General features: G+C 42.9%; 1 protein-coding gene across 1 annotated transcript; it reads right to left on the bottom strand.

The window, feature by feature from the left end:
- Window positions 1–32,448: 32,448 nt before the first annotated feature.
- LOC308513943 (small ribosomal subunit protein eS26-like) lies at window positions 32,449–32,847 on the bottom strand (the record flags this gene model as incomplete). The annotated part of the gene is made up of 1 exon (XM_081083999.1): window positions 32,449–32,847. One exon carries the CDS (start codon window positions 32,845–32,847, stop codon window positions 32,449–32,451), a length of 399 nt encoding a protein of 132 aa, XP_080940125.1.
- Window positions 32,848–72,089: the final 39,242 nt, after the last annotated feature.

Raw genomic sequence — 72,089 nt, 5'->3', positions numbered from 1 at the left:
CAGACAAGCCTGCACCCTCTCCAATCCGGGACCCCTCAGGGGATGTCCGACTGCCAGTTTAGGCCCGATCCTCAAGATCGGGTCTAAACCGGCAGTCGGACATCTCTCTCACCATCCGGGACTGCTGGCTCCTAACCACTTGCCTGCCTGCCTGCCTGCCTGCCTGATGGCCCCTAACCACTTCTGCCTGCTAGCCTGATCACCCCCAACTGCCCTTCCCTGCAGGCCTGGTTGCCCCCAACTGCCCTCCCCTGCTGGCCATCTTGTGATAATGTGGGGGCGGCCATCTTGTGATGACATGGAAGTAGCCATCTTGTAGTGGCCATCTTGTGATGACGTGGGGGAGGACATCTTGTGACAAACGTGAGGGTGGCCATCTTGTGATATGAGGGCGTGAGGGTCAATTTGCATATTACATATTTATTATATAAGATTATATTATTTTATATTTAATATACTATGGCATAATATATTTATTTAAAGAATTGATCCACATTTTCTGGGAGCTGAGATTGACTTCTCTGCTTCCTTCTGTTAGAGATCAGGGCATCTGACCCTACTCCTGGTATGAGATACATTATGTAACCCTGATGCCCATCACGTTACCCCACAGCCTCCCCTACTGTTAGTATTGATCCTATCTCCCATCTTCTCTAAGCTCAGGTTCTTAGACCCTGAAATCACCTTAATTCATCTCTAAAAACTTCCAGTGCTGCTCTTGGATCTGGTAATAGATAATGTCAGCTTTCCTCCTGAATAAGTGACTGTTTTCTAAGGAGCACAAATTCCCTGACTTGAATCCCAGAATATCAGAGCCAGAAGGGACCTCAAGGTCACCTAGACCAATGGTTCCAGCCTTGACATTTGGACTCACCAAGAATCTGGAGTTATTGCAAGTCTTGGAACCCATACATACTTATAGGGGTTTGTTTGTTTTCTTTCACTGGGCCACAGAACTGACACCATTATTATGTGGTATCCATAACTTTGTAAAATTAAAAAGAATTTTCATACTCTGAAAATATGAGAACCACTGATTCACATAAGCTTCCTCATTTTATAAATGGGGAGAAAGCCCAGAAAATGGCTTGATTTGTTCAAGGTCACAGAGTAAATTAGGATCATATTGGGATCCAGGAGTAATCTTTGGATTCTCAAGCATCAACCTATTCCTCTTTCCAGTATCCCAACCTCCCAAATATCATAATTCTCACCATTACATAGCAGCTCCCACAGACACTAGTGCTGAGGGGACTGAGGTTCCTACCTAGCTGGATTGTGCAGAAGTGACTTCCCCCTCCACAGCAAATGCAAACTTTTTTGAAAAGTATTGCCAGGATAAAATAAACAAATATGCTCAGAGAGAGCGTTAGTAATTTAAAAAATTTGTCCCATCATTTTTCAGACAATCTTATCTTGCCCCTGGCCCCCACCCAGGGTGAGTGAGAAGTCTACAGCCCAGAGGCAGCTGATTAAATCCAGGGGAGGGACCCACCTTTCTGGTCATCCATGGCCCTAAAAGAGAGCGTCAGAACCAGATTTCTTCCTCAGGGATTCTGAAATTAGAACTCCGAGAGACCGAGTTGGCTGGAGAAGGAGGTTAGGAAGGAAGGTGATGAGGAAATATTGGGGCTGTTGGGCATTTTGAGCCACAAACTCACAGAGAAAGAGAATGAGATGGGGATGGAGGTGGGGAGAGAGATAGCAAGTCTATATATACACACGAGGGGCCACATAGCTAGTGAAAGAGGGAGACAGAGAAAGGAGAGAGGAAGACACAGAGAGAGCACCTCAGATTCCATCTTGCTAGTTCCTAGTTCCTGTCGCAGGAGGTTCAACTTCCCTAGGATTCCAGAAGCTCTCGGGATCTTAAAATGAGTTCTTTATACTTAAGCTGATTTGAGTGGGATTTGCAGTCAAAATCTGCAGCCAGCTTTGGGGGAATCAATTCAGATCTTATGAATAAATACCTCTGAGCACTCAAAGCCAGAGATATGGTGGCCACCCAAGACTGCCTCGCCGCTGACTCGCCGCTGAGGCTGCCTCATCAGAAAAATGAAGGACAAGGGCACTTGAGCTGCAGCCAGCACCAGCCCACACACTTCAGCACTGACCATGGACACACGTTGGTCAGTGAAATCTTCTATTACAAGAGCCTCAGGACACAGCCTACCCTGCAATACACAGCCCATAGCGACCTCATGTTAATCCCAGCTGTTTCTAGATTTCATTCCTCTTCAGAAGAAGCCTCTAAGTGCTTGAGAATAGGAAAGAAGGTTCTATATAATTACTCTAGCATCCTTTATTTCAGTTAAAAAAAAAAAGACTTTTATTTTGAGGTTTCTGTTCTATAAGGCACTTGATATAAAACATCTAGTTCTGAGGCAATTTAGAAAAAAATAAAAGTGCGCCCTGTGGTGTTGAAATGTATTTATCTGTTCCTGTTCTCAAGGGCAAGAAATAAAAATAATAGTAAATAATAATAGGTTTCCAGTGTGGTGACAGAAAAAGGGTATCAGCAAAATCCTATGGTGGAAATAAAGTAGAAAACAAGGCAGAGCAAGATTACAGTGGGAGAAAGACATGGAACACAGAGAGAAAGCCGGAAAGGAAGACAAGGGATTGTTGATGACAGCCAAGATTCTCAAAACATGGAGTTCTTTCCGATTCACCTAGATGAGTAATGGTAACAGACAAAAAAACAACAAACTCAAACAAGGCATAAACAACGTGGCGCTAGGATTGCAGATCTCAGGGGTGCAACATTGTTAGAATCGGAAAAGGAGATTTGGGGGAAAATAAAAACGTAAAATTTTGTAAAGTGAATTGTTGATAAGAAAAAAAAGGGATATGAGAAACACTGAAAAATCTTTAAGTCACTGTCTCTAGGACATATTCTAAGTTGTTAAAGGAGTTGGTTAATGGGTTTAGATAAATTCTGATCATTATATTAAAGAGCACTGTAGATGCAATATTTCAGAAAGTTGTCAATATAAATACATTTCTTCAAGATATTAGAGGAAAAAATAAGAAAAAAAAAAAGAGCTTACGTTGACCTAATTTTCTCTTCAGTCTCCTTCCTAAAGAAAGGGCTCCCTGGAGGGCACTATGCTAAGTGAAAAGCATCGTTTTTATGACAATTGCTTTAAAACCGTTGTCAGGTAAACCACAGCTCTTCATCTTGGTGTTGGTATCTTGATTGTTTCATTTAGTTTGAGATCTTCCTTGTTCCTTGGTACGATGAGAGATTTTTTTTTCTTTTTAATCCTGGACATTTGAAATATTATGTTATGAGACTCTAGATCTTATTTAAACCTTCATTATTTTATTTTTTTCTGGCTTCTTCTTACACTAATTTGGCAGGGAGAAGCGAGGGGCCTACCTCATCATTGTCATGCGAGGGTAGAAGGCCAGGTTTCTCACTTGGCCTTTGTTGACACCCAAGGTGGGGGCTCTCTTCACTGCTGGGTGTGGGTGAGAGAGTTGGGCTCCGCACTAGGCCTGCACGGACATCTCCCTGGCTGGGCAGCACCAGGTACCCCTCAGACAACCTCCACTGACATCATGGTAGGGGTGTGGGAGACCTCACTGCTGTTGGGCAGTGATGAATATCCTGACTCTCCATTAGGCATCCTCTGATGCATCCCAGTGGGGGTGGGGAGGAGCCTCACTATTGCCAGATAGGATGGAAGTCCAGGCTCCCCAGGAGGCCTCATCACATTTGGGAGAGAAAAGTCCTGGCTCTCTAGTAAGTCTTTCCGGACAGCACTGTGGCAGAGAGGTTTGGGCTCCTTTTAAAGCCCCACTAGGGTGGAAATCTGGACTCCCCAATCAGCCTTCCTTGGGTGGGCATACTCACTGGTTTTCTGTTATTATCTAAAAGGTTTCTGTCTTGCTGGGTTGCTCCTTTAGTTGGGCTTTTTGGTCTATACGCATTGGCATTCAGGGTGCCAGGCTCTTTAGTTCCATGTCTGGGATATATAAGGCAAAATAAAAGAAAACCCAGGGAACTCACACCATGCTGCTCCTTGGATTCTGAGATCTCTAGTCTGTGTGCCTTCTTCTCTCCACCTTGTAGAGTCTTCCCGTGTGTGTTTTACGAAGAATGCGCAGGGCTTTTAGTTGTACTTAGCGGCAGGACTAGGGAGAGGTACACCTTCTCTTATGTGGAAGTTTATACACATCACTTTATTGCTGATAATAACAGTACCTGCCTATAGATACCTCAGAGGGTATTGTGAGGATTAAGTGAAACAATATCTGGCACACAGTGAGTCTATGTAAGTGTTAGAGCATTTCGTTATTGCTAAGGGAACAGACTCTGGGACCAGACTTCCAGGGTTTAAATCCCAGCTCTTACACTTAATAAATGTGTTAATCTTTGGTAAATTATTCTATCTCTCTATGCCCAAACTTCTCCACTGTAAATGGCAATAATAATAGTTTCTTTTTCACAAGGTTATTGTGAGAATAGTTAATATATCTAAAGCACTTAGACAATTGCCTGGCACAAGGTAAACTCTATTTAAGCATTTGATATGATTATTTTAAGCTTAAGTACTTTATTTTCTCCTCAAAACACCCATGAAGTAAGTAGTAAAGCATAATTATCCATTTATAAATAAACAGAGATTCTGAGATATGCAGGGCCAGCCTCAGCCAGGTCCGGGACTCATACCATCATATGAGCATTGAGCTGAGGTTTGGTTAGGAGTGCAAGGTGAAGACCAGGATTCGTGCTTAGAGAACACGGCAGGCAAACAGGTACAGATATCACCCCTTAGTCCACAGGGTGGCAGAGGATAGGAACAGGGTGGAGAGAGGGATAGGCAAAAGTGTGGTTGGTGGGCTAAGTCTATGTCTAGTAACCGGTATTGAAGAAATCACCCAGATTGTTTCTAATGAAATACTTCTGCCCCAGAAGGTGTTCTGTCAGCGTCTCCTGTTCACAGGGCAGTGGAAGGCTTCTCTAATAGCCACTACCTGCAATCCAAGGCAGTTAGACATTCTTCAGAAAGAGTCTAGTTCCAAGAAAGCAGAAACTATTCCTTCTTCGGTTCAGTATGTCCTCAAGTCTGACTTCAAAGGGGGAGCGTCCTCCTCACCCCCATGCACTGTTGCCCCTGCCTCGTCGGCTGTTTATATACTTCTGAGCCTGCCCATATCCAGCTTGTATCTCAAGGCCACGAAGCCTTCCTGGAGACACCAGCCCACACTGAGCTCACTGCTTCCAAACCCTGAGCATGTCATCATTTCTGCCCTATGTTTTGAGATGTATTTAATTAAGCACGATAGAATGTCTGGTCTTATATTTTTCTCGACAGGTTTCACCTACCTAAGTCTTGTGTAACTAGCAAGACCATGGCTCTTGAGACAGTGGTTACACTATACAGGTTTTGATGAGGTATGGCCTCACAGCATTTGACATAGAACATGGTACCGCACAGTGGGCCGATTCATACTTGTTATTTCTAAAACAAAAGGTCACCTCCAAGAAGAGCTGCCCCTTCTTTTGGGGTATGTAGGGGCCCAGGTAATATTTTTTTCTGCAAGGCTCTGCCTAACTAAACACTTTGATTTAAAAAAATAAAAAATGCTTTATAAAATGTGTAGGCCCCTGGAAAGTATGGTGATTTATTGATGAAAATTCAGAATAATGGGAAGGAAGAGGTGGAAGAGATACTTTGATATGTGTTTATTGTCAACCAGGGTAAATGCCCAGGAATCATCTCTTCATGTTCTTTCTTGTCAAATGTGCCATTCCTGGATAATTTCATGTTTTTCTTCCTAAAAACGGTGTAGCAATGTTGTTATTACTCAGAACATTACAATTCTTTGGAACTTGTTTTTATTGAATCCATACAAAACTTCTCATCTCTGCACGTATTTAATGTTAGCTATATCATTTGTGCATGATATTGAGGTTCTCCATCATAACTAATAAAATAAGTATCATTTTTATAATAAACATAACCCTGAAAAAATCTCTATGAAATTATTTGTAATTGAATTAATTTACCAGCTTCACTAAACCTTATTGACTATGTTATTATTTGCTATCTAAAAAAATGATACTTCTATTTAGCGATTAAGTATGTGCGCGCGCACACACACACACACACAGCCAAGAACCTTCATGAAAAATTGCTGGATCTTGATCAATACTTTAGAAGAGTTAGCCTATACTTTGGCAACAGAAAATTCTTATAGTTTATTTAAGTAAAATTAGCCTGCTATTCTGCACAATTTTAGAGCCAGAGAGGATGAAATACATAAGTTGGAAAGATATTCATCTCCTTTTAATCAAATACTGACCTAGCACTGCCATTTGTTGAATGAATCTGGACACCTAGAGGCCCATCCTGGGGTCTTTCCATCACCTGCCTCTAGATTCTTTTCTAGTTTTATGCAAAGTCACTAAGAAATTAACACCAAAGATTTCATCCAAATTAGTTAAAATAAGTATGGTAACATTCACATTAAAGAAATGTCACTTTCTGTGTTGGCTTTGAATGCTCCAATGCTCATAGTGAGATAAAAAAATTAATAAATGTCACTTAGCTTCTTTGATTTGAGAGTCTCTTAGGCATATAAGTAGAAGCAACATTTATTATCTGGTGCCTTCTAACACTGTAGCCCAGGGATGGGCAAACTACAGCCCTCTCCCCAACCCCCAATTTTAAATAAAGTTTTATTGGACCATAGCCACACTAATTCTTTCACCTGTTGTCTAAGGCTGCTTTCATGCTACCATGGCAATGTTGATTAGTTGCAGCAGAGACCATATGACCTGCAAAGCCTAATCTTTTTACTTCTTTATCCTTTACAGAAATGTAGGCAACCTCTGAGGCAGACAGTCAATAGGAGAAACTTTGGAAAGAAATGTGGCCAGGAAAAATGTAATCTCTTTTTTAAAAAATATCTACCCAAAGAAATCATTTATCTTCAATAAAATAGGTCCCTAGCACAGTAACAATAAATTCATTTTACAGTTTGTTTCCCATTAAGTTCAGATTGCAAATGCTCACTAGCCCTTTCAAATACTTTTGGTGATGTATCTACCAGCCATAGGCAGCATTCTACCCTGGGCCAGAAGTTATCTTCAATTTTGCATTTTTCTTGCTTAATTGAAAGAGCCAGACCTAATTTTATTGAAGTTAATGAAGTCCCAGAACCTCATTAATGGCTAAATAACCTTTCTCTCATAGCCACATGGTTATTTCAGGAGTAGTAGTTCACTGTAGGAACATATATTCCTATTGTATTTTATTAGAACACTAGAGGCCTGGTGCACAGATTCGTGCACAAGTGGGGTTCCTTGTCCTGGGCCTACGCCCTTTTGCAATACAGGAACCCTCAGGGGATGTCGGACTGCCGGTTTGGGCCCAGTCCCTACAGGTCAGGCCAAGCCAAAGGACCCCACTGGTGCATGAATCCATGCACTGGGCCTCTAGTATGCATATAAGATCTTTGGTTAATCTCTTTCCCCCCTCCCCTTTCCCCCCTTCCCTCTGAGATTCATAAGTCTGTTCCATGTTTCCATGCCTGTGTGTTGAGCATCTGCCCCCTGGTGGTCAGTATACGGCATAGTTACCAGTTGAATGGTCAAACGATCAAATGGTTGGTTAGGCTTTTATATATATAGATGGCATTGGCCTGTGCTTAAAATTGGATTTCTATTTTTTTCAATATATGTCTTTCAAGTACTTGAGGTACAATTTTTATGGCTTTTCCAGACAAAATTCACATGTATTTGTTAGGTAAATGTTACAGAAACAGAGTGTATATCAGAGCGGGAAGAGCATGCCCTTAGGAGTCAGAGGGACTGTGTTCATCTCAGGGTTCCTTCTCCCACTCTGTGGCAGCCCTCTGAACCTCAGTTTCCTACCCTTAAGTAGAGGTGATCTTCACATTCTGCATACATGGGATTGTGGTAAAGATTTTAAATAATGCACACATAGTCAGAGCTAGGCAGGTTCACAAATGGTAATTTAGTGAATGGTAGTTAAGTGGGTGCTGTCTGACTGCGTCCCCCATCACCACCCCCAGCGAAATTCGTATGTTGAAATCCTAATGTCCTCTGTGATGGTGTTGGGGGGTGGGCACTTCTGGAGGTGCTTAGGTCACGAAGGTGGAGCCTTCATGAATGGGATTAATGTTCATATAAAAGAGACCCCACAAAGTTCGGGAACCCCTTCACCAGGTGAGGACACAGTGAGAAGTTGGAGACCAAAAAGGGCCCTCACCGAACCATGCTGGCACCTGATCTTGGACTTCCAGCCTCCAGAACTGAGAAAAATCAATTTCTGTTGTTTATAAGCCACCCACTCTGATATTAGCAACTCAAATGGACTAAGGTAGTGGGCATAGCCAGTTTTCTTTCCAAATTGTTTGGATTTAATTAAATTTTCCTAGAAGTAAACTAGATGTCTAAAAGTAGTGATGCTTACTGTAAATTTATTCAGGTCGCCCTGGCTGGTTTGGCTCAGTGGATGGAACCGTAGGCCTGCAGACTGAAGGGTCCCGGGTTCAATTCTGGTCAAGGGCACATATCCTGGTTGCACGCTAGATCCCCAGTAGGAGGCGTGCAGGAGGCAGCCCATCAGTGATTCTTTCTCATCATTGATGTTTCCATCTCTCTCTCCCTCTCCCTTCCTCTCTGAAATCAATAAAAATATATTTAAAACAAATTTATTCAAGTCAACTTTAATAGGTTTAGGAAGCTATACCTTTACTGTAAACCATGGTTTCAAAACACTGTTTCTGGCTCCAACTATAAAGAAGATATGCAGGTGAGGGAACCCCGCAGGCTCCAGCATGCCAGGCACAGCCCAGAGACAAGGACACTGCCTAAACCCCTCTCCTCGCCCCTGCCATCCTTCACCAGTGCCTGCCACTGGGCACTCAGCAGGCCAGGGGATGGCTGTTTGGATAATCCCCTGCAGATCTCCTGTCCCCACAGGAAAGACACTGGTCATCCTTGGGAGGATGACGCACGGCTGTACAGTGCGGGGCATCCTTTGCGGGGAGTGTGCACAGTAGAGCACTGAGCGCAGCTGCGAGGTCGGGCCTGCATCCAGCCCTGCAGCTCTGAGCCGCGTGACCTCAGACAAGGCCTGGGAGGGGCCCAAGTCGTCCGCTCCCTGACGAAGGAGATCTCTGTGATCCTTCTGAGTCTCTAAGACCTTCTCCCTCTGTGAAATGCCCCATATGCTTGGACTTTCAGGGAACAGGCGACTATATGCTAACGCCAGGTATCTGCTCTCTCTGATTTGGGACAAGTTTCTCAGACATTTGTTAGCATTATATTTGCTATTTTCTGAATTGCTAAGAGTTGGCCCTGGCAATGACCTGCTTTCCAGAGGTGTTGGTAGTCCCCAGCTGGCTTCTCTCCTCCCAGTGTAAAGACTCAAAACAGCCACTCTGTCCCCCATTCTAGAATCTTGCTAGAGGTAGTGTCAGTCTAATTGGTTTGCTCTGGACAGAAATCACTTTTATCCCCTCTTTGAATGTTAGGACAGCACTTACCAATCTCTAGTTTGGGGTCATTTGCTTATGTGCCCTTAGCGCAATTGCTCTTCCAGGCACCGCTCCCAGTGGGAAAGGGCTCGAATCCTCCCAACTGTGCTTTCTGCCCCCTGGCCCCTGGCCCCTGGCTTCCCATTGAATTCAGGCGACAGGGGACCGAGGGAGGGAACCTGGACTGAGAGAAGAGGGGAGAAGTTATTCTCTTCCCCTCTCGGTGTCAGTGTGGAATGGAAGCAGCGGCAGGCAGCGGGGCAGCCGGGGTGGCCAATGGTGACAGCAGCGGCCACAGGCACCTCGCAGGGCCACCCCCTGGGTCTGCTGCTGGTCCCCGAGTCTCCGTGGCACTGGTTCAGGGAGAAATTGGTTTCCTGTGATTACTAAGCTCTCAGTAACCTAATTCTCTTTTCTTGCTCCTTCAGCCTTTCCAACATCCTTGTAACCAATTTTTATAATAAGTTCCCTCTGTTTCAATATCTAAATCATTTGTTTTCCTAAATAGATCCTGACTAATATGATGCATAATTTTTCAGAGCTTGAATCCTTAAACTAATTTAAAGCTGCTCTGTGATTTTTTATTTTGAAACTCAGAGCTTTAAAAATCTAGGTACAACCAGCTGCTCATTTCACAGACTCAAACCAACAGAATGTAAGGAAAAAAAATTGCTCTTGTCAAACTCCAATAATATTTTTAAAAGGATCTAAATTATTTAATATATTGAAAGGTGTTCATAATTTGTTGTTTGACAATATACGGATTATGAAAATATTTTACTGTTACCATACTCACTGTGATGAAATTTATTCTACAAACCACTTTCTCCAGAGTATTTTTTTAAATCTCAGGATTATACAAAGCCACCTGACAAAAATAGACACAATAATTCCTGGGCCAATCATTTCAAAGTCTGTCTTCCCATCTGTTATCCAAAGTTTAGGTCTACACAACCAAAGTAAAACAGAGGGTTGCATAATTAATCCTTTGACTCAGAAACAAGAATAGAGTAAGGAGGGACATCTGTGCTCATTTGATTCAACACTTGTTTGGATATATGATTCCTTTGAAATATCCAATAACCATAGAGTGAATATCTATGTTTGAATGCCTTTGTGATGGGGATGTCATTACCTTGTTCATTCATTTTTTTGGATAGCTCGGATTTCCAGACATGTGTCCCTTTTATTGGAATGAGCAGGCATGGCTGTAGCTTATGTTCATGGAGATTAATTACTCCATTTGGGTGTATAAGAGTAAATAGATCTCCTAGTCTAGTTGAAAGTTTTTAATTTTTATTATTTATATATATAAATATTTTTATTGATTTCAGAGAAGGAGGGAGAGAGAGAGAGATAGAAACATCAATGATGAGAGATGCCCCTACTGGGGATCGAGCCTGAAACCTGGCATGTGCCCTGACTGGGAATCAAACCGTGACCTCCTGGTTCATAGGTCAATGCTCAACCACTGAGCCACACCGGCTGGGCTAGTTGAAAGCTTTTTTTCAACTTTGCTCAGTGTTATCTTTTTTTAAAAAATTTCTTTATTGATTAAGGTATTACATATGTGCCCTTATCCACCCATTACCTCCCCATCCCCCCACTCATGTCCTCACACCCCTGTTGTCTGTGTCCATTGGTTAGGTTTATATGCATGCATACAAGTCCTTTGGTTGATCTCTCCCCTTACCCCCTCCCTCCCCTACCTTCCCTCTGAAGTTTGACGGTCTGATGGATGCTTCTCTGTCTCTGGATCTGTTTTTGTTGTTCATTATATTCCATAAATGAGTGAGATCATGATATTTATCTTTCTCTGACTGGCTTATTTCACTTAACATAATGCTCTCCAGTTCCATCCATGCTGTTGCAAATGGTAAGAGTTCCTTCCTTTTTACAGCAGCATAGTATTCCATCGTGTAGATGTACCGCAGTTTTCTAATCCATTCATCTGCTGATGGGTACTTAGGCTGTTTCCAAATCTTAGCTGTGGTGAATTGTGCTGCTATGAACATAGGGGTGCATATATCCTTTCTGATTGGTGTTTCTAATTTCTTAGGATATATTTCTAGAAGTGGGATCACTGGGTCAAATGGGAGTTCCATTTTTAGTTTTTTGAGGAAACTCCATACTGTTCTCCACAGTGGCTGCACCAGTCTGCATTCCCACCAGCAGTGCACAAGGGTTCCCCTTTCTCCACGTCCTCTCCAGCACTTCTCGTTTGCTGATGATAGCCATTCTGATAGGAGTGAAATGGTACCGCCTTGTTGTTTTGATTTGCATCTCTTGAATAATTAGTGAATTTGAGCATGTTTTCATATATCTCTTGGCCTTCCTTCTGTCTTCTTTTGAAAAGTATCTATTTAGGTCCTTTGCCCATGTTTTGATTGGGTTGTATATCTTCCTTTTGTTAAGTTGCATGAGTTCCCTGTAAATGTTGGAGATTAAACCCTTATCGGTGATAACATTGGCAAATATGTTCTCCCATGCAGTGGGCTTTCTTGTTTTGCTGATGGTTTCTTTTGCTGTGCAAAACCTTTTTATTTTGCTGTAGTCTCATTTGTTTATTTTCTCTTTAGTTTCCATTGCCCTAGGAGTGGTATCAGTAAAGAAGTTGCTTCGGCATATGTCTGAGATTTTACTGCCTGTGGATTCCTCTAGTATTTTTATGGTTTCCCATCTTCTGTTTAAGTCCTTTAACCATTTTGTGTTTATTTTTGTGTATAGTGTAAGTTGGTGGTCTAGTTTCATTTTTTTGCATGTATATGTCCAATTTTCCCAAAACCATTTATTGAAGAGACTGTCTTGACTCCATTGTATGTTTTTGCCTCCGTTGTCAAACATTAATTGAGCATAGTGGTTTGGGTCGATTTCTAGGTTATCTATTCTATTCCATTGATCTATATGTCTGTTCTTGTGCCAGTACCAGGCTGTTTTGAGAACAGTAGCTTTGTAATACAGCTTGATATCTGGTATTGAGATCCCACCTACTTTGTTCTTCTTCTCAGGATTGCTGCAGCTATTCGGGGTCTTTTTTTTATTTCAGATGAATTTTTGGAAAGCTCATTCTAGGTCTGTGAAATATGCCATTGCTATTTTAATGGGGAGTGCATCGATTTTATAGATTGCTTTGAGTAGTATGGACATTTTAATGATGTTGATTCTTCCAATCCATGAACACGGTATGTTTTTCCATCTGTTTATGTCTTCCTCTATCTCTTTTTTCAGTGTCCTGTAGTTTTTCACATATAGGTCTTTTACCTCCTTAGTTAAATTTATTCTGAGGTATCTTAATTTTTTTGGTGTGATGGTAAATGGGATTGCTTTTTTAGTCTCTCTTTTTTAAGTTCACTATTGGAGTATAGAAATGCCATAGATTTCCTGGCATTAATTTTGTATTCTGCTACATTGTTGAATTCATTTATTAAATCTAATAATTTTTTGATGGAGTCTTTAGGGTTCTCTATGTACAGTATCATGTCATCTGCAAATAAGGACAGTTTTACTTCTTCTTTTCCAATTTGGATGCCTTTTATTTCTTCTTCTCGTCTGATCGCAATGGCTAGTACTTCCAGTACTATGTTGAACGGGAGTGGTGAGAGTGGGCATCCCTGTCTTGTTCCTGTTCTTAGGAGAAATGGTTTTAGTTTTTGCCCATTGAGTATGATGTTGGCTGTGGGTTTGTCATATATGACTTTTATTATGTTAAGGTCTGATCCTTCTATTCCCACCTTTCTGAGAGTTTTTATCAAGAAAGGGTGTTGGATTTTATCAAATGCTTTTTCTGCATCAATTGATATGACTTTGATTTTTATCTCTCAGTTTGTTTATGTGATGTATCATGTTTATTGATTTGTGGATATTGTACCATCATTGCATCCCTGGGATAAATCCTACTTGGTCATGGTGTATGATCTCTCTGATGTACTGCTGGATCCTATTTGCTATAATTTTGTTTAAAAATTTTGGCATCTGTGTTCATGAGGGATATTGGCCTGTATTTCTCTTTCATTGTGTTGTCTTTATCTGGTTTGGGTATTAGGGTGATGCTGGTTTCATAGAATGAGCTTGGAAGTGTTCCTTCCTCTTGAATTTTTTGTAGTAGTCTGAGGAGGATAGGTTTTAGTTCTTCCTTGAATGTTTAGTAAAACCCCCCTGTGAAGCCATCTGGCCCTGAGCTTTTGTTTGCTGGATCTTGATCAAGACTTTATTTTTTTTTAATTAAATCTTTATTGTTCAGATTATTACATTTGTTCCTCTTCCCCCCCCCCATAACTCCCCTCCTCCCAGTTCCCGCCCCACCCTCCTCCCTCACTCCCCACCCACTGTCCTCATCCATAAGTGCACGATTTTTGTCCAGTCTATTCCTGCATCTCCCACACCCCTTTCCCCCCAAAGAATGGTCAGTCCATTCCCTTTCTATGTCCCTGATTCTATTATAATCACCAGTTCATTCTGTTCATCGGATTATTTATTCACTTGATTCTTAGATTCACTTGTTGATAGATGCATATTTGTTGTTCATAATTTGTATCTTTACCTTTTTCTTCCTCTTCCTCTTCTTAAAGGATACCTTTCAGCATTTCATATAATCCTGGTTTGGTGGTGATGAACTCCTTTAGCTTTTCCTTATCTGTGAAGCTCTTTATCTGACCTTCAGTTCTGAATGATAGCTTTGCTGGATAAAGTAATCTTGGTTGTAGGTTCTTGGTATTCATCACTTTGAATATTTCTTGCCACTCCCTTCTGGCCTGCAAAGTTTCTGTTGAGAAATCAGCTGACAGTCGTATGGGCACTCCCTTTTAGGTAACTGAGTTTCTTTCTCTTGCTGCTCTTAAGAGTCTCTCTTTGTCTTTTGCTCTTGGCATTTTAATTATGATGTGTCTTGGTGTGGTCCTCTTTGGATTCCTTTTGTTTGGGGTTCTCCGTGCTTCCTGGACTTGTAAGTCTATTTCTTTCGCCAGGTAGGGGAAGTTTTCTGTCATTATTTCTTCAAATAGGTTTTCAATATCTTGCTCTCTCTCATCTTCTGGCACCCCTATAATTCTGATGTTGGTACGTTTGAAGCTGTCCCAGAGGCTCCTTACACTATCTTCGTATTTTCGGATTCTTTTTTCATTTTGCTTTTCCAGTTGGGTGTTTTTAGCTTCTTCGCATTTCAAATCTTTGCCTTGATTCTTGCGCTCCTCTGGTCTGCTGTTGGGAGTCTGTATAATATTCGTTATTTCAGTCTGTGTATGTTTAATTTCTAGTTGGTTCTTTATCATAACATCGAGGGTCTCATTAGATTTGTTGAGGATCTCATTAAGTTTATCAGCGGCTTCTAGACAGTTCTTGAGAGGACTTAAAAGTGTGGTTCTGAACTGAATATCCTCCATTGACAGTTTTGTCCTGTTTCTTTGTCTCCGCTTTTTTTATGCTTTCTTGGTGCACCCCCTAGTGGTCTTTGTGTGCAGTCCTCCTGTAGTTAAGCCTTGATTGTTGTAGTTAATACTAGGGGGATTTGACCTCCAGGCCAGCTGGCTGTGAGAATCAGCTGTGTCTGCAGTGGGAAAACTTCTGTCCTCTAGGGAGGTGCTAATCTAGCCTTTGCCTGAGGCTATCTGGCAAATGGCTCTGCGCAGGGCTTGGGCAGGGTGGGTGGGTCGCTGGGGCTCGGGATCAACAGGGTGGACCGGAGAGAGCAGTTATGGCGGCTCTCAGTTCCATCCCTAGGGGCTCTGCCTCACAGAGTCCCAGCAACCGCTGCAAACCTCGGAGAGAAAGCTGCCTTCGAGTTCTGACTGAAGCCAGACAGTCCTGCTTCTCCCATTTGAGTCTGGGTCCCTAGAGACTCACCCAGATCTGGAGCTCAGAATCTGAGACTCCCTCCTGATTGAAAGCACCAACCGCGCCCTCCGCTGCCAGCCCGCTCTGCACGCACTCTGTACCTGAGTATTTCACTTCAGCACTGAGCCTCCTCTGAGTCTGGGTATGATATTCTCTTTCCTCCTAGTTGTAGAATTTCCACTCAGCCAGCCTTCCTGTGGTTCTGGATGATGTCCGTTCCGTCTTTTAGGTGTGTTTTGATTTGGTTGTTCAAGGCAGCAATCTCCGGCGTTAACCTATGCCGCCATCTTGGTTCTCCTTCTTTCTAGCATTTCTTGCATTGCTGGCTTGGTAGTGATAATCTCCCTTAGCCTTTTTTTTTTTTATTTTGACTGTGAATCTCCTTATTTTCTCCTTCAATTTTGAATGATAACCTTGTTGGATAGAGTATTTGTGGATTCTGTCCCTTGCTTTGCATTACTTTATAAATTTCCATCCATTCTTTTCTGGCCTGATGTGTTTCTGTTGAGAAATCATTTGATAATCTAATGGGAGATCCCTTGTACGTAACTTTCTGTCTCTCTCTCTTGTAGCCTTTAAGATTCTCCCTTTGTCCTGAACATTTGCCATTGTAATTATGACGTGTTTTGGTGTGGGTCTTTTTGGGTTCATCTAGTTGGGGACTCTCTGGGCTTGTGTGACTTTTTTCTTCCCCACATCAGGGAAATTTTCTGACATTATTTCCTCAAATAGGTTTTCTAACCCTTGTCTGGGCTCAGTCTTTCGTGACTGTGGACCCAGATCCAGAATCCCCTGCCACCAGAAGTCCTGCGGACCTCTTTTCCACAGTCAGATGCTGTGCCTGTCCCAAGGGATGCAACTTGGTGCCGTGAAGTTTCCCTTTGACCCTCTGGGCTCAGAGGTCTGGCAGATCTCTCCTCCCCAGATCCTTGATTTTGCCTTTCTCCAGGGGTCCTCTGCCCTTCCTGGCTGCAAATTGTCTCACCAGCTGAGCATCCTTCACCAATTCGGGGTAGATGTTATTCGTTTCAGCTGCTATTCTATCTGCTCCGGGGCAAGGCTTGGGACACATCCGTCTATTCCACCACCATTTTGTCCTCCCTCAGGGTTGTCTCTAGTTGAAAGCTTTTTAAACCAATGTAAAACTAGCCATGATGTCTCTCTATGGAAACGACCTCAGTGGCAGGCCCAGTGATATGGGGAAGTTCTCAATGGCAGGCAGTTCCTCTGACTGAAAACGGAAGTCTTAACAATTCTCCGGAAATACTGAACTTGAGAACAAAACAGGTGTTCCTCTCACACATCTCTATAGGCTCCTTCAGAAGGCACAGCTCTGCGCCTTCCACCAACTGGCAAACTTTCAGAAAAGTCCCAGCCAGAGTGAGGTCATTATCAGCTACACTGGCACTAAGGACCCTCCCATTTACCCAAAAACATGAGCATTGTGAGTAACCAAGAAAAATATACTTCTCTGAGAATGTGACTCAGAACTATGTATTCAACTTATTTCTTGAACATCCTTGCTCTAGTGTGAATGGTGCTGGCAGAGCAAGATGGAGAAAAAACAAAGAGAAATGGCAAGAAATACCTTTAACAGGATTGAAAGAGGGGCTTAACGTTGAATGGCTTCATAGGCCATACCTAGGAGCTCGATGTCCTACCACAGAGAGGCGCCACTGGAGAGTAAGAAGTGTGACTGAGTTGCATGGCAGAAAATTCTCCCTGTGGCAGGGCACAGCATGAATTGGTGGGAGACAAGATTGGCGATAGGACTAGCCATCAGAGACAATAATTTAGGAAAGAAATAAGTCAATAAGATGGCGTCAGTGGGGCTGCTCAAGATGGGGACTGAGTCAAAGAGGCAAAACAACAGAATTTAGTGTTTGATTGGATGTGGAGGGGAAGGGAGGAGGAGGATAAAGCCTGATTTTTAGTTTTCTAGCTTGGGCAACTGGGAGGATAGTGCAGTTATTTACAAAAGGAACTTAAGAGGAATAGCAAATTTAGGAGGTGGGGTGGGGTTAATGAGTTCTGTTTGGGCATGTTAGATTTGAGTGTCTCTAGGTCACAGAAGCTCAGATCATCTACAGCAGTGGTTCTCAACCTTCCTAATGCCGCGAGCCCTTAATACAGTTCCTCATGTTGTGGTGACCCCCAATTTCATTGTTACAAATTGAACATAATTAAAGCATAGTGATTAATCACAAAAACAATATGTAATTATATATGTGTTTTTCGATAGTCTTAGGCGAGCCCTGTGAAAGGGTCGTTTAACCCCCAAAGGGGTCGCGACCCACAGGTTGAGAACTGCTGATCTACAGGAACTTGGGTAAAGAGATCTGGCGCTCAAAAGAGAAGGCTTCCTCGGGAGCCTGAGGCCTGGAGACTGGATTAGTTCTCCAGTTATTCACTTCTTAAATAATAAATAACTTGTTCTCTTTTATAATTCATCACAATTAGGACCGAATACTTGTTTGTTTAATGTTCATCTCTTCCTGGACAATGAGCTCAATGAGGGTAGAAAGCCTGTGTGTGTGGTCCACCCCTCTTCCCAAAGCCTTTGCGGCAGCAGATACAGAGACTATGCAGTGATCAGCCGGGTGCACGCAGAACAGCAGTTACTCTCAGAGCAGGACCCAGAAACCCTTCCTCTCTGCCCAGGTGTAGTCTCACTGATGCTAAGGGCAGAAATTGAAAATCTAGGGTTTAGATTCAGTCCTGGTGATATCTGAATGTTTCCCTTTGGTTCAGTACTTCCTTAGGGGGGAAAAGATTAGTTCAAAATGGTTTACTAGTTGTTTAAAAAATAAATAAGGAGAAAATATTGGTTCTGGCTGTCATTCTGTTTTTAAACAAAGGTAATGTTTACTTTGGGGTTGCAATCATGAGGCTATTGTAATTTTCCCTCATCTTGTACACAGTTTTAGTTCCAATGCCCCACTTTAAAGAGAAGAAATGGACTTCAAATTATGGAAAAAATCGAGAGACTAGGTAAGTAGCAATCTGCAATAGTAATCTTCTCAGATACAGAGAACACTGGTTTCCATTTCATTCTATTTGACCTTAAATATCTCTGGAATTGGTCCCAAACCCATTAACTTTATTTGGATTACATAAGCATTATTAACCACAGATATTCTACCAGCTACATGTGTTGCTTTGGGGTTCCAATTTTGGCCATTATTTTATGTAGATAGATGCTACTTACCAGCAGCTTGGAACACACTCTTTGTTTTGTTGTGTTGTTGTTATTTCATTAAAAGAAAAACAACAGTTAAAGCAATTTTCAATGGCAGAACTTTCGTGGATAGTGGGTTTGACATTAATGGCTAAGAAATATGCTGATAAAAGATATCTCTCCAACAGTGTAATTTTTGCATATAACTCATATTTTGGAAAGGACCTTCACAATATAAGAATGCGAAGCTTATCTGATTAACAATGTTGTGCAGACATCAAACCTATTCTCAGAAGGATCTGGAAGTTATACAAATAATGTTAATGGTATAGTAGAATTATAGATGTTTTCCATTTTCTTCTGTTTATTTAACCATCTTTTCTAAGATTTCTACAATAAAAATATATTACCTAAGTAATAAAAAAAATTACATTTGCAAAAGATACAGAAGTTACCTTTGAAAATGTATATTGTCTCAGGTTTTAGATGTATCACAAAGCAATCACTAGAATTACATAGTAAATAAAGACCTATGTATTTTTTTCAGCTAAGAAGATTTGATACTTAAGTACACTTTCAGGGTCTGTGGGATTTTATCAACTATGGAGACTGTAACAATGGAGCTGAATTACATTTCAGGACTGTTGGGTTCTTGTCTTGACCTCAGCACCAAATGCCATCTTTGATTTACAGGGAGGGATGAACAGCTGTTGTCATAACACCTTATTCTGCCCAATGAAGAGCAGGGAAGTTGACCCCATTCATCACGCTCAGTCAGAGTGGTACCAACACGGAAGTGGCAACACAGTGATTTCCTGGCAAGGTACCAATGACCCATGATGAAAAAGGATTCTTCATGTTACCTCTTAATTGTAACAGGATTAATTTTTAAAGAACAAAGAAACCACTTGTTTTGTGCTCTTCTAAGAGGTTGTTATAAGGAGCCAAGGAGCCGATGAAAGAACCTCACTTCAGCTGAGATACCCCTGAGCCCAGGACTGGGGCAGCCATTCTCTCCCAAGAGTGAGACTCCTCCCCTCAGCCCCCAGGCAAGGAGCACAGCCACACCCAGATTCCACCCTGAACGAGATCAAGGATTAAAATAATCTGATCAGTCCCTGGGAGTTAACAGGGTCTGGCCTATAGAGGGATTTTCAATCCCAGCAACAACACAGAGCGGATAACTATTAAGGAACCAGCTCTGGATAGTTGACCTCTCCAATTCAGTTTTAAATGCGATAGAGAAGCCATATAGCCTCAGAGGCCAACCCCAGAACACTGCCACCCAGAGACTGAGCCACAAACTGACTCTTTGCTAAACACAAAATAAGGCAGTCTGGGAAACAAATATGACCTGCTTTAAAATAAGGACTGTGGTTTACAACACAGAGGAACAGTGTATCACAGGGAAACTCAACACTCTCCTGAATACCTGGCAGGACTAAAAGCGAGCCAGACTGAAGAATAGAACTGAAGGATCTTCACTACTGCAAATTTTTTTTTTCTTTTTTCACCTTTTAACTAAGAAACCAATTTTTCTTCTTTTTTTTCTTTTTTTTTCTTCTTTTTCCATCATCTGATTTTACCCTTTTAATTACTACCTTCTTATTTTTAACCAGTATTATTACTGCTACCATTTTACCATTTTTTAAAGTGCCATTTTATTTTTTTCTTTATTTTATTTTGGGATTAGTGTCCTCCATTCTATTTTTATCATTATATTATTAGTTGTTTCTAGTTTGCATCCATCTCGAGGGAGCTGTTGCTGGAATTTGTTGGGATTAGTGGCGGTTCTATAGGAGTATTCTCCTCATATTAAAAGTCTCTTCCCCTCTTTCACTTCATTCTCTCTTTTCACTCTTTTTTTTTCTTTTCTTTTCTCACTTTTATTTTCCCCCCTCCTTTTTTCCAGTTTCATTTTTGCACTCCTTTTTTTGGTCCCTACTTTTCTTTTCTTTTTTCTCTTTTCTCTTTTTCTCTTCCTTCTTCCTTATCCCCTAATTCTCTTAATTCGGGTGGTCACCTTTATTTGGGGTTATTAATATCGTGACGATATTTGTGTACAGTGCCTGGTACATGGTGCCTTGTGTGTTGTATTTTGTGCCTTTAAATCAATGCAGCAGATCCAAGCAACAGCAGCCTCCTGAGCACCACACCCTCTGCTGAGGAACAGCAGCTGTACGTGAAGCCTCCCCACACCAGCCAGAAGAGCCACCACAGCTGTGAATAGCACCCACCAGAGGAGCTGCTGCCAACTGAGGAGCAGCTGCTACCGCAACCGCCCGAAGAACAACCACAGACCAAGGAGTCACTGCCACCCAGGGAGCAGCCACTGAATGACTCAACGTCTAGATATGTCAGTGATCAAACATGGGTAGACAAAGAAACCCCCAAAGGAAAGAGAAGGAGGACTCTCCAGAAAAGCAGCTAAGTAATACAGAGGCATGCAACATGACAGAAAAAGAATTCAGAATAAGGGCCCTAGAGTGCATAAACCGGATGGAGGAAAAAATCAACAACTTCTACAAGAAGCAAGAAGAAACAGATGAAAAAGTCAACTACCTATGCAAGAAGCAAGAAGAAACAGATGAAAAAATCAATAACATATGGAAGAAGCTAGAATAAACAGATGAAAAAAATCAACAACTTAAGTAAGACCCAAGAAGAAATGAAGAGTGATATAGCTGCAATAAAAAACACCATTGAAAGTATCAACAGTAGACTAGGAGAAGCGGAGGATCGAATTAGTGAATTAGAAGACAAGGAAGCAAAACACACCCAAAATGTACTGCAATTGGAGAAAAAAATTAAAAGACAGGAGGAGAGCCTTAGGGAGCTTTGGGACAACATGAAACGAAACAACATACGAATAATAAGGGTGCCAGAACAACAGAAAGATGAACAAGGATTAGAAAACCTATTCGAAGAAATAATATCAGAAAACTTCCCTGAGGTGGGGAAGACAAAAGTCACACAAGCCCAGAGAGTCCCAAACAAGATGAACCCAAAAAGACCCACACCAAGACACATCATAATTACCATGGCAAATGTTCAGGGCAAAGAGAGAATCTTAGAGGCTGCAAGAGAGAGACGGAAAGTTACATACAAGGGCTCTCCCATTAGATTATCAAATGATTTCTCAACAGAAACACATCAGGCCAGAAAAGAATGGACAGAAATTTACAAAGTGATGCAAAGCAAAGGACTGAATCCAAGAATACTCTATCCAGCAAGGCTATCATTCAAACTTGAAGGGGAAATAAGAAGCTTCACAGACAAAAAAAGGCTAAGGGAGTTTATCACCACCAAGCCAGCAATGCAAGGAATGCTAAAGGGACTGGTATAAAAATAAGAAATAAAAAGCTCAGAAAGAAAACAGCCACACAAAAACAGAAATGGCTACAAACAAGTACCTTTCAATAATAACTTTAAACGTAAACGAACTAAATGCTCCAACCAAAAGACATCAAGTGGCTAAATGGATAAAAAAAACATGACCCATACATCTGCTGTCTACAAGAAACCCACCTCATTAGAAGGGACTCACACAGACTGAAAGTGAAAGGATGGAAAAATATCTTTCAGGCAAATGGAAAGGAAAAGAAAGCTGGGGTAGCAATACTTATATTGGACAAAATAGATCTCAAAGTGAAGGCCATAACAAGAGATAAGGAAGGCCACTTCATAATACTAAAGGGATCAATACAACAAGAAGATATAACCCTGGTAAACATATATGCACCCAATGCAGGAGCACCCAAATACATAAAAAAACTCCTGAAAGATATTAAAGGAGAGATCGACAACAATACAATCATAGTAGGGGACTTTAATACACCACTGACAGCACTGGATAAGTCCTCTAGACAAACAATCAGCAAAGATACAGCAATCCTAAATGACTCACTAGATCAGATGGACTTAATAGACATCTTCAGAACACTTCACCCCAAAGCCAGGGAATATACATTCTACTCATGTGCTCATAAGACATATTCAAAAATAGACCATGTATTGGGTCACAAGCAAAGTATCCACAAATTCAAGAAGATTGAAATCACACCAAGCATCTTTTCAGACCAAAATGGCATAATATTAGAAATAAACTACAATAAAAACAACCCAAAATACTCAAACACCTGGAAGCTGAATAGCATGCTATTAAATATTGATTGGGTTACCAATGAGATCAAAGAAGAAATTAAAAACATCCTGGAAACTAATGACAATGAAAACACAACAATCCAAAACCTATGGGACACAATGAAAGTAGTCCTGAGAGGGAAGTTTATAGCTCTACAGGCCTATCTCAAAAAACAAGAAAAAATGGTAGTAAATCAGCTAACTCTACAACTCAAAGAATTAGAAAGAGAGCAACAAGAAAACCCCAGAGTGAGCAGAAGGAAGGAGATAATAATGATTAGAGCAGAAATAAATGACATAGAGACCAAAAAAACAATACAGAAAATCAATGAAAGCAAGAGCTGGTTCTTTGAAAGGATAAACAAGATTGACAAACCTCTAGCCAGACTCACCAAGAAGCAAAGAGAGAGGACCCAAATAAACAAAATCAGAAATGATAGAGGCGAAATAACAACAGACCCCACAGAAATACAAATGATTGTTAAAAAATACTATGGACAGCTCTACTCCAACAAACTAGACAACATGGAGGAAATGGACAAATTCCTAGAAAAATACAACATTCCAAAACTCAATCAGGAAGAATCTAAAAATCTCAACAGGCCAATAACTATGGAAGAAATTGAAGCAGTCATCAAAAAGCTTCCATCAAACAAAAGCCCAGGACCAGACGGCTTCACAGGGGGGTTTTACTAAACATTCAAGGAAGAACTAAAACCTATCCTCCTCAGACTACTACAAAAAATTCAAGAGGAAGGAACACTTCCAAGCTCATTCTATGAAGCCAGCATCACCCTAATACCAAAACCAGGTAAAGACAACACAATGAAAGAGAAATACAGGCCAATATCCCTCATGAACATAGATGCCAAAATTCTCAACAAAATCTTAGCAAATCGGATCCAGCAGTACATCAGAAAGATCATACACCATGACCAAGTATGATTTATCCCAGGAATGCAAGGATGGTACAATATCCGCAAATCAATAAACGTGATACATCACATAAACAAATTGAAAGAAAAAAACCACATGGTCATATCAATTGATGCAGAAAAAGCATTTGACAAAAGTCAACACCCATTTTTGATAAAAACTCTCAGTAAGGCAGGAGTAGAAGGATCATACCTCAACATAATAAAAGCCATATATGACAGGCCTACAGCCAACATCATACTCAATGGACAAAAACTAACACCATTTCCCCTAAGAACAGGAACAAGACAGGGATGCCCCCTCTCACCACTCCTGTTCAACATAGTACTGTAAGTGTTAGCCATTGCAATTAGGCAAGAAGAAGAAATAAAAGGCATCCAAATTGGAAAAGAGGAAGTAAAACTGTCCTTATTTGCAGACGACATGATATTATACATACAAAACCCTAGAGACTCCATCAAAAAGCTACTAGACTTAATACATGAATTTGGCAATGTAGCAGGATACAAAATTAACCCCAAGAAATCTGAGGCATTTCTGTACACCAATAGTGAACTTTCAGAAAGAGAGATTGTAAAAACAATCCCGTTTACCATCGCACCAAAAAAATTAAGCTACCTAGGAATAAACTTAACTAAAGAGGTAAAAGACCTCTACTCAGAAAACTACAGGACATTGAAAAAAGAGATAGAGGAAGACATAAACAGATGGAAGAACATACCGTGTTCATGGATTGGTAGAATCAACATCATTAAAATGTCCATACTACCCAAAGCAATCTATAAATTCAATGCACTTCCCATTAAAATACCAACGGCATACTTCATAGATCTAGAACGAACTCTCCAAAAATTCATCTGGAATAAAAAAAAGACCCCGAATAGCTGCAGCAATCCTGAAAAAGAACAAAGTAGGTGGGATCTCAATACCAGATATCAAGATGTATTACAAAGCCACTGTTCTCAAAACTGCCTGGTACTGGCACAAGAATAGGCATATAGATCAATGGAATAGAATAGAGAGCCCAGAAATTGGCCCGAACCAATATGCTCAATTAATATTTGACAAAAGAGGCAAGAACATACAATGAAGCCAAGATAGTCTCTTCAATAAATGGTGTTGGGAAAATTGGACAGATATATGCAAGAAAATGAAACTAGACCACCAACTTACACCATACACAAAAATAAACTCAAAATGGATAAAGGACTTAAATGTATGACAGGAAACCATAAAAATTCTAGAAGAATCCAAAGGCAACAGAATCTCAGACATATGCCGAAGCAATTTCTTCACTGGTACAGCTCCTAGGGCACTTGAAACTAAAGAGAAAATGAACAAATGGGACTACATCAAAATAAAAAGCTTCTGCACAGCAAAAGAAACCATCAACAAAACAACAAGAAAACCCACTGTGTGGGAAAACATATTTGCCAATGTCATATCTGATAAGGGCCTAATCTCCAAAATTTATAGGGAACTCATACAACTCAACAAAAGGAAGATAAGCAGTCCAATCAAAAAATGGGCAAAGGACCTAAATAGACACCTTTCAAAAGAGGACATTCAGAAAGCCAAGAGACATATGAAAACATGCTCAAAGTCACTAATCATCCGAGAGATGCAAATCAAAACAACAATGAGGTACCATCTCACACCTGTCAGACTGGCTATCATCAACAAATCAACAAATGACAAGTGTTGGAGAGGATGTGGAGAAAAAGGAACACTTGTGCACTGCTGGCGGGAATGCAGACTGGTGCAGCCACTATGGAAGACAGTATGGAGTTTCCTCAAAAAACTGAAAATGGAACTCCCATTTGACCCTGTGATCCCACTTCTAGGAATATAGCCCAAGAAACCAGAAAGAATATATGCACCCCTATGTTCATAGCAGCACAATTCACCATAGCTAAGATCTGGAAACAGCCTAAGTACCCATCAGTAGATGAATGGATTAGAAAACTGTGGTACATCTACACGATGGAATACTATGCTGCTGTAAAAAGGAAGGAACTCTTACCATTTGCAACGTCATGGATGGAACTGGAGAGCATTATGCTAAGTGAAATAAGCCAGTCAATGAAGGAAAAAATACCACATGATCTCACTCATTCATGGATAATAAAGACCATTATAAACTTTTGAACAATAATAGATACAGAGGCAGAGCTGCCTCAAACAGATTGTCAAACTGCAGCGGGAAGGCCGGGGAGGGTTGGGGGACAGGAGGTAGGGGGGTAAGAGATCAACTGAAGGACTTGTATGCATGCATATAAGCATAACCAATGGACATAAGACACTGGGGGATAGGGGAGGCTAGGGGACTGTCTAGGGCAGGGGGGGAAAAATGGACACATATGTAATACCCTTTGTATTACTTTATGCAATAAAAAAAAAAAAAAAAAAAAGAACCTCACTTCTGATTGCCCAGGAGCATTTGCTGGCCCAGGGAGAATGGGTTCACGCCAGCATTGGCATCATTTCCCAGTGTTTGCCTGGACAGAACTCACTTTTCCCACCTATGCTAGTGCAAAACCGGGCTCAGCTTCCAGTTTTCTATATTCACCCATTAACTCTCTCATTCACTTTTTAATCATTTGAGTGTCAACTATGTGCAAGACATGGGTGCTGGGAACAGTGGAGTGAAAGTCAGAAGTCTGAGTCTTTACATTTTTATGGAGGTCACAGAGAATAAACAAATAGATACATAGCATAAGGCCAAGTATGAAGGGCCTTGAAAATAAATAAAGCAGAGTCAAGGTCTAGAGAATGACAGAAGTTACTCTGTCCACTAAGGTGTTCAGGGACAGTTTCTGGGAGGTGACATTTGAATGACCTGCGAAGAGAGCCTTGTGAAAACCCATGAGACGAGCATTCAAAGCAGAGTGAACAGCAATTGCAAAGACCCCCCCACTCCCAAAAAGGAACATTCTAATGGAACTGCAAGGCTGCAGTGTAGGTGATGTGCAGTGAGCCAGGGTGAAAAGGTAGAAAATTAGGTGGCCAGGGGGCAAAGCAAGGACGGCCGTGTACACCATGGTAAGGATATTGGATTTACAGTGTGATTACAAGTAGTTAGAGAGATTTGAGTAGACCTAATTTGTCTCATGTTTGGAAGAGGATCCATTTGGCTGCTGTGCAGAGACTGGCTGAAGAAAGTGGGGAAATCAGGACACAGATAGGAGGCTATGGCTAATTTCCCAGCAAGAGCAATCCATTTGAAGATAGCACAAAAGATAGATATAAAATCATCAAACAAAAGTTATTTGGAGGCTCAGAAAAAACTTTAAAACCAATTATCATTGATAAGAGAAGATATTGGATCTACAAAACAAAAACAGGATTTTGCAAAAAAAAGAATGGAGAACATTAATAAAATAAAAGGAGCTCTTAAAAATTAAAAACATGATAGCTCAATATAAGGACTGAAGGAACATAGGGCAAAAAGTTAAAGAGAAGGAAGGAAATAGAAGAGAGAGAGAAAAGAGAAAATTAGAGGATCAGTCCATGTCTAACATCTGAATTATAGGAGTTCCAGAAAGAGGGAACAAAAGAAACAAAGAAAGTGAAGAAATAATCAAAAGAACAATTCAAGAAAATTTCCCAGAGTTGAACCACATGATTTCTAAATTACAAAGGCCCATCAAGAGCCCAGCATAGTGGATGAAAATAGATCCATGATAAGGCATCTCATTAAGTAATTTCATATCGGCACAAAGAGATGGAAAAATAGGTTATATACAAAGGATGGAGAGTAAGAATAGCTTTGGGCTTTTTAAAAAGACATTGGAAACTGGAAGTTAATGAAACAGTAGCTTATCACATGGCTCAGTTGTGAATAGTGTGCTAAAGATAAACTGAAGCATATTAAACATTTTAAGAGTGTATCTGAGCAAAAATCAATTTGAACTGAGAAGTGGTTAGGAGCACTCCACCAGCAGGAGTTGGGGAGAGGCTTTTATAGAGAAAAGGCAGAAGCAAAGTAAGGAAATTATTGACTGGCTGTAGTTAGAGCCTAGTTGTTTGTTTGTTTGTGATTGGTTCTTAGCCTTTTCTTTTTTCCTAGTATTTTCTACTAGTATTTTATTTCATTTTATTTATTTATTAGAGGCCCAATATATGAAATTTGTGCAAGAGTAGGCCTTCCTTCCTCCAGCTGCTGGCACCGGCTTCCCTCTGGCATCCGGGACCTGGACTTTCCTAGTAGCCCTGGCTTTGTCCAGAAGGTCGTTCAGAAGGACGTCCGGTCTAATTAGCATATTATGCTTTTATTATTATAGATTTATTTGTTGAATTTATTGGGATGACATTGGTTTGTTCATAGCTTTTTTGTGTGTGTTTTTAAAATATTCATTTATTAATTTTTAAATTGAATTTATTGGGGTGAAATTGGGTTCTTAACTTTTTTATTTCCTAACCTTGAGGCATTGATAGGTTTAGGTTTTGGTTTGCTAATATAAGCCATCATGGCATTAGAGCCACCTCGACCTAAAGACCTTCTTGTTTAATCTAACAGATGGCATTTCATAATAATGAAAACACTGAACACTGAGCTAACCATCACAGTATTTTACTCCATTGAGAGACAGAGGACAGGAAGGGTACATGGGTGAGTGTGATAAGGAAGGAGTATGGGGAGCCTTAAATCCACACAGTCTGTAAAGAAATCATAAAAATGCGCAAAACTTGGAGAGCAATCAAGAAGTAGTTCCAGAAAATTATTTAGAATTACAGACACAAATATTTTCTTTAAAGCTAAAAGAATTAGAGAGTAGAAAATGGGAAAAGGAATGTAACATCAATTGTAGAGATTTTTGGCTCCCTAAACTTTGCACATATATAAGTTTTATTTTAAAAACTTAAAAAATTTTCATGATAACTGTGAAATGAAGACAGAAAGTGTAGAGCAATACTGTCTAATAGAACTTCCTTTGATGATGGAAATTACATTCAATATAAAGCTACTTGAAATGTGACTAATGTGACTGAGAATCAAATTTAAATTTTCATTGTACTAATTAGTGTGCATTTAAATAGCCACACACGGCCAGTGGCTGTCATATATACATTGGCCTGCTGCTATCTAGGACCAACTTTGTTTCTTTAATAGACTCCTCTTTTTCCTGCCTTTTTTTTTCTGTCCTACTGGATCATTTCCATCAGCCATGCTAAAATATCATTTTTTCATCTTTTTAAAAAATGATGATTTGACTCCTATCCCTCTGTGACTCTCCACCCCATTTCTTTGTTCACTTTATAGCAAAACTCCTCAAGAGAGTTCTCTATACCTACGCTGTCTTACATGGTAGCCACTAGCCACACATGGCTATTTAAACGTAAATTAATTAAAATTAAAGAAAATGTAAAATGCAGTTCCTAGTTGCACTAGCCATCTTCCAGGTACTCAGTAGGCATGAGTGGCTAGTGGACACTGCACTGAACAGACACAGATTCAGGAATTCCTATCACCTCAGAGAGCTCTGTGGGACAACACTGAGAGGCCCTGACAGGGGCAGAGGAAGCGGGTGCAGCTGCTGGTTGTTTGGCACATTTGGTGCTGCAGGGAAGGAACAGAAAGTTTTCTTGCCCAGCCAGTGTCGCTCAGTGGTTGAGCGTGGACCTATGAACTGGGAGGTCACAGTTTGATTCCTGGACAGGGCACAGGGCTGCAGGCTCCAACCCCAGTGTGGGACATGCATGAGGCAGCCAATCAATGATTCTCTCTCACCATTGATGTATCTGTCTCTCTCCCTCCCTCCCTCTCCCTTTCTCTCTGAAGTCAATAAAAAATATATTTTTAAAAAAGTTGTCTTCTGGTTATTTGATTTTTCTCAGTGGATGAGAAAATAAGTTCAACAGCTGAGAGTGCGGAAGACAGAGGGATGTTGAAGCATGAGAAGAAAGGACATGGTAGGAAAGAACCTTGCCAGAGAGCAGGAGAGCAAATTGATGTGGACATAAAGAGCAGAATTTCCTCCAAGGAAGTTGGAATCATTATGTTTATTTTAATATGATTGTTGCTTTCCTCAAAGTCATTACTAAAGAGGCCATCCTTAAAATTGGCCAGTGTATGTGGGGATGGGAGCCTGAGCCAATTTTCTGGCTTCCCTCATAACGACTTTGAAAACAGGCCAGGCTGAGAAATCTGGCTGTGACCACAACCTATGCAGCAGGAAGTACGGGGAGGTCTCTTCCTGGAGATATTTTGCAGTGATAAGTTATGGGAACTTCCTCAGTTAAGGTTCTTGTGATTTTAAGAAATAGAAACCAACTCGGTCAAACTTAAACAAGAAAAGGAGATGAACTAGGATAATACAGGGGTGTCTCCTGGAACCCACAGGAGCATAGCTGGGCCTCAAGGGGACTCCAACCAGAGGTAGCCAGCGGGACTAGAAAGCTCTCAGGGACTGACACCGAATCATATTTCTCTCTTTCTTTCCTCCCTCCCTCTATAAATATGGTTTCTTATCTCTGCTTCTGCACAAGAAGCATTTTTTTTTCTTTTCTCTAAAGATCAGCTTTCTCTGCAGAATTCTCAGCACACTTGATGGGTGAGAGAGGGCTGCTGCCATATGCTTAGTGTTTTGTTTTTGGTTCTTTGTTAATCCTCATCCCAGGATATTTTTTCCCCATTGATTTTCAGAAAAAGTGGAAGAGACGGGGCGAGACAAGGAGCCAGAAACATCGATGTGAGAGAGACACATCGATTGTTTGCCTCCCACATGTGCCCCAACTGGGGCCAGGGATAGAGCCTGCAACTGGGGTAGATGCCCTTGACCAGAATTGAACATGGGACCCTTCAGACCGAGGGCCGGCGCCCTGACCACTGAGAAGCGAGGCATGCTTAGATTTTATTACCTAAGAACAAGAAACCATCTCAGATTAACAGGACCGTCTCAGTCCATCTCAAACACCTAATTGAATCTGATGAGTAAATTTAGGACAACTGCCCCACTCTGGCACAAATAACTCTGACAGGTGACAGGGCCATGGGTACAAACACAGCTGCAGGGCCCATTCCCAGGGCGTGGGGCTGTTCTCAGAGCTCCTTGGGGCCGACCCCTGGGAAGTTCCTCCTGTTCTGTTACCTTCCTCTGTCACAGCTGAAGTGGGTGAGGAGGCATTGCCTCTCCGTCGGATTGCACAGCTTTCTCGGCCCACTGCCTGCCCAAAATTAAGGTTGGGGCCTCAGGCTTTTCAGACCAGGCTCGTGGTTTCTTTGGTCCTGTTGCACAACTCTCTAAAAAATGTAGCTTTTTGACTACAGAAATGTGATCTACTTCCAGACATTTCCATTGGAAGTGATCACACTCAGTATTCTCTCCGAGGGACTTCTTACATAAGCTTTATTTCTAGGCTTTCTTGCTCCCAAACCCCTCCACCTCTCTCTGTCTCTCTCAGTACTTTGCCTAACACAACTAGTAGCAACCTCGTAGCGTACCAAGGGTCTGCTTTCTAGCATCTTCCCCCTGAGGGTAAATGATCTGCCTTCAAGGAAATCACAAGCAACGCCCTAAGCAAGTCTTCCCAGCCTCTGGTATCCGGTTCCTCCTCGCTACTGCTTCATCGATAAGCCAGTATTTTAAGGCTTTGGGTTTTTTCAGCAGTATATCACTTTTGGTAACATTTTCTTTCTTCCTTTCTTCCTTTTTTCTTTTCTTTTTGGTATTGGTCAGGGTAGGGTTACTTTAATATTGCAGTAGCAATTTACCATGAGTCTCAGTGCCCTTAATACAATAAAGGTTATTTCATATGCACCCCAGGTCTGAAAGGATCCAGGTGAGTCGCCAGGGCAACTGCCTTCCATGAGGTGACTCAGACGTTGAGTATCAGTCTTTGGCTTTGTCATCTCAACGGAGGGAATCAACCGACAAGGGAAGAGATCACAGGGAAAATGCACTTCCCTTTTCTGAGCTTTGATCCAGAAGTGAGACACATCACTTCAGTTGCTCCTTGGCAGGAAATTAGTCTTACAGCTCCACCTACCTCCAAGAGGGCTGGCAATTCCAGGGAGCACGTGGATAATTGTTGAGCAGGAAATGTCTCTGCCACAGTCCACGGAGGCCTCCTACTGAGAGAGCAAAGCTGTAGATCAAACTAGCCTGAACAGCGGGGCTACTGCAGGGAGGACCTTCTCCTGGACAGTGCCCGACCTGCGTTGCAATTTGAGTGAGAAACAAAATTTTGTTGCATTAATCCACTGAGACTTAGAGATTTCATCTTTCTTGCCGCATAGTTCATCCTGTTCTGATTAATACAAAAACATAAAAGAAGATAGGAGTAAATGAAACAATATAGCATACTTTCCCGGAAGTAACTGTAATGCCAATCAAAATACCAGTAGGATTTCCTTGGAGAATTTGCCAAAATGATATAAAGCTCGTGTAGAAATGAGACTAGCCAGTACAACTATAAATAGAATAATGAGGAAGAACTAATTTTACCCAATATTTTCAAAGAGTTAATAGGCAGAGAAATTCTAGGAAATACAGAAAGACATCACAGAGAATGTACAGTAAATAACAAAGATGTTAACAGAGAATGGATATCCCAGAAATAAACCCAAGTACATTTTGAATATAAATAGGATGGTATTTTAAGTCAATGGGAGAATATGAATAATTCAGAAACATTGTTGTGACAAAAACCAGTGGGGGAAAAATTGCTAAAGTAGTTCACTTCCTGTGTCCAAATAATTTCTAGGTGGATCAATAACTTAAATGTAAAACATGAAAAATCATTGGTTATTTTTAAAAATAATTTTGAACTGGGGAAGATCAAGGGACATATAAGACAAAACTGACACATTTATTATTATTTTTTAAAAGTACAATTTTAATTTATTTTCTCCCAGAGAATTTTTCTTCTCTCCTTAAGGACTTCGCTCCTTCCATGAGCTTCGGTGGAGGCCGTGGGGCAGCACCCGCAGGTCTAAATCGGGGTGGGGGTGTTCGGTCCTTCCAGGCTTCACGAGAACGATTCCCGACTACCTTGCTGTGAATAGCGCAGCTCACACAGTAATGCAGCTTCACATACAGTTCGGGAAGCACACAGGCATCGAAGACACTCGCTTCGGAGATGTCCCTAACGGCTGTGGCCTCTACTATGTTTTGAATGACAAACTTCTTAATGGCCTTGTCCTTGGGCACACACCAGGCACAGTTGGTACAACAAACAGGGTGCACATGGCCTCGGTCTTTTTTGGAATAACAACTGTTATTCCTTCTTTTCTTGGTCATCTGGGAAACAAGGACCCAAGAGGGGACAAATTTATTTTTGTAAAAATTAAAGTTTCTGCAAGATTGAGAATATTATATTCAAAATCAAGAGATAACCAAAGGAGAAAAAAAATGTTTGCAACTGATATAATAGGAAAGGGGGTTTTGTTTGTTTGTTTGGTTTGTTTTTTTTTAATTAAATCTTTATTGTTCAGATTATTACATTTGTTCCTCTTTTTTCCCCCCATAACTCCCCTCCACCCAGTTCCCACCCCACCCTCCTCCCTCACTTCCCACCCACTGTCCTCATCCATAGGTGCACGATCTTTGTCCAGTCTCTTCCCGCATCCCCCACACCCCTTTCCCCCCCAAGAATAGTCAGTCAACTCCCTTTCTATGCCCCTGATTCTATTATAATCACCAGTTCATTCTGTTCATCAGATTATTCACTTGATTTTCAGGGTTTACTTCTTTAATATTCAAAGAGATCTAAAAATCAGCAAGAAAAAAAAATGAACAATTCAATGAGAAAATAGGCAAAAGTTAAGCAGTGGGTAGCAAAACAAGGAAATAGACAATAAACATGAAAAGATCTTTTAACTTCTTAAATAATCAAATACTATGACTAAACTAAAACAAGATAATATTGTACTTATTATGTTTGCAAAAATAAAATTTTGCTCATACTTGAGGGTATGGGAAACATGAAGTCTCATATATTGTTAATGGACTGTAAATTGTTGCAAGCTCTTTGGAAAGTAGTTTGGCAGTAACGATTAAAATCCTATCTAATAAAAGAGAAACATGGTAATTAGCGTACGTCCGCTACCCTTCCCATTGTCTAATCAGCGAGATATGCAAATTAACTGCCAGCCAAGATGGCGGCGAGAGCCAGGCAGCTTGAAACTAACATGAGGCTTGCTTGCTTCAGTGACAGAGGACTCCAACATTCCCCGCCTGCCTTGCCGGCCTCTGAACTTGGAGTTTGAAACATTGTTACAAATATAGAAGCTAAACAAACCCCCAGAAACCTGCTTTCAGCCAGCCGGTATCTCAGAGCTGGAGTTGATACAGTGTTTCGATAATAGAACCCAAACAAACCAGATACCTGCTTTCAGCAGCAGAGGCCTCAGAGCTGGAGCCAGAGCTAAAGCTGGCCCAGAATAAAAAAAAAAAGAAAAAAAGGAGCAGTTGGGAGCTTCAGTGAAAACAGCCCTCAGCCCCTCACCCAGACTGGCCAGGCACCCCAGTCCCCACGCTGAAGGGTGTGTGACCAGCTGCAAACAGCCATCATCCCCTCACCCAGGCTGGCCAGGCACCCCAGTGGGGACCCCCACCCTGATCCAGGACACCCTTCAGAGCTAACCAGCTAGCCCCCACCCGTGCACCAGGCCTCTATCCTATATAGTAAAAGGGTAATATGCCTCCCAGCACCGGGATCAGCAGAGCTGAGAGGCCTCCTGGCACCAGGAACAGTGTGACAGGGGGCAGCGCCCAAAGCCCTTGATCACCCTGCAGCTCTGTGTGTTGACAGGGGGCGGGGCCTCAACCTCCCTATCTGCCCTGCTCTGTGCCTGATAGGGGGGAGCTCCCCAACCACCTGATCGCCCTGTGGCTCTGTGTGTGACAGGGTGCGGCGCCCCAACCCCCTGATCGGCCCTGCTCTGTGGGTGATAGAGGGCGGTGCCCCAACCCCCTGATCCGCCCTGCTCTGTGCATGACAGGGGGAAGCTCCCCAACCCCCTGATGGGCCCTGCTCTGTGCGTGACAGGGTATGGAGCCCCAACCCCCCTGATGGGCCCTGCTCTGTGCGTGACAGGGGGCAGCGCCCCAACCCCCTGATTGGCCCTGCTCTGTGCATGACAGGGGGTGGTGCCGCAACCTCCCCATCAACTCTGCCTTGAGTGTGATGGGGTGGTGCCCCAACCCCCCAATCGGCCCTACCCTGAGCGTGACTGAGGGTAGCATCACAACCTCCCGATCCACCCTGCTCTGTGCATGACAGGGGGCGGCACCCCAACTCCCCAAACGGCCCTGCTCTGAGCCCGACCAGGGGCTGCACCTAGGGATTGGGCCTGCCCCCTGCCACCCAGGAGCAGGCCTAAGCCAGCAGGTCGTTATCTTCCGAGGGGTCCCAGACTGCGAGAGGGCACAAGACGGGCTGAGGCTCCCCCCCACCCCCACCCCCCCCCCCGCCCGAGTGCACAAATTTTTGTGCACCGGGCCTCTAGTTTAAAAATAACATTCTCGCCGAAACCGGTTTGGCTCAGTGGATAGAGCGTCGGCCTGCGGATTGAAGGGTCACAGGTTCGATTCCGGTCAAGGGCATGTACCTGGGTTGCGGGCATATCCCCAGTGGGAGATGTGCAGGAGGCAGCTGATCGATATTTCTCTCTCATCGATGTTTCTAACTCTCTATCTCTCTCCCTTCCTCTCTGTAAAAAATCAATCAATAAATAAATAAATAAATAACATTCTCTCTAGCTCAGCAATTTCCCCTTCTAGGAATTTTTCCCACAGAGACACTTGCACAAGGAGGCAAATGTATACTGTACAGGGACAACATGATCATGTTATTTGTAGTAGTAAAAAACTAATGAAATTTAAATGCTTATCAGGAGAGAACTAAATAAACTACAGTGCTCTATAAAATGCAATACTACACAGCTGTTCAAAATCAATACATGTATCTGTATTGATATGAAAAAATGTCCAAACTAAATTATTTTATGTGGAAAAAAGCAGGTAGAATACAGTATTGTTACAAATGAAAAGTCCAAGGATCATCTTTTATACATATATTTATATACATGTATGTCATATATAAATACAAATTTCTAGGGGAAAGAAATCATAGCTATGATTATGATCAGCTATAAATACATTATATGTGAGGGTATAGGTGAAGAGATGGGCTTTTACTTTTCATATTATACCCATTTGTACTGTTAGAATTTAACTTGTACAGGCATTACTTTATGATAAAAAAACAACAACAAAGATTTAAACCATTAATTCTTCCAAGCAAATATCAATTTTATTTTTTTACCTGTCAATCTGTAGTTAAAAAGATATTGGCAAATACAGAAAATAGTTAGACATTCAGAATATGTTCTAAATTAGTGAACTAAGTCACCAATCGTAATGAAGGAGGAGCCACAATCTCTAGGAACTGTCCTGTTTCCCCTGCAAGGAAAACATCCCCAGGTTTTAACAATAGCCTTTATCAACATTCCAAAAAGAAAATCAATAATAGTAATAGTTCGTATTTATTGAACCGTGACTATGCTGGATTTGGCACTCAGCAGTTTTTATGAATTATCTCACTGAATCCTCACAAACTCCAAGCAGTAGGGCCAGCTATCGGTTTCATTTTACCAGTTTGGAACTAAGAACTAGAAAGATAAACTAAGAACTATTACAAGAAATCCAGGGCTTGTGTTTCAAAGCATTTGTAACATGCTTTCATGGGGCTTCCAGGCTGACTGCACCACTTACTCTCTGGGTGTCCTCAGAAGGGCGACTTAACATTCCCCATCGGTAACATGAGAATAGTGACAGGACCTACCTTCCAGGGTTGTCATGGAGATTAAGTGAGATGACACATGTGATGTGCTTAACTCTGTGCCTAGCACATAGTGAGCTCTCAATGAAAGTGAGCTATTGTGTTGTTTGTTGCAAGGCCATTAGAAAGTGGTCTCTTCTTACCTATCCAGTCTCACACCTTTCCATTCCCCTTCCCATCCTCCTTGAACTTAATCTCCAGTCTTTCTAACCCCCTTGCTCTCCCCTCCCGTGGATTTCCAAGTCTTCTGCGCCTCTGCTGCTCGCTCAGGTAGTGTTCATGCCCACCTTCCATCCCTTCTTCACCTGGCTGACCCTTATTTATTATTAAGACTCAGGGAAACTTAGGAATTACTTCTTCCAGGAAGCCTTCCTTGATCTCAACTTTCTGGGTTAGGTGCTCCTTCTTTTCATCATCCTGTGCTTCCCTCTCTCGTGGTATTTGTCCAACTGCTAAACTGTAATGTTCTAAATGCTTAGTCTGCCACCATCCAAATCTGTGGGTTCCTGAAGTTGGGTTCAAGGTTTTCTTCAGAGTTCCTCCCGTGCTTAGCAATAAAGATTTGCTAAATGAGTTAAGTGGGAACTGAAAGGAGAGTAGGCTACTTTTCGGCAACCTTTGTTGACCATCCTCAGGAGGTTATTCCTTTAGGAAAGTAGAATGTAAATCAGGCAAGTGGGGTTATTCATGTGTTAAATTATTTTATTAGTTCCTATTATTGTTCTAGGTGTAGAGGCCACCATCGTAAATGAGACAAAGAGCTCTGTTCCCTGGTGGTTATAGTCTAGCAAGAGTGGGAAAGAGAAAGACTATCAATAAATAAGTGAAAAGATTTAAATAGCGATAAGTTCTGGAACAAAAATACAACAAGGTTAAGGGTAGAGAGTGATAGGGAGCAAAGGGCTAATTTAAACTTTGCTGGCAGGGAAGGCCTCTGTGGAGGTGACCTTTAAATTGAGCCCTGACTGACAGGAAAGGTCCAGTCTTGCAGAAGTCAGGGAGCAGAGCAAGTTGAAAGACCCTGGGTGAGACTGAGTTTGCATTTTCAACGGCAGGAAGAAGGTCTGGGTGCCCAGAGCCCAGTTTTATCAAAAATGGGCCACGATGGGACCTAATAAGGCCTCTTAGGTCATGATAAGGTATCTAGATTTTGTTCTGCCCACAATAGGAAGCCACAAGGGTTTTATACAAGACAGTAAGATCATCTGATTTAATATTTTTAGAAGATGACTCTGGGCTCTGTGCAGAAGGCAAGAATAGAAGCAGCATCAGGTTATCACTGTGGTTCAATGAGATGATTGCAGTTGGAGCTGGAGATGGAGAATCGTGCATGAATTTAGGCTGTCTTGGGAAAGAGATGACAGGACTTGCTGATGGATGGAGTATTGGAAGGGAGTAACACGGAGTAAGAGGAATCAAGAATGATCCTTAAATTAGACTAGCAGCTGTGTAAACCAAGGTGGTGAAGACTAGAGGAAAAACAGGTGTGTGGGACAAGAGGGTGGGGAGGAACCAAAAGCTTAGTTTGGGGCATATTAGGTTGGAGATGCTGCTGGACACCCAAGTAGAAAGCACAGCAGCCAGTGGGCTCCATAAGCCTGAAGCTTGATGGGTGCATCTGGGTTTGAATTCCAAATCTGCTGATCACCTGCAAATGACTGACATCTCAACAGGAGGGAATAGGATAGAAAAGCAGGAGCAAATGAGTGTGGAAAGATGGTGGGTTCAAGCAGGGGATCCCTCGGAGGTGAGGACGACGGAGCCCCAACGCGCTAGGGCGTCTGCATGCACGACTCTGGGGACCAGGTTCATTGATGCAGATCCCTTTTATTGAGGAACTACAGGGGTATATATAGCATGAGGGGACCAATCAGAGGGAGACACGTTGCTATAGGCGACCAATCAGAGGGAGTCACGTTGCTATAGGCGACCAATGGCTGAAAGGCTGGGGTACTATGCATGTGGCTCTAGGAGTTAGTTCAGGCGAGCATTGCTACTTCCTGGTGTGCCGAGGAAGCATGTCATGGTGGAGTGTGCTCACACCATTGCATCAGCCGCAGCGCTGAGACATACTTCCCGAGCTCTACTACAGTGGGGTAGGGAGAAGGTAAAAGGAGAGGAGAGGAGAGGAGAGGAGAGGAGAGGAGAGGAGAGGAGAGGAGAGGAGAGGAGAGGAGAGGAGAGGAGAGCAGGGGAGGGGAGGGGAGGGGAGGGGAGGGAAGTGGGGGGAAGGGAGGGGAGGGGAAGTGGGGGGAAGGGAGGGGAGGGGAGGGGAGTGGAGAGGAAGGGAATACTTTAATAAAATACTCAGAGTGGTTTCCAACTTTACTGTTTCTCTACTTTAACTGAACAACTGCTCTGATTTACCCAACTAGCTGCCAGTCTGGGGGCTTCCAAGTAGACGTGTCCACTGTTCCCCTTCAGCTTCTCCCATGGGGTCAGCCTACTGCCCCCCAACTCTCTCCTAACTCTACATCATCAGCTCCTATTTTTACAAAATCATAATTGCAATAACAAGGGTACCTTTCATTTTCATAAGAGGTCTGGAAGGATCTACCCTAAAGTGTTAACTGCTATTTCTGCATGAAGAGATTTCAATTTTTTCTTATCTCCATGCACGTGACTAATAATAATGTGAACTAGTATTGACTTGGCAAGAAACCTTGTTGTACATGAAGAAGAGCTGCATGCAAATGTGAGCTCAGCTGTACACCAAGCACCTCAGATTCAGAGAGAGAGTAAAGTTGGGCAAAGGGCCCTGGAGTAGAGGTTGCAAGACCTGATCTCTTCATCCTGACTTGATGACAACTGGTTTGGAGCTTGAAGAAAGTCATTTGCCATCTGGGTCTCTCTCCCTTCTTAGAACAGAGCAGCCAAGTGATGGGGCCAGATCCTCCCAAGGTTGGCTGGTGCACAGGAAACAAAAGGCTACATCACCCTTGCGGAACACTGTTCAGCCATTGAACTCAAGCATCTCAAAGGCTTATGTACCATGTTTTGTTTTAAGAGAGAGGTAGCACTTCCCCCCTCCATTTATAAAGGTCGTTATAGAAACTTGGGAATATATAGACTAACACAAAGGGAAGAAAAAACATATATGTTAAAATCCCACCCCTTGCCCTAACCGGTTTGGCTCAGTGGATTGAGCATTGGCCTGCGGACTGAAAGGTCCCAGGTTCGATTCCGGTCAAGGGCGTGTAACTTGGTTGCAGGCACATCCCCAGTGCGGGGTGTACAGGAGGCAGCTGATTGATGTTTCTAACTCTATCCCTCTCCCTTCCTCTCTGTAAAAAAAAAATCAATAAAATATATATTTTTTTAAAAAATCCCACCCCTTGAAAGGAGTTCTAGTCTAGAGATCTCCAGAGGCTGAAGCCTGCTATTCTGAAAGTGCAGAAGGAGGAGAGAGGGGAGGGTCACTGCAACCCCCTCCTGCTTTTTGTTTTATTTGTTTGTTGTTTGTTTTTTCACTTCCCTGTTGTGCAGTGGAGAGTTACAGACTTTGACTTAGAAGTGGCGTTCAAATAGTTTTAACTCTGCCATATTGACTTGACACTACTGTCCCAACTTTCTTTTTTAATTTTTATTCTTAATTGTCGTAAAAATACAAATAAAAAAATGTACTGTTTTGTTATGTATATTCACATTGTTGTATAACCAATCTCCAGAACATTTCACCTTGCAAAACCAAAACTCTGCACCCATTCACTGACAGCTCCTCATTCCCCTCCCCCCAGCCCCTGGCAAACATTACCTACTTTGCATTTTGTGAATTTGACTACTCTAGGCACCTCGTGCCAGTAGAATCACATGGCGGTTTTCATTTGTGACTGCTTTATTTCACTAACATAATGTCTTCAATGTTCATCCATGTTGTACAATGTGTCAGAATTTCCTTTTTTATGGCTCAATAGTACTCCACTGTATAGATGGACCATGTTTTGTTTATCCATTTGTATGTCGATGGGCACTTGGGTTACTTCCACCTTTTGGTTATTGCAAATAATGCTGCTCTGAACTTGAATGGACAAATAGCTCTTAGGTAGCCTGGTTTCCAAGGCTTAACCTCTTGAGTTTCCCTATCCTTTGCTGTAAAATGGGTAAAAGAAGAACACCTGCCTTTCACAACCCACAAGGAGGGTACTAGTAAAACAGTGAGGGCCAGGAGCAGGAGTGTTCACACTGCCACAGAGCAGGAGTGGGGATTAGACAGGTCACACTGGCCCCCGCTGGAAATTCGTGGCAGGACTGATAAGGCTTGGAGAGACAAGAAAGACCTGCAGCTCTTCCCACGTGAGCACCCATCCTCTGCTAACCCCACGGAGCCCCCCAGCCTGGCCCTCTCATTGCTGTAGCTTTCCTCCTTGTCTTTCGTTTGGTTGCCTGGCTTCTTTGTAAAGCTCGTCTTCCCTTCCTCTCTGCCTGGAAATGTCTATTACTTTTCAAGGCCTTCTTAAGCAAGTGTCCAGTCTACAAAGCGTCTCTCTGAGAACGCAGGCATGCCCTGTATCACGCTGAGAAGTAAAGTCATCTCGACCTGAGTCACAAAAGCCAATTATCTGAGTGTATACGTAAACTACAAAACTTGGTAAAGCAACTCTTTCAGAAGCATAGGGTTCAGGAGGCTAAATCCTATCCTCATGGCCCAAGAGACATGTCTCTAGGTGTCCTGTTTGCTTCCAGAACTCCATTGACTCAGGGGACTTAGGTCTGTAATTCCCCCAGTTCTAATCTTTCATAGGCCTTTGAGGTTCCTATTAACCGAGACACGACAATGACAATAGCATCTTCATGTTGAAGCACTTGTTGGTTTACAAACCATTTTTATGTGCATTGTTCTATCTGAGTCTCGCACTCCTTTGAGGTGGGCAGACAGGGATCAGCACTTCTATTTCAAAGATGGAGAAGCAGGAGCTCAGAAGCACAGCCTGATGTCAAGGAGCCAAAACTGGATCATGCTTTCTGTCTCCTGCTTATGTGACCCTTACAGGTGGAGAAGTGATTGGGGTTGGTAAGCTGGGGGTCACCAAGGCCGCATCCGGGAGCTGCTCCCAAGTCAAAGAAATGGAGGGGATTTGAATGGCTCAGGCTTCTTAGTTCTAACTCATGATAAAACAACAATGTAGATATAGAGACATACTAGTGTATAGGAATGTGTGCACAAGGAGAGAAAGAAGCAAAAACATTTAAAATATGAGAAAAAAGGAAAACTGAATAATGCCTGATTGATTGCAGACTGGTACTGTCAGGTACATCTTGGAGTTAATTAAATTTGTAGGTAGCCATATTTGAAAGGCTCTCTGGAAGATTTATAATCCGGACTTTATCAACATGCTTAAACTATTAGCAAAAGAAAAAGCATTTTCTGTTGTTTAAAATGATGCCTTGACCTGTTGGACAAAAAAATCCATCACCTGTAAGTAGCTTGCTGCATTGCCATTAGGAGGAGTTCATACTGGGAGAAAAATATAATTATGGCAGCTCTGAATTTGTGACCTTTTCGAGTCCCTCTGAAATTAAAGGATGTAAAAGGATTTAGCCACCTCACTAAGATGCCTGCTGCTGTTTGTTTCTGTTCTGCTCCATTCATTACAACTAACTACTCCCATGTAAATAAATAGTAACATAATCCAAGGCTTTGTGCTAGTTAATTAGAATATGTGCTCCATTGTCCACTATCCCCTTAGCTCCCTCTCTCACGGCTGTCAATGCTAAAGCAGTGGCTTGTGTTTTCATATCGCTCAGAAACAACATCTCCTTCTTTTGTTGCTCCTGTAAAATGGCACGACCAGCACTTATCCAGGGGTCCTCAAACTACGGCCCGCGGGCCACATGCAAATACAAATATTGTATTTGTTCCCGTTTTTTTTTACTTCAAAATAAGATATGTGCAGTGTGCATAGGAATTTGTTCATAGTTTTTTTTTTAAACTATAATCCGGCCCTCCAACGGTCTGAGGGACAGTGAACTGGCCCCCTGTTTAAAAAGTTTGAGAACCCCTGATTATACAAGGGGTGACGTCTGCAAATTCCTGTGTTTTCACATGAGTTCGAGGAAAATGAAATGCCACAAGTTTTCTTTGAGTGTGACTGAGAGATTGTCTGTCTTACCTAGATCTCCAGTTCATTAGAAACTTCTCCCCATTGGACAGCGCTATTTGTACGTGAAGTGCCATAATAGAACTATACACAACCCTCTACAGGAGCATGAAGAAGAATTTATGGAAAAGTCCTTTGGGAAAATGTTCAGAAAATATAATAGAAACTTGAAATCATCACCTTAATTCATCCAAATGTGACTTTTTAGACTCTATTATGAAAAAAGCATGCCCCCTCCATCACTACTAGAACTAATACAGGGTGTTCAAATATTAAATGAAAAATGCAAGGCTTCCAGTCAAGATGGCACCATAGGTAAATGTGGTACTCCAATCCTCCCACAACCACATAAAAAATGCAACTTATCTTCAGAACAACCTTCATTCAGAACCACCTAAAATCTAGCTGAATGAAAGTCCTACAGCCAGGGGAAAAGAAGAAGAAGCCACATCGAGACTGGTAGAAGAGGCAGAGGCACAGAGTAGGCTGCTTCTACACCCATGTGTGGCGGTTTTTAATCAGGAGGGAGATCTTTAATTCAGAAGTTCCCCTTGAGGAGCCGAAGAGTCCCAACTTCATACCAGGGTTCCAATGCTAGGAAAAGAAGTCCCCATAATTTTGGGCTGTAAGAACCAGCGGGGATTGAGGTGGAGTGACACAGAAGCTTCTGGAGTCCTGGGTAGTTCCTCTTAAAGGGCCACACATGCACTTACTTGGACTCACTCTCTCTGAGCTCAAACTCTAGGGCAGAAGTTTGAAAGGAGCCAGTGACATACAGAGAACTAAATTGTCTGGCATCAGGGCAAAAGCTGATGGTGGGCAACTTTCTCGTAAACAAAAGTACTGATGGAAGTCATTGCTCCTTTGCTGAGCCCTCCCCATCACAGAGCTGACAAGCCAGCACCATACCTGAGTCTTCATCAACCTGCCTCACACTGTTGGCCCCACCCTGTGATTCCCTAAGACCCCACCGCACCCAACTTGTGGGTTTATCAAAGCCATTTCCAGTGGCTTTTCCATACAACTGGCCTCTCTTGTTTCATGCTTTGGACATTCCTAAAATATCTCAAGCAAGCAGTAGGTGGCCTCAGTGCGCCCTGTTCTTCTCACTAAGTGGCCCCAAGCCTGGCACTAGCAGCAGCCCACCTTGGTTCACAGACCAGCCTCTCCTGGGCACTTCAAAGTCCAACACAAGTAGCAGTCTTCTGCAGGCTGCTCGGTAGCTCATGCTGGGTGGCCCTAGGCAGGGCACAGGCAGTGGCTTACTTTGCAGCTCCTGGGAGGCCTCAGAACCAGTACACTCAGTAGACAGCTTTAGACCACACCAGATTACAACCATACAACCTCCACAAGTGACACACTTATAGCCCTATAGGATACCTATTACACAAGGCCATCCTACCAAATCCAGAAGACATAGCAGCTCTACCTAATGCATAGCAAAACACTGGGAAGCAGCCAAAATGCAGAGGCAAAGAAGAAACATGTCTCAGGTGAAAGAACAAAAGAAATTTTCAGAAAAAGAACTAAATGAAATGAAAGCAAGCAAACTATTAGATATAGATTCAAAACAATGTTTATAGAATGTTCAAGGAACTTAATAAGAACTTCAGCAGCATTAAAAAGAACATGGGAACCATAAAAAAGAACCAGTTAGATATGAAGGATAAACTAACTGAAATAAAAAATAATTTACAGGGAATCAACAGAAGTGAATGCCAAAAATCAAATCAGCAATTTCAAATAGAGGAAGCAAAAAATACCCAATCAGAGCAACTAAAAGAAAAAAAGAATACAAAAATATGAAGATAATATAAGGAACCTCTGGGACAATTTCGAGTGTACTAACATTCACATCATGGGACTGCCAGAAGGAGAAGAGAAGGAGCAAGAAATTGAAAACTAATTTGAAAAAATGATGACCTTACCTGGTGAAAGAAATAGACATACAAGTTCAGGAAGAGCTGAGAGTCCCAAACAAGATGAATCCAAAGAGGCCCACACCAAGACACATCATAATTAAAATGCCAAGGGTTAAAGACAAAGAGAAAATCTTAAAAGCAGCAAGAAAAAAAGCAGTTAGTTACCAACAAGGGAGCTCTCATAGACTGTCAACAGATTTCTCAACAGAAACTTTGCAGGTCAGAAGGGAGTGGCAAGAAATATTTAAAGTGATGAATGATAAGGACCTATAACCAAGATTACTCTACCCAGAAAAGCTATCATTTAGAATTGAAGTTCAGAGAAAGAGCTTCACAGACAAAAGAAAGTTAAAGGAGTTCATCACCACCAGACCAGTACTACAAGAAATGTTAAAGGTCTTCTTTAAGAAGAAGAAGAAGGAGAAGAAAAGGAGTAAAAACATGAACAATAAAATGGCAATAAATACGTATCTATCAACAATTGAATCTAAAAATAAAAATAAATGAAGAAGCAGAACAGAAACAGATTCATAGATACAGAGAACATTTTGATGATTGCCAGATGGGAGGGGAGTTGGAGGCATGTGTGAAAAAAGGTGAAGGGATTTAGAAGTACATATTAGTAGTTGTAGCATAGTCATGTCAGTATAAAGTACAGTATAGGGAATACAGTCAATAATATTATGTATGGTATCAGATGGGTACAAGATTTATCAGGATGATCACTTAGTAAGTTATATATGTCTAATCATTGGGGTGTACACCTGAAACTAATATAATATTGTATGTCAATTATAATTGAAAAATAAAAAGTTATTAAATAACAGAAAAATGCAAAAGGGAAGAGAGGAAAGAACAACATTTTTGTAGCTAAGAAATCATTTGTTTTTGTGAAAAGAGAAATGATAAAACATGTGAAGTAATGATAAATTATTTCTAAATATTCCTGAGTAAACTAAGCAACTAAAAAATTTGTGTTTATTTCAGCAATAAATATGGAGTGTCCCCCCCAAAATGTATACACACTTTAACAGCTGATAACTTAATTTTCACTCCTGTTTAGTTTTAACTTATTTGAAATAATGGCTGAAGCTTTGAACAAAAAAAATTTATCCTAAAGTGCCACTAAACTTTTTTTATGGAAATACATAAAAGATAAAGTTTATGGTACAACACTGCAACAGTTGACGAATTGCGGGTGCACAAATACCAAACAAAATTATTCTTGATGTTTGTGATTCCATTGCTTCCTATTATCAGCAGTGCCCAGAACAGAATGGTCATCAGTTTGAAAAGAGGCATTGGCAAGAAAAATGATTCTTTTCTGTAGATTCTTTTAAATTCTAAAAATGAACTGTACATGAATAAATACTGACTTTATAATCATTCAAAGTGTGTACACATTTTGGGGGGCACCCCGTATGAAAGATAGTCTGGGAAATCCCATTCATGTTACAAAGACAGTAGGACTGAAAAATGTAGGAACAGTTATTTTCAATAACGTTACTTTTAGAAAGAAAATAAGAATTTTTAAAATTACTGAAATATAGTACTTATGAAATAAAGTGTGTCAGCTTTGTGCACAGCTGTATGTTTCTCATTGCTTAGAACTATGGCATGAGGTAGATTCTGAAGAAGCTGTTGAATAAATCTCAGCCAAAAGATTACAAATATGCTAAGATGATTGGCAGGAAGTCACCTTTGAAAATCTTTACATTATAAAGGAGTCTGGAATGTCACAGTGGAACTACCAGGGCCAGAGAATTTCCTTCCAGTCTTTGGGTGCTTGCTTAACATCATTAGGTGGTTAGACTAACCTGTGTTGAGGCCCCACTACTGCGGGGCCTGGGATGCAAGAGGCTAAGGCTGCCTGCTTTAGTGGGAGGAGGTAGACAAGGAAACGGGGGTATTTGCCACAACTGAGGGAAGCACAGGGACGCGGAATCCAGATGGAGAGAGTTGGCCGTGAACTTCTGAAGAAATAACACATTTTTGTTTATTGAAGTCTTTTCCACATCTACCCATCATTCAACAATCACTCTTTAAGCACTTAGAGTGTGCCAGGCAGATTTGGGGCTAGAAAGAAAATATTGTGTAAGACGGTGCCATTTCTGAGAGCCTGAAGGTCTGGTTTGAGGACACACATTGTAAATCACAAGTGCAGTGAAGGGTGAGAGCCATGCTGGAGGCGAGCCTGGCATAGGCAGGGGATCATATAAGGGGAAGGTTTAGAGGTAGGGAAGGACCAAGTCCCCCCCCCCCCTCCCCCCAGCAATGGGAAAGCCCCTGTCGGGTCCACTGAGCAGCCTGGTTTCCCCACCAGAAACCCCACGGGCCCAGGGAACAGGGCAGGGGACTCAAGCTCGGATCTCTGAAAGTTCAGTTTGCTGAAAAATAAATTGTCACATCATCAATTTACCAAGTTTACCATTTTACCAAAAGAAAAATTTCTTTTAATTATTTATAAACTTTTGTCTTCAATGGCACAATTTTAGTAGTTTGGGAGTATTTCTATAATTTTCATTAACAAGGTTTCATTTTTGTCTTCATAGTAGCATTTAAAGAAATCATTAAGTGTTTTTCAGCTGCATTAAAATTCAGAAATCATTTCATAGCTAAAATGTCAGTGCTTACTTCCCACAAGATTTTTTTCAGTTTATACTGATTTCTTTGATGCTTTTTTTTGTTTTGCCAATATTTTAGCATATTTGTGATTGTTCTGTCAATTTCTCAAGTACTTTATGAATCCTACTTTTCTAACAATTAAATAATTCAAATTTACAGTGTGATATAGTTGTTTCTGTAACTTCCAGTTTATTTCTCACTTTACCAGTCTCTTTAGCATTTAAGGATTTTTTAAAATCCATTAAAATAAAATCTTTTCACAATTTTGTCTTTACATTTAGTGAATATCAAACTTGAGGCATTAGTCATGGAAATCATTATCATACACTCTTCTGGGCACCCTCACATCCTTTTCCTGATACCTTGGTTTATTTTATCCTAATTGGTCCTTGTTAGGAATTTCAAATATCATCATTTCTTATCAGGATAGTTTGAACTATAATTTTTTTCAGGTGCTTTTGAATTTAAAATTTAAATAACTCTGAATTAAATAACTGGAAATCCCTAGTTAAAACTTCATCCCTTTTCCTTGAGCCTTTACCACTTTACTATATTTTTATTTAATGTAATATAAGTTTTTAATTATTAGAAGTTCAAATTTAAAACTGATATACCATTCAAGGAATTGGGAAAGAATGGCAAACATTGAAAAATAGAATAATGGCATTCAAATTATTAAAAGAGACAACCCTTTGAATATTAGTAAAATTTAAAAGTTAAATAAGTAACTGGAAACTCAAAATGCAGTGAAGTGATCTCAAACCAATTTCTATTTTCCATCTCCAGCCATGCCTGGCTACATTTTTCCATAAATCATCAGCCAGAATGTGCACCAGATAATAGTGCTGAATGATTCAGATACAATATGGTCAGTATTACAAAACACACTCAATTTGCCAAATTTAGCTCTGTAGACTTCCCCTCTTTTCCTGAAATAGCTCGTGTTACCGTTCTAGCAATCTCAATAAGCAGGTAGATGTTGTCTAGCCCCAGAAGACCCATGAGACTAAAGGACATCTCCAAGACCTCACTGATAGTGACAGGCCATGGGCTCAAATTTGTGACTAGCTCTGGCTTTGCACCTATGACTTGGAGCTGGGCACATGTGCAGGTGGAATAGGAAATTTCAGTGGCACCCTGACCAGAAGAAATACAATCGCACCTGCCAGTTCTAGCCTGAAATGTCCTCCTTAGAACTTGATCTCCTCTTAAAATGCAAATGCCCTGGAGAGAAGCCTCTCAGGGCACCTATGCTCACCCAAGTTCCAGTACCAATACATCACCTCAGACCTCAAGTGAATTGTTGCACCTGATCCTCCCAGGCTGCTAGGAAAGTCCAGGATTCTCAGCAATGGTGGCCATGCTCTCAGCCAGGCTTTAGCCAGCTCCTCTTCTGGGAGCTGACCACTCCAGTGGGCATGAATTGTGTGGGGATTCTTTAAAGTTTAAGGATATGGGAGGAGAGGTTGTGTCTGAATCCTGCCCAGCAGGACCTCTCCGGAGAGGAGCTGCTGGAGAATCTCAAGACCTGGGACTCGCTGGTGTTTCTAATTTTCAAAGAGGCTGTGATTTCTGGATTGCAAGAACCCTGGGGCCTGCTTTCCCAAGGGGCTAAGAGAGAGTTCCTGATATTGACCAATGGAACCTTGACGTAATTAGCATTTTCTGTCTGCTGTGTCAGAGGACAACGCCCGAACAAGAAGGATTTATCCAATCTAGAATGTATGCCTACGCAGTGCAGATGTGTGCAAGACCTTTCCACTACTCTCTTCTGAATTCAGAGAATGCTGGGCACCTTATGATCACCCAAGCCATGAATTTGGTCTTCCCTGTGGGAACTGCCCCTCCCTCCCTCCTCCAGAGCTGTCCTCTACTCCCAGCCAGCCTGTTTCATCTTCTCAGGATCTGGCTCTCTAATAAAGCTAGCCTGATGAACAAGCCAGGCTCTCCTGGCAGTCACACATCTGTGTTTTTAGCAGGAGTCATCCACAAATCACTAAAACAGTCAGACTCTGACCAGGTTAGCGTGCAAAAGAGGGTCCAGAGGTGGAGTCAGAACTCTTAGCCCCACCATGTATGAGGCCCAACCTAGACAAGTTCTCTCTGAGCCTCAGTTGCCCCACCTGTTAAATGGGAACCAGGTGAGACCACAGTTTAGCTCCATGTATGGCACAGCGAAGGGCACTTCATAAACAACAATGACGAAATAACATATTTACAACCGTAGGGTCCACAACACCAAAAAAGTATGAGGCAGTGCTAGCATTGTTCTCAAGTAGAAATCTTAGTCACCGAGGCAGAGCAGGTGGGAGATACATTTTAGTGGATGTGACTTTCCTAGAGCTCATGAGAGCAATCATTCTATGGGACAGGGCTTGGTCCCCATCTGTGAGTAAAACTATCCTATTTCAACCCCTCCTGTATCTTTGGGTCTATATCTAAAGAATCCCAAAGGTTAAAACTATGTGTGTGCCTTTCCTGAAAGAAAGGCCACTATGATGTCTGTGTCTAAATTTTTGAGAATCAACTTGCTTGGGCCCACCCCCACTTGTCAACCTGCGATCTTGCTAGCAGAATATAGGATTTCTTTAATATATATATATATATATATATATATATATATATATATATATATATTGATTTCAGAGAAGAAAGAAGTGTGAGAGAGATAGAAACATCAATGATGAGAAAGGATATTGCTAAGGCTGCCTCCCATATGCTCCCTTCCGGGAATCAAGCCCACAACCCAGGCATGTGCCCTAACCAGGAATCAAAACTTGATCTCCTGGGTAATAGGTCAAAGTTCAACCACTGAGCCACGCCGGTAGGGCTAGAATTCCTTTTTGAAAGGTTCTCTTATTTCACAGTACTGTTCTCAGGAAATGTGAAAACACTAGTTGTACCAGAGAAGGAGAAATAGCCATGAGGGTGGAGATGGGAAAGAGCAGAGGGACTCAAGTCAGGGCCAAGCACAGAGACTGGAAGGGGAAGGAGGAGGCGGTGAGGAATGAGCAAACCAATCGGCTGGAAGCCAGCCAAGGCGGAGCCTCTCAGGGATTCTGTCAATCTGCACATCGTGCCATTTTGTTTGCATTTCTGTTCCTTCTTAAGGCAATGATGCATATTTCATTTCATCGTTTACTTTCCCTATGGTTGAATTAGAAGAAGAGGAGAATCTAGGCATGAAGGAAGAATTATTTTTTCCCCTCAAGTGCTACATCTGTTAGAAGTTGGATATAAGTGAATTAATTGCAAAAATATCTGAAGGGAAGGCACATGTTTGTTCTTCAGTTTACTGGAGAGGGATGGCCAGGGCCTCATTCCAGCATTCTCTCCTTGGTTGAAAAACAAGTACTCACCAGCAATGGGTGCCAACACTTAAACAAAAAAGAGGGAGTTTAATCTAAAATGATTAATTTTCTACTCCCAAATACATTTCTCACTCAATGTAGAAGTGTACTTATAACTCCTTAAGTTAAACACACACACACACACACACACCCATTAAATATTTACCCTACTGCAGTTAAATTGTTAAGTATTAGAACAAACATATAGATAAGTGATTTAAACCTTTTTGGTGAAGAGGAAATCTATCAAACAAATATATTTTGTTAAACTATTTGGTTTCCACTACAGTGAAATTGTCTTAAAACACAGAGGAATTTCCTGCTTTCCGAAAATTTTCAGGGACACAATGAAAGTGTATTGGGCCAACAATTATTAGTATATGTATTAGTACTGATTGGTATATGGACTAAGTCTTTCTTCCTTCTTTTACAGTCAAGAAGAACTTTTCCAACAGTGACATCCTCAGGCTAAAATCCTTTCACTGCTCTCAGAGCTTCCAACCCACTTGGATTTTGTTTAAGAAGCATCTCAAACTTAACTTGTCCAAAACAAAACATTTGCTTAACACTGTCCCCAAACTTGTTTCTCTCCCGGTCATCCCCCAACTCAGGAAATAGCAGCAACCCAGTTTTCAAGCAAAGACCTAAAGAGTCACCCTTGATTCCTCCTTTTTTCTCTTCACCCTTGTAATTACTTCTCCATGGAGTCCATCGGTGAACCTCTAAATATAATCAAAGTGGTCCTGGGGGCATGGGGGTCAGGAGGAGTAGAAGGTAGAACAGCATAGGTTCAAACCCGGGAGCTGTTTCTTGGGGCTGGAGGCCACTGTCTGCCTGCCCAGACCCTAGGTCCACCAGCCTTTACAACCCAATGCCAGCCCCTCCTTCTCCACCTCCCTCGCCCTCAAATCTACAGCTTTATCTTCATAAACAAATTGTTGAGCAAAAGAGTCCAGACACAAAAAATACACCCTGTATGTCTCCATTCATGGAAAGTTGAAAACAGGCCAAGCTGCTATCATCAGTGACTGGATGAAGTTTCCGGGGACTTCCAGGCAGCTGATCATTTTGCTTCTTGATCCAAATGCTGTGAAACAAATGTTCACTTCATGAAAATTCATCAGGCTGTACATTTAGGATTCATGCTAATTTCTGAATGCATATTGCACTTTAACAAAAAGTTTATTTAAACAAAAGTGTTATCTAGATGTTTGGGAAAGACTAACCAGTTATTTCCAGACTGAGGGTGTTTATAAACCATTAGAAACATCTGTATATTGAAAATGTGTGATTTGATCCATGGTGCCCAGAGATTCAAAATGCATCCTTTTTCAAAAACAAATGACTTTCCTCCAATAGGACAAAAATCACTCACGTTTTTAATTCAACTGAAAGAAAAATAGCAATGAGTCACTGCTAAATTGTGAAGAGTTGTAAGAAGGTTTAACATGTGAGGAATATTACAGAAATTGGATAGAAACTCTCCAGGGTAGATGTCATGATGCATGTAACAGAGCCAGGATTCAGCCACACCTGTTGAAATTATCCGGAAACTGCCACTGAATCAGATTTTTCTTCTTTCTTAAAAGAGCTCAGCAGAGCAACTGCATCTCACCACATGTCCTCTTCTTTTTCTGACTGTCCAAATGGGAAGGATGGAACCCAGAGATACCCTAACCAGCTGTTTGCTGCCCGCCTTGTATGCAGCTTCGCTGCAGACCCCAGGTGGTCTGCCAAAGGTGGTGCCCTGGTCCGAGTCTGTTAGTCTGTTGGCTGCCAATAACCAAGCAAACCTAGGTTTTCTGGCCCCATTGCCAGCAGGCACACTAAGCAGTTGCCTGTGTGGTGCAATTTTCATATGACCCAGCAATCCCTCTTCTGGGTATCTACCTGAAAATTTTGAAAATACTTATACCTAAAGATATATGCACCCCTATGTTCATTGCAGCATTATTTACAACAACCAAAACATGGAAACAACCTAAGTGTCCTTCAGTAGATGTTTGGACAAAGAAGATGTGGTATACGTATGCAATGGAATACTACTCAGCCATAAAAAATGATGAAATATTGTCATTTGTGACAACATGAATGGATCTTGAGAGTATCATGCTAAATGAAGGAAATCAGGCAGAAAAGGATAAGAACCATGTGAATTCACTCATATGTGGTATAAAAACAAAAAGTAACAAACAACCTCATAGATACAGACAACAGAATGATAGTTACTAGAGGGGAAGAGGCATAGGGGGGAGATGAAGAGGGTAACGAGGGTCAAATATATGGTGAAGAGAGAGACTACACTGTGGGTGGTGAGCACACATGGAATATACAGATGTTGTATTGTAAAGTTGCACACCTGAATTTATATAATGCTACTAACCAATGTCACCCAAATAAGTAGATGATAGATAGATAGATAGATAGATAGATAGATAGATAGATAGATAGATTTTTTTTAAAAAAAGGACAGGACAATGCCCAAGGACAGCCAGCCTCGAGTCTTGAATTGCACCATCAGTGCTTGTTGGCTGTGAGGCCCAACCTAGGCTCTTCCCTCTGCAGCACCCCTTGACCCCCCCATACTCCTGGCTCAGATGGGACCTGCCACCAGTTCCGAGAACCCACTGTGACCTGAGGCGGCACTGAGTTATCCAACTTATAATCTAAACTATTCTTAGAGCATCAGCAAAGCAGGAAAAAAAATGGGGAGAGAGTTAGATGTTTGACTCATTCACTCAACAAATATTCATGGAGCACTACTTTGTCAGGCACTGGGAACATGGTAGTGTATTTATACCATTAGATTTGAAAGATGTGAGACAGACAATAAATAAAATTAATAGACACATTATATAGGATATTAGGAAGTAATGAAGTCTAATGAGGGAGAGGATGGGGGGAATGGGGTAGGTGGAAACTAGACACTCTAATAAGTTTGTTGTTTAAAAAACAAACAAACACGGATGTAGTGACCATGGGAAAATTTTGTCAGACCTGCGCATGCTTATTCTAAGGTTTAGTATTGTTGTATTTTGAATTGCCTGAAGGGGTGGGAGAAGTGAGCATTTGGAAGTCCTAATCTGTCTGGGACTCGGCCAGGGCTCAGCGTGGTCGCCATCGTCCAACTTAGCCCTTGGGTCCCAGTTCTGATCACTGATGCCCACCATCAGCTATGCCCAGACCACACCCCTCCACCATGGGCCCCCATGACTGATGAGATTCTTCAAATGCCCTGGTTCTGAATACCTGTTCCCACAATCTATCTGCGTCCAGTCCTCCCCCGATGCACCAGTTCTTACACCTGGGTTTCTGCCTTGGTTCCTCTTCTTCAGTTCCTAGTCTGGCTCCCTACTGAAAGAAACCCTGGGGCCAGGGCTGTGCTTTCTCCTTGACAGTACTCATCCCCAAAGTCTAAACACCTTCTTGAGTCCGTCCATAGTGAAGGACCTTGAAATCCACAGCCCGACTGGAGCTTGCTTGTCTGCCACTTCAGGGCCATCCACTGATCACTGCCCATGTTAGGACAAGCCAGCTGTCCCCATGGCCCTCCAGATATGGGACCTGAACTTGCCATACCCTTGGACATAACCTTCCTCCTTGAAACGCTCCACAGCTGGCCTAGACCCCTGGCCTCCTTCTCCCACCAGTGAGACAGTCTAATGGCAGCACCCGGACCCCCCTCTCAGGCACTGTCTACAACAACTGGCCCTTTCAAATGCATGTCTACACTATCGTCCATTTTCTTCAGAGTTCTTTCAACAGCTTGTTAAAAACAGCTTTGTTAGGGAATAATTTTCATTTAATGATTTTTTTTAGTAAATTTAGAATTGTGCACTGATTACCACATTCCAGTGCTAGAACATTTCTGTCACCCCCCAAAAGACCCCTCAGTCCATTTGAGGTCTATCCCTATTCCCACCCCCAGTTCCAGGCAACCCCTATCTTACTTTCTCTCTCTATGGTTTTACCTTTCCTGGACATTTCCTGAACCTATAATATGTGACTGTTGGCACCTGGCCTCATTCACCGAGCATAGTGTTTTTGAGATGTGTCCATGTTGTAGATGTGTCAGGGGTTCATTTGTTTTTATTGCATGGATACACCACGCAGTACTCATCCAGTCATTCCTTATTCATTGATGGATATTTGCATGGTTCCTAGTTCAGAATAATGGAGCTCAATATGTATCCACAGATAAGTCTTTGCATGCACATATGTTTTCATTTCTATTCAAATTTTTGGGTTTTTCCTCTTTCAAATTCACTTCCGAGTGGGAAGAGATTTAGTCAATAATGCTTTGGCTTAAATTCCCAGAGCTTAAAAACTAAGGAGATTTAGGGAAAGAGAAATATGGGAGATGAAAGGGTGGAAGAGGGGGGATAGCAGTGACTTCATCTCCGTAGGATGAAAAGAGAGAAGGCAGAGGCAACCATGGTCCAATTCACATGTTTTGCTTGGTAGTTTGCAGGTGAGAAAAAATAAAGTGGCCTCTGAGAGAATGTAGCTCCAATGCAATTGTCGTATTTGATGAAAAAGTTCATCAATTGTTGAGATGTCTTAAATATGTGAATAATTCGCATGTGCTGATGGCAGATCTGGGTGTCACCCTTGACTTTCACTCTCTCATTCAGTCCACATCCAATCACCAAGTGTATCGCCTCAGTTCCCAAACTAGTTCAATGTCTCTCAAATTTCCTCCATTCCACACCATCACTCTAGTCCAGGCCATCATTTCCCTGCTGGCCACTGATCACCTTGTTTGCTCACTGACTCTTGTCCATACCATTCTCCGAACACTTCCTGAATAGTCTGTCACTCCCCTCATAAAACTGATCACAACCCAGAGCTTGTGTCACGGTTTTATCTCTCACTAGCAGCTTCCCCTCTCTACTCCCCACTCCTAATTCCACTCTCTATGCTTCAGCCTTTATAAAATCCTTTATCTCCCAAATATCCTGTTTTTACTTCAGGCTTTTGACATTCCTCTTTGACCTGCCAAACTCCTGCTCTTCCTCAGGTGTCACCTTGGATATCTCTTCTTTCTGGAGGCCTCCTCTGGCCCACAGGTGGGGCAGGCACCCTTCTTGGGTGCTCACATGGCGCCATCTTACCTTAGTCTTGACATTTACCACATGATGTACTTGCCTCCTTATGTGTCTGTCTTCCCCTCATGACCAAAGCAATGACCTCTTCACCAGGTTCCCCAGCGTCCAGTATGGAGTCTGTTACAGTATACATTGACTGAATAAATGCCACCAAGTGTCACACACAAAAAAATATATTGCCCTATCGAGCCGGTTTGGCTCAGTGGAGAAAGCATCGGCCTACAGACTAAAGGGTCTTGGGTTTGATTCTGGTCAAGGGCACATGCCCGGGTTGCAGGTTTGATCCCCAGTGAGGGGGTGCGTAAGAGGCAGCCAATCAATGATTCTCTCTCATCATTGATGTTTCTATCTCTTCCTCTCCCTTCCTCTCTGAAATCAATAAAAGTATATATATTTTTTAAAAAGACATATTATGTACATAAGAGCAAGACTTGGGGGAGAAATCAAAGAACAAGATTCCCATTTTTTTATGTCTTTATTAATTAGGAAATGATATTCACAGACACCCACACACAGCCAGGAAGAATGGCACAACTTCAGCCTGGCGGCTGTTTGGACCAGCTGTGGGATTATGTGGGCTTCAGTGCTGGTTCCACCATATTAGAGCTGAGAGACCTTGTGCAATTCATTCAGCCTTTCTCCATCTGTCCAATGAGCTGCTTATGCTGCAGGATGATTGGGTGCATCTAGTAGGTGAAGGCAGGTTGTGGGTTTTTAAAATTATAAGGTGTTATATAGACATAAAAAAGTACTATGTGCTGGTATTCCTCAAAATAAACCTTTGTAAACTTGGAATTACACACAAAATGATTTTATTATTTAGGAAAAAATATGACAAAAATTCTTCCCATTAGCATCATATTTAAGACTCTTCAAAGTACTTTCATGTCCCTTATCTCATTTGATCCTCATAAATGGGGTAGAAAAAGTAGGAAGTAGCATATCCATTTTATAACTAGTGAAACTGAGACCCAGAGATAAGGTGATTTGTCCAAGAGAGGCTACTATGAGCTTCAGAGAAAGAATTGGGTCTCCTGTTTCCTAATTGGATTCTGCAATTGCCACATCAGACTTCTAAGGTTTCAACTCTGGGATGTTCCATCTACCAAAACCCCAAACACACACACACACACACACACACACACACACACACACACACACACTCACCCTCAACTTCACAGAAAATTTTATCCAAGAAAATAGTTGCACCAGCCACGGCCAGTGTGGCTCAGTTGGTTGAGCATCATCCCATGCACCAAAAGGTCACCCATTCGATTCCAGGTCAGGGCACGTGCCTGGGTTTTGCGCTTGATTCCCAGTAGGGTGCCCGCAGGAGGCAGCCGATTAATGTTTCTCTCTCATATCATGTTTCTCTCCCTCTCTCTTTCTCTTTCTCTCCCTTCCTCTCTATTTAAAATCTTTAAAAAATAAAACACATATTAAAAAAGAAAATACTTACACTAGGAAGATTTTGAGAGAAACACATTGCAGACTTCTGTGTGCCCCAATTAGTGGGGCAAAGCCCAACGCTTACTTCTGTGTAAAACTAAACCTCTCATTTCAGGAGCTAATGGGGGAAAAAATCCACCACAATTCTGCACTGAGATAACAAAAAATATCTTTTGTTATCCCCTAAAGACAGGCTGTGGATGCACTGCATGTTAATATGCTGTCAATGTATTCATTTTTACGTCATCTCCTCCAGCCAAGGGAGATTCAATTTCGTTTCCCTTTCAAGGCTTGGTAACTTCTTTTCTATTTTTACTCATTCCCCTTTTGCTTCCTGTCAATTTTTATATCCAAATCTGCTTCAGTTCCATTTGGCAAGGTGCAGTCATAAAAATATTTCTCATGCTTTCGTGTTTAAATTTGCCGTTGCACTTTAAAATGGTTCTCTGTTTGTGCCAAAGGTGCCACGTCAGCTCTTCAACTGGCACAGCTCCTGGACTTGAAGGAGGCAGGAGCTTGATGCCTATAACCATTCTTCATCATTGTCTGAAATTACCTTCTTTTTTTCCTATTCATTGAACATGCATTGAGAGCCTATGTGCCGGCACTCTGTGATATAAGGCAGTAAGTAACTGACCAAAAGCTGGGTTATGATGGCAGCACAGGTGTTCTGAGGAAGGTGACAGATGGAGGAAGGAAGAGGACCCAGGCAGATACCAGTCATAGAAACCATGTGCTTTCCCCTTACCTAAAAGAAGAATGTAAACACAGTATGTTGCAATCACTGGGCCATGGGACACAGGGAATAATCTAGAAATAAACCTCGCTGGTGTGCTTGGCTAGAAGCCTGTCCCAGCAGTGGGGACTGTGGGGTGCAGAGGGTACTGCTGCACTGTTTGAGACCACAGACATGGGTTACAGACTTGTCATCCACCCAGTTTTTCAGACTACCGTCCTGCCCGGGGAAGGAAGAGGGCACAGAGGGTAAGAATCAGGTTCTGGAGCCTAACTGCTTGGGTTCAAATCCCAACTCTGCCCCTCACCGTCCATGTGCCATGGAGTGAGTTGTTTGCCCCCTGTAACTCAGTTCTCTCACCTGCACAGCAAAGCGAGAGTCGTATGAGGAAGAATTGGGTTAGTTGAGAGGAGCGATGCCTAGAACAGTGTCTGACACAGTGAGCACTCACTGAGTGTTTGTTGTCGTGATGACCCTTGATTGTGTTTTTTCAGGACCCACAGGTTCTGCAGTCTGGGGCACCCTTCCTAGGATGCTCTGGTGGGCGTTGTGCAGTGGCTCAAGGTGTAGAAGGTAGGATGGAGCTGGAAATTTTAGCTGGTGAGGCCGCACTGCAGCCTCTCATAGCTGCCTCCCATATCTATGATTGGCTTATAACCTTGCCCATCACCCTTTTCTTCTCACATTGAGAAGGGAAGCAACATTTACCTAAGTTTCTGATTGATTTATTTACTATGCACAGAGCAGGGTAACTGCCTCATAGAAAATCTTCATGAGTAAATCATGATGCCAGCATGGAGGTCGTTTTAAATTTTTTTTAAATTTATTTTTCAGTTATAGTCAACATACAAAATTATATTAGTTTCAGGTGTACAGCATAGAAATTAGTCACTTATATACCTTTACAATGTGTTCACCCTGATAAGTGTAGTACCCATCTGACACCATACATAGTTATTGACTATACTAGAGGCCCAGTGCACAAATTCATGCATGGGTGCGGTCCAACTGGCCTGGCCCCAATCAGGGTAGATCAGGGCCGGGCCTGTCAGGAGGAGGAGACAGCGGGAGGTTGGGAGGTTGGCTGGCCAGTCTGCCCCAATCAGAGCCTGATCAGGACCTGGCCAGCTGGGGAGAGGGGCTGTGAACGATTAGCTGGTGGGCCCCACCTCTGATTGGGGTGGGGGGCCAATTGGGGCTAGGGCTGGCTGTGGGGAGGGAATGTGGGCAGTGGGCTGGCCGGCCCCACCCCTGAATGGGGTTGGGGGGGGGGGCTGATCGGAGGCCAGAGGTCTGGGGGAGGGGCCATGGGTGGTTGGCCAGCTGGCCCTGCCCCTGATTGGAGTAGGCGGGGGCAATTGGGGGCAAAGCTGGCTGGGGATAGGGGCCGCAGGCTGATGTTGTGGTGGGAGCCCATTGGGGATGGGGCTGGCCATGGGGGAGGGGCTGAAGGCAGTTGGCCGGCTGGCCCTGACCCTGATTGGGGTGGGGGGGGGCCAATCTGGGGTGGGGCCAGGTGGGAGGTGGGTCTGTGGGCCAATCAGGGCAGTGGGGGCCCAGAAGGGGTGGGGTTAGCCAGGGGGAGGAGCTGCAGGAGGTTGGCCAGCCGTCCCCATCCCCTATTGGAGTGGGAGGGGTGATCAGGGTCAGAGTCAGCAGTGGGGAGGGGCTGCGGGAGGTTGGCCAGCCAGCCCCACCCCCAGATCAGGCCAGTTCACTGGCCGCAGTGGGCATCATAGCGACTGGTTATTCTGGTCATTACGGTGTTCCAGGCACTGGCTTTTTATATATACTAGAAGCCCGTTGCATGAAGATTCGCACAATAGGCCTTCCTTCCCCTGGCTGCTGGCACCGGTTTTCCTCTGGCACTTGGGACCCAGGCCTTTGGTCCGGCCACAGCGGAGAAGCCAAGCCTCAAGACTAGGCTTCTCCCCTCCAGCCACAGTGAGGCTTGGCTCCTCCACTGCGGCCGCAGCAAGGCTTGGCTTCTCTGTAGCGGAGAAGCCAAGCCTCTTCAGTCTTCAGTCTTCAGTCTTCAGTCTTCACTCTGCGCCTATGTGTGCAAATTAACCGCCATCTTTGTTGGATTAATTTGCATAGTCGCTCTGATTGGCTGGTGGGCATAGCGGAGTGACACCAACTTGCATGTTTCTTTTTTATTAGAGTAGACTAGAGGCCCGGTGCACAAAAATTTGTGCACTCGGGGGGGAAGGGGGGTCTCTCAGCCTGGCCTGTGCCCTCTCGCAGTCTGGGACCCCTCGGGAGATAATGTCCTGCTGGCTTAGGCCTGCTCCCGGGTGGCAGAGGGCAGGCCCAATCCCTAGGGGCAGCCCCTGGTCGGGCTCAGAGCAGGGCCGATTGGGGGGTTGGGGCACCGCCCCCTTTCACACTCAAGGTAGGGTCAATGGGGAGGTTGCGGTGCCACCCCAAGTCACGCACAGAGCAGGGCCAATCCGGGGGTTGGGGAGCTCCCCCCTGTCACACACAGAGCAGGGCCCATCAGGGGGGTTGGGGAGCTCTCCCCTGTCACTCACAGAGTAGGGCCGATAGGGGAGTTGGGGCACCGCCCCCTGTCACGCACAAAGCAGGGTGGATCACGGGGTTGGGGCGCAGCACCCTGTCATACTCAGGGCAGGGCCGATGGGGAGGTTATGGCTCTACCCCATTATACACAGAGCAGGGCCCGTGGGGGCATGGGGGTGGGGGGTTGGGACGCCGCACCCTGTCACACACAGAGCAGGGCCAACCAGGGGGTTGGGGAGCTCCCCCGTATCAGGCACAGAGCAGGGCTGATCAGGGGGTTGGGACGCCTTCCCCTGTCACGAACAGAGCAGGGCGGATAGGGAGGTTATGGCCCCGCCCCCTGTCACACACAGAGCCACAGGGCGATCAGGGGGTTTGGGCGCTGCCCCCTGTCACACTGATCCCGGTGCTGGGAGGCATATTACCCTTTTACTATATAGGATAGAGGCCTGGTGCACGGGTGGGGGCTGGCTGGTTTGCCCTGAAGGGTGTCCTGGATCAGGGTGGGGGTCCCCACTGGGGTGCCTGGCCAGCCTGGATGAGGGGATGATGGCTGTTTGCAGCTGGTCACACACCCTTCAGCGTGGGGACTGGGGTGCCTGGCCAGTCTGGGTGAGGGGCTGAGGGCTGTTTTCAGGCTGGCGGGTGACTGAAGCTCCCAACTGCTCCTTTTTTTCTTTTTTCTTTTTTTATTCTGGGTCAGCTTTAGCTCTGAGGCTCCAGCTCTTAGGCCTCCGCTGCTGAAAGCAGGTTTCTGGCCTTTGTTTACCTTCTGTATTTGAAACAATGTTGCGATCCTGCTGGCTGAAGCCCAGCAGACTAAAGCAGGTTTCTGGGGTTTTGTTTAGCTTCTATATTTGTAACATAGTTGCTTAGAGTTGCAGCTCAGAGGCCGGCAGCGGCAGGCAAGGAACGTTGGAGTCCTCTGTCACTGAAGCAAGCAAGCCTCATGTTCGCTTCAAGCTGCCTGGCTGCCAGCCGCCATTTTGGCTGGCAGTTAATTTGCATATTGCCCTTATTAGCCAATGGGAAGGGTAGCGGTCGTACGCTAATTACCATGTTTCTCTTTTATTAGATTGGATGGATTTCCTGTGCCATTCTCCCGACTGGTTTGTTTTTAGGTTAAATTTATTGGAGTCACATTGGTTAATAACATCAATTTCAAGTGCAATTCTATAATATATCTTGTGAATATTCTATTGTGTGCTTACCCCCCAAATTCTAGCCTCCTTCCTCAAAATCACACAGCTGGCAAGAGCCAGAAGATGAATTTGGACCCAGATCCTTCCAGCTCCTGATGTCTGCTCTGCCCATGCTTCAGCACATCTGAGTGATGTGGGAACCCATACACACTTCTGTATGTCTCCACCCTCCAGGAGCTGACTTCAGGCTCACTGCAGTCCCATTGCATCTGAGTATGACGTGGGAGAGGCAGGGGGTGTGCAGGGAGTCACTGCCCCCAGGTACAACTAGAAAAGGGCCACCAAATATTTATTGTTTCCTGTTTCGGCATCTGCTCATAAACCTCAAGTGCGCCTCTCAGGCTTAACTATCTAAATGAACAAAATGAATGAATACATTCACTCATTCATTAGATAAGCAATTAAATTATTATTATTAATACCTACTATGTGCTATTTTTTAAAATAATTCTTTATTGTTGAAAGTATTACATATGTCCCCTTTTTTCCCTCATTGACACCCTCCAGCCCATCCCAAACTCCACCCCAGGCCCTCACCACCCCATTGCCAGACACTATTTTAAATGCTTGGGTGTGCAGCAGTGAGCAAAACTGGCAAAATGATCACATTAAGAGATTACATTTTATTGTTGTGAAGGTGGAGGAGACAGGAAATAAACAAGCAAAAATAAATGGGGCAAATTAATTTCAGATTATGTTGAGTGCTATTTAAAAAGATAAAATAGACAATGGCATAGAGAGAATCATTTTTCGCTCAGCAAGCAAAGTGAGCTTTTGAAAACAGATATCATATCATTTTTAAAAAATATATCTTTTTATTGATTTCAGAGAAGAACGAAAAGGGAGAGAGAGAGAGATAGTAACATAAATGATGAGAGAGAGTCATTGATCAGCTGCCTCCTGCACACCCCCTACTGGGGATTGAGCCTGCAACTCAGGCATGTGCCCTGACCAGGACTAGAAGTGCGACCTCCTGGTTCATTGGTTGATTCTCAACCATTGAGCCATTCTGGCGGGGTGGATATCATATCATTTTATGTCCTGGCATCAGACCTGTCCATTTACTTGTTCTTACAATAAAATTCAAACTCCTTTCCGTGTCCTTCAAGGCCCTACATAATCTGGCCTTCCTCCAACTTTATCTCCCACCATTCTGTTCCTCTCCAACAACCTCTAGTCTTCCTGGCCTTCCTCTGTCATTCAAAAGTATAAAGCTCCATTCCCTCTCCAGGCTTCGCACTTGTTCCTCTTTCTTGGGACATTCTCCTCTCCCTGCCTAGGCCTTTCCAGGACTCCAGCTCTTTGAATGGCTCACTCATTCTCATTTTTCTTCTTAAAACCACCTTTCTTTACAACCACATTATTTATTCTTCCTCTCTCTCTTTCTCTCCCTCTCTCTCTTTTGTTGTTGTTGTTGTTAATCCTCACCTGAGGATATTTTTTCCATTGATTTTTAGAGTGGAAGGGAAGGGTAGATACAGAGAGAAACACCTATGTGAGAGAGACACACCAATTAGTTGTCTCCCATATGCTCCCTGATTAGGGCCAGGAATGGAGTCTGCAATCGAGGTACCTACCCTTGACCAGAATCAAACCCAGAACCCTTCTGCGGGCTAATGCTCTAACCGCTGAGCAAACTGAGTAGGGTTATTCTCTTTCTCTTTATTTTGCTGTGTTTTTTTTCATTATAGCATTCCCGTTATCTGAAAATATCTGATTTATTTATGTATTTGTTGTCTTCCCCTCCTATTCACGTATGCACATTGCAAACCCCATGAGATCAGGGACTCTGTCTTATTCACAGCTGTATTCCCATCAAGGAGTGGAATACTATCTACATGTTCCTCCCTTCACTCATTCATCTCATGCATATTTATTTACTGACAAGGGACTATGCTAGACTCTGAGGATCTATATATATAAAAGCCTAAGCGACTGTTGTGACTGAACAACCAGAACGACTGGTCAACCAATCACTGTGATGCACACTGCATAGGCAGACACTCAATGCAGTAACTGGCCCCTGGTGGTCAGTGTGCTCCCACAGCCAACCTCCCACAGCCAGTCAACCTCCTGCGGCCCCTCCCCCCTCCACCAGCCAACATCCCACCAGTCCCACCCCTCTGCCGGTCATCCCCCTTCCCCCCGATAAGCCCTGATCGGGGGGTCAGCCAGCCAACCTCCCAGGGTCCCTCCCCCAGCTGGCCAGCCCCCCAATAAGCCTTGATTGCCGGCCAGGCCAAGGGACCCCACCCATGCATGAATTTGTGCACCGGGCCTCTAGTACTTATATAAGATTAGAACCCATGGCACATACAGTCTGCTAATAGACTAGCAATTACAGGATACAGTGAGGTCACTGAAGGGTGAACAGAGAGCCATTGTGGTTGACTTCTACTTTGGTGACCTCCCCCCAGATCCATGCTGCCATTATTCACACCCTTGTATAGGCCCCATCCACACTGACTTTCTCCAATGAGAGAGTAGCAAGCATAATACAGGCAGAGGATTGGTAACACTTGCACGTGAAGGCCTTTCCATCATGTGAAGTAGCCCAAGCTAGCCATGCAAAGCAAGTCACCTGAAGAGAGAGAGAGACAGAGAGAGGTGTTCCAGCCTTCCATCTGTCCTCCCCAAGTTTCCAGACATGTGAGTGCTTTCATCCTGAATGTGGCAGCCCCATCCGCCACCTGACTGCAACGGCATGAATGACCTGAAGCAAGACAGCAAAAACTCGCCCAGCCGAGTCCCAACAACCCAGCAGAATGTGAACAAATAAAGTAGTGATTGTTTCAAGTCACCAAATTTGGGGGTGGTTTGTTACATAACCATAACAAAATAGCCAAGTACATCTTTTTAAAAAGATACACTCTTTTGTTTAAATTGATACCAGGTTAAGGTTTTAAATTTTGGTTGATTCCTTTTTCCAATGTAATTTCTGTTTTTAAATTATGTTTTCCATGTGATTATTGATATGGCACAATACTTAGTTTGTTGTAAGCACGCACATTTACTCTGATGAAGAAGAACAATCAGTAGATTATTGTCAAGGAAGGCAAAACAACAACAACAAAAGCCAAAAACAAATCCCAGAATTATAGGAGAAGGGAGAGAGAAGAAAGGGGAGACAGTCTGAGAGACTGAATCTTGTTGGCACGTTTTCTAGGTAAACTGATTAACTCGTGTCTAGCAGAGCAGTCCGTGTGGACAGTCTGTTCTGAAGTAGGCTGATGAGAGGTTTGCAAAGGAAAGAATTGAACTGCTATGGATTCTCTCAAAACCTGGAGTGTTTACAGGGAGCTCACAGGGCAAGCTGTCTCCGGGGTGTGGCTGGTGGTGTCTCTCCATCAGATCTGCCTGTGGCTCAGCCAGGTTTGCACCATTTTATGCATCACAATTTCACACGTTGCTTTTAATGTGTTTAGCCACTTGATGCTAACCTTCTCATTAATGCTTTTAGATTTTCTCAGTGTAAAGTTAGATCATTTGTACGCGATCGTTTTGTCTTTTTCTTTCACTAGTATATACACAGTCACTGGCAACCGCAACTCACACAGGATAAAAGCACAAACTATGACGCCTTTGGCGAGCACAGCCAGTTGGTGCTGCTCCTTACGAGGACCCCTTCTTCTCAGAGGTATTTGATCCGTGTGGCTGAGGCAGCTCACATTTGGACCAAGAAACAATGGCAGATGGGCCGTGTAGAGTTAATTCACACCGTAACCATTTTTCTGAAATCATCTGACTCCACAGGAAGTTTTGTCTTAGAATCTGGGCAGTAACAATTCTTGCTTAGATATTCAGCAGATGGCTCATTCTTATCACAGTAGCACTCCACAGCCACCCAACTCCAGGGGATATGAAGTTTATTTCCTATAAAATCAAAGCAAAACAAGCACCATTTGGCTGAAAATTGTTGTAATAATATCTAACAAAATAGAGGTGTGGGTTTTCTTTTTTTACTTTAGAGCAAAATTTTATAGGTAAATATCCCAGTATCATGCTCTTCTTTCTGTCTCTGATGAATGTACCCGCACGTGCACACACACACACACACACACACACACCACCACCACCACCACCACCACCACCATTACCGTCACCACTGCAACACCACCCACCCTACGCTATACACTTGCAGTCTTTGTGTGGGAATCAGATTGATACTGTGTAAAAGTTCACTCAAGGATCTACCCCGAGGCTCTAAGAATGATCCACCCCGCCCAGGAAATGTTGTGATGCGCGGCTAAGAGGTGGGTTTCCTGAGAAAGAGGGTAAACGCTGCTTTCTCTACTTGAAACTTAAAGTTCATCCCGCAGGTCGATGGTTAAATCTCTAGGGACAGCCCTTTTCTTCCTCCAACCCTTATATCTCTGCAAGCCACAAGAGTCTGAATTTTTTCCCATTCAGCTGATCCTATGGCAAGTTATTTGGGACAACCACCTGCCTACATGGTTCACCCAGCGATGCTGAGAGAGACCCCCACTCTTTCTCGGACACCGGAGTAACCGTAACTTACGCCGTTCCATTTGCACGAGATGGACATTTCCTATTTTAAAGGCTTAAGTGATTTTGAAAACAATCTTTGGGGGACCCAGTATCAACCGTTGTCACATTATATTAAAGATGTGCAGGCAAGAGAGGTGGGATTGATGTGTCCTGATGGAGGAGGTGGGAGCGGAGGTTAAAAGCTGGAGGGGCGGTCCCTAGAGGACTTTGGGGACCCAGGGGCTAAGCATTTAGACACACTGCAGTGCAGAGATGGCAGAAGGAGGGCGAGCACAGAAAGAAGGAATGATGACACAGGCAAACTCTGCCCCATTTCTCCGCTTTCCCAGTTCCTAGCATCTTTATCATAGAGCTATCTGTTATGAGCACTGGAAGCAGGCACACGGAGCTCTTTGTGTTATCTCATTACATCTTTCCGTGCCCTGGCCGGTTCAACATTGGGAGTGAGAGGGCAGCTGGAAAAATGTTCTACTTTACCCGCTTACAGGGTATTGGGAGATAAATAGGTGCTTTGTAAGCTATAAAGCATCACAGAGTGTGGAAGGTGGCATTTCTTTCTACTGCTTTCCATCATTCATCCCTTGCAACTGTTGCCAACGTCTGTGAGAGAACGAGACTTTGTTTCCATAATCCTTCTCCCCCATTTTGCGGGCTGGACTCAGTAAAAGAGGCGATGAGCAGATGAAATTGATGGCCATGAATAGAATGGATTGCGTGTGATTAAAAGTAAAGTTGACTGCCATCAATGCCCAGGATGAACTCAACACATAGTAAAAGATGGACAATCAATACTTGATAATTGACTAAATGTCAAACTGAGTTATTTGTGGGCCTGTAAGAGGGAGGGGGGACTGCAGACTGGCTCACTCAGCACCACCTGCTCCAACCCTCCTCCAGGTCCCCTTCCTGTATCATGGATATTAATTGTAGTGTGTTTTTCTAAGTTCTCTTCTTCTCCCAGCATTTTCATTCTTCCCTTTGGGCCCACACATCCCACCTTACCCCCCGCCCCCCCCCCGCCTCCCCCCCCCGCCTCCCCCCCCCCCAGCACTGCCCTATTGGAGGGCTCCTTCAAATGTGTGGGAGGTCCTTGTTTGGCTGTTTCTACTCTGAGTGCTGCAAGGAAAAGCTGGCTGGGAGCTCCTCTGTATGTGAGAAAGGGCCTGTGAATTGCTGGAGTCTGCTTTAGGTTATCAGGTGGGACATCATCTCTAACATGGGAGACCCTAGTGCTAGAATGTGTAAGCCTTTTCCCAAGATTCATGCTATTTTCTCCAGCAGAAACTCCAGCCTCCAGCGTGAGGGATACCTAGCTGCCGGCACTGACTGGGAAAGTGTTGGAAGTGGGCCAGGGCACGGGTGAGACGTCTGTGGTGCCAAAGTCCCTTACCGCTCCCTTAGACTGGCAGCAAATGAAACCAGTGGAGTAGCTATGGAAACCATGAGGGAGGATTGTCCTTATTTTTAAATAATGCACATGAATTAGAACAAAGTGACTGGGGTCCTTTTTCTCTTTCCATCTGTGACAAAGGTTCTGTGTCCTGGTTTCTACCTTCACTTAGAGTAAATTAGGAGGAAAAGAACATCATGTCGACCTCTTATTGCCACAGTGGCATGTCCTCCTTCCATGTCTCTGTGGCTTCATTCCCAAGTCATTTGAGAGAATGAACCACCTAAATCAGCCTCCCTTTCCCCGGGAATGTTCACTCTGTGCGGGAGATTCAGGGAGTTTCTCCCAGGAGCCACTTTCGACCCATGGGCGTCAGAGAACTCACTTTCAAGACAAGGAGACAGATGCCAGGATCCCTTCCATGCAGGCACAAGTCCCCAGTTCCACATTTGTGCCCACGCACAGATTAGGGATTTTTATGAAGTTATCTTCCCTTGGTCCATTTCCTTTATATATTAGCTTTTTTTGGCCTCAATCAGAAATACACGTTTTATGAGTTCTTAATATTTTCAACCTACCCATTTTAGTGGAAACTTTCTGCCTTTTTGCCCTTTTGTGGACAACATATTCACCTGGGGCTCTGGGCTTTGAAACGGTATACTTTTTGTTCCAGACAACGGTAGTTCTACTTTAGCATCTGAGCCTCGCATCATCAGCTGTCATTCTGCGCCCACTTGTTCTATTGAAGTGCCTCCAGGAAGGCACGCGTTTGATCCAGGGTATATAGAATCCTGCTCCGGCAGCAGATGAGTCATCCAATGTTGTGTGTCCACTGGAAAGAAAGAACTTCATGCAGCATATTCATTTCCTTAATTATTTTTTTATGCAGTGCCATAAAGAGGAACTGTTATTAACTCACTCTCTCAGAGATGCCCCCAATTCATCTCAGAGGCTCAATACTAAGTACTGTAGGTATCTTTATGCTCTGTGCTACCTTCTAAATCAGGGATGTCCTGTTCTATTTTTCTGTCGAGATTTATGACAGTGATGGAAGAACCTTGGCCAGCACAAGTGGATCCTTCTGATTCTTGTGAATGATGTGAGACAGGCATGAGGCAGAGCAGAGAACGGCCTCTTGTAACACGTGGACCAGGAGGCTGGCGTCTCACTCATCTAGAAAAAAGGAAGAAAAAAAAAGAACAGAGCTACTGGGCTCCAGTATTTCCTTGGGTCTCATTCAGTTAAGAACTGAGGCTGCACTCCCCAACAGACATGATCTCTAAGAGGAGGAAACTAGCCTAATTTGAGGAATATTTTGAGACATGCTTTTGTGCTTTGGAAAATTTTCAATGTGTTAGGTTGAGTATTTAGAGATTAAATGTATGGCAGATTTGTACCCCTGTGGGTCTGAGAGAGCAGTCCACATTGAGTCAGTGTCTCAGGTAAGTCTGAGGCACAGACACGGGGCTAACCATTTGAATTGTGGTTTCTGTGAGGTGAAGCGCAGGGCCTTTGAGAAGGCATGAGAAAGGAGATCCAGAGGGTTAGTGTTCGCTAAAGTGTGTTATTGATGTAGATTTATTTCCTAGGCCTCAAAAAATAGGACATATTTTCGTTCTTCTGGTATGATTTCAATTCCTCCTTATGAAACCCAGGGGGAACGACTAGAATAGTGGATCTCTAAAAGGTCAAGCTTTGAGAGGTCAAAATGCCTGCTTTAATAACACTCTGAAGCCTGACGTGTATCTCTTTAATCTTTCAGCAGCATACGCACCTTGAAATAGCTTTTTTCCCCCTTTAAATATGCAAAGACAGGAGAAAACAAGACGGGGATGATCATGTATCTACTATTATATAACCTGGTATCGAGGAAATATTAAAATATTTTTAGTGGAATGTACATAAAGGCCAGAATCTGATGTTGTAGTGCTTTTCCATAAATCTCCTCAATAGACTCTTCCAATTCCAAGCTAATATAGTCTACTCTCCTCCACTCTCTGTATCTTATTCCTAGATGGATTATGGCTGGGTTACATAAGGCATTTTCTTTAAAAATTGTATTAATAAAAATGTAGAGTCTTAATGGGGTAAGTTTTCTGATGTCTCAAGGTAGCTGGCATCTCTGTAGCTGGGGAAACTTTGACAAATACTGGATCATTTTAATTGAAATAATACAGCTCTGGGCTTCCATTAAATGGGATGAGCAGGGTTTTTCCTAATATAAGCAACCAGCTGATAGGCTCATGATTGTGAGTTCCTGCAGGAGAGAGTTAGTAATGGCCCCTGGAAAACCATAAAGTAGAATGATCACCAGCTGCCCATGCGTGGGATGGCTTGGGCAGTATTTCACTCAGAACATACAGGTAAGAGCCAGGTGAGCAGTTAGTCCTGACTTTCAATAAGTGACTAATCCTCTGAGATAACGTGTTGCTAAAAGTACAGTCTAGAAATGCAGACTATTATGATGTCTCGTGTCTTGATCACTGAGTGTTACTTATGGAGCATCTCATAGGGATCAGGGCTGTACACAACACTGGGAAAGTGTCCCTCCTCTTAAGGAAGACATGGTTTAATGGTAGCACCTGGTATCATAACGTTAATAAAAAGCTGCTAACATACCAATGGAGGGTGCTATCACAGAGATATATGTGGCAAGTTGGGGGTGGGGGAATGGACAATTCCTTATCTATTTAGGGAAGGTCAGAGAAGACTTTATGGAGGAGGTAATCTAGAACTGGGACTTATATTTTGAAAAGTGTTAGGAGAACAAGGTGGGGAAAAGCATTTCAGCCAGAGGGAACAGCACCAGCCGGAAGGAATTACAGGGAGGTTAAGAAGAAAAAACACACACACAAAAGTGAAGCACCGTAGGAGCCATTCATGGAGGGTACAGCACAAAATGTGAGGGAGATAGAGCCAGTGGCAGGAGTTAAGTTCCAGGTGATAAGGGGCCCCATAGGACATGTTAAGGAGTTCAGGTTATGTTCTGTGGTAATTAACAGCCATTGCATAGCTCTAAGTCAGGGTGTGAAATAACGGTGTTGCCTGTTGGAGAGCTTACCCACCCTGCGGATAGCAGGAAACACGGGCTGTGGGAAGCTGAATCCAGAGACCAGGAGAGCCCCTGAGAGGCTGCTGACTGTGAACTAGGGAAGCAGTCATGGGGCCGGGAGGAGGACGCAGACTCAGAAAACACACAGGAAGGAACTGACGGGACTTTGCTGACCCTCAGCGGCGTGTGCCCAGCTTTTGCCTGTCCTTCTGTTTTCTGTCCTGGACTCTGACCTCTTCGTTTTCCTTATAGTTCACAGATTGTCCCTTTTCAGGCTTCTTTGCTACTTCCTGGTCCTTTTCGTGACCTCTAAAGGTTGGCAGGCCTTTGGGCCCAGTCCTGGGGCCTCTTCTCTCCTTTCTCCACCCTCCCTCTCAAGGACACCTCTTTCAGTTCCATAACATTAAGGATTATCCATATACTAATACCTCCAAAAATTCTCTCTCCAGTCCCCACTGTTTCCCTCAACTCCAGTCTGTGTATCCAACGGCATAGCCACCCTCTCAAACTGAGCATCTCCACAGAAGAACAATTGGTTTTCCCCCAAGCAAGCTCATTTCCCTAGTATTGTGCATCTCAGTAATTGACACCACCACCCACCCAGTTGCTCAAGGGTGCAAGCAAACAAAAGCCCAATTTGTCCAAGTAGAGAAAATTCTTAGAGTTTCTCCCATTCTATGAGGGATGCTGTGTTGTACAAATCAGGTGGGCACCCCTTTCATTGCGATCTGTTCAAACAGCACCCCCTTTTTCTTGGGCTGTGCAGTCGCTCTACTATACTTCTCTCCATCCTATTTGTTTAAAAAATTGTTTAAAGTAAAATTTCATACCCCATTATTTTTCTAAAATTTTTTCTGTCAAACAAGTGTCACCTGACAGAGTACAGTCAACACTGACCTTGTACTTTACGTTATGAAAACTGAAACCTTCTCCAATAATTTCTTAGCCAGTAATTTACACTGAATTTTTCTGAGAACTATAATATAGGACTCTACTTGTGTTAGCATTTCAATAAATACTGAAGGATTGGCTCTGATACCCCAGGCCACAATCTCACTTCTTTAATAAGAAATATCTTCTCTCCCTTCCACATAATATTGTTTTTATTTATTGCTACTCAATTTCTATTCACCCGGACCTCCCCTCTCCATTATTATGACAGGTTCTAATAGCCCTAACTGCAACAGAGAGCCACCGTTTTCCTTTCTAAACCATACACATTAAAAATACTTCCTAAAACTCACCGGTGCAAACAAAACTACGCTGTCCCTGTGCTGACTGACTGGTGACACAGCACTGTTTGGTATATAGAGTGAGGCCAAAGTAGGTTTACAGTTGTGAGTATGTGAAACAGCATTTATCCTTGTACTATGATTTCTTAATTCTTGTATGATTTTACATGTGAATAACTCTAAACCTACCTTTTTCCCACCCAATATAACTATCTGGCTTAGAAATAAGGCCAATTCATCTCTGTATCTTAGCTCCAACACTTTCAGGCTGTGTGACGTGGATAAATTAATCTCTGAAGCAAGGTCCCTCATCTGAAAATAAGATAAAATCCCTGGGGCTGTTTGTGTAGATTAAATGAGGTTAATATATACAAATGCCTTGTAAGAAGACACTTAATACATGGCGGTGATTTTTTGAATTATTATTGTTTGCTCTCTCTGCGTGATTTAAAATTCTCAGTCCACCTAATAAATGAGGTTTCATCACAGTTGATCTTCCTGG

This window comes from Myotis nattereri, assembly GCF_964212035.1.
Source record: "Myotis nattereri genome assembly, chromosome: 2".
Taxonomy (NCBI): Eukaryota; Metazoa; Chordata; class Mammalia; order Chiroptera; family Vespertilionidae; genus Myotis; species Myotis nattereri.
The sequence above is the reverse complement of the archived record's forward strand: the minus strand, read 5'-3'. Positions and strand labels throughout refer to the sequence as shown.